This window comes from Triticum aestivum, chromosome 6A (genome assembly GCF_018294505.1).
Source record: "Triticum aestivum cultivar Chinese Spring chromosome 6A, IWGSC CS RefSeq v2.1, whole genome shotgun sequence".
Classification (NCBI taxonomy): domain Eukaryota; kingdom Viridiplantae; phylum Streptophyta; class Magnoliopsida; order Poales; family Poaceae; genus Triticum; species Triticum aestivum.
This window is the reverse complement of record NC_057809.1, coordinates 146,028,147-146,100,235: the sequence shown is the minus strand read 5'-3', so window position 1 is coordinate 146,100,235 and position 72,089 is coordinate 146,028,147.

Below are 72,089 nucleotides of genomic sequence, written 5' to 3'. Positions count from 1 at the left end.
AGGATTCGTTCGACTATGTTGGTTCGCCTTCTTCATGGACTCGTTCTTCTTCCTTGTGGGATTTCAGGCAAGATGACCATACCCTCGAAATCACTTCAATCTTTGCTTGCTAGTTGTTCGCTCTATTGCTATGCCGTGCTACCTACCATTGCTATATCATGCCTCCCATATTGCCATGTCAAGCCTCTAACCCACCTTTCCTAGCAAACCGTTGTTTGGCTATGTTACCGCTTTGCTCAGCCCCTCTTATATCGTTGCTAGTTGCAGGTGAAGCTGAAGTTTGTTCCATGTTGGAGCATGGATATGTTGGGATATCACAATATCTCTTATTTAATTAATGCATCTATATACTTGGTAAAGGGTGGAAGGCTCGGCCTTATTCTTGGTGTTTTGTTCCACTCTTGCCGCCCTAGTTTCCGTCATACCGGTGTTATGTTCCTTGATTTTGCGTTCCTTACGCGGTTGGGTGTTATGGGAACCCCTTGACAGTTCGCTTTGAATAAAACTCCTCCAGCAAGGCCCAACCTTGGTTTTACCATTTTCCTCACCACCACCTACTTTTCCCTTGGGAGTCGTGCTCCCAAGGGTCATCTTTATTTTAACCCCCTCGGGCCAGTGCTTCTCTAAGTGTTGGTCCAACCTGAGCGATGTCCGGCGCCCCCTGGGAAACTAGGGTCTATGCCAACCCGACGTCTGGCTCATCCGGTGTGCCCTGAGAATGAGATATGTGCAGCTCCTATCGGGATTTGTCGGCACATCCAGGCGGCTTTGCTGGTCTTGTTTTACCATTGTCAAAATGTCTTGTAACCGAGATTCTGAGACTGATCGGGTCTTCCTGGGAGAAGGAATATCCTTCGTTGACCGTGAGAGCTTGTGATGGGCTAAGTTGGGACACCCCTGCAGGGTTTGAACTTTCAAAAGCCGTGCCCGCGGTTATGTGGCACATGGGAATTTGTTAATGTCCGGCTGTAGAGAACTTGACACTTAACTTAATTAAAATGCATCAACCGCGTGTGTAGCCATGATGGTCTCTTCTCGGTGGAGTCCGAGAAGTGAACACGGTTCTTGTGTTATTGTTGGGGATATTACTACTGAGTGTAAACCGGCATGTCTGGGCCGGGTTAACTTCGTCAGTAGTTAAGTATGTTAAAGCCCAAGAAGGCAGATGAGGGCTCAAGGCCCATGGTCGGTTCAAGGCCTGTAGCCGTAAACGGCGTTAGTTGTTAACTTGTATTGTAAGTTAGGAATAAGTAGAGACCAAACCGGACACATCTATGAGCCGGTATTGGGACTCTGTGAACCGACGGGCGTCACCCGTGTATATAAGGGGACGACCCGGCGGCGGTTCAAGGACAACAGACAACAACTCGAGACTTAGGCGAAGCTTGTTTGCTCCCTAGTCATCGAAATCCCATCAATTCCATCACAACTAGACGTAGGCTTTTACCTTCATCGAAGAGGCCGAACTAGTATAAACTCTCTTGCGTCCCTGTGTCCGCTTTAACCCCTTCAAGCTAACCCGTTGCGATGGCTCCACGACTAAGTCCTTTCTCTAGGACATTTGCCATGACAAAACCACGACAGTTGGCGTCCACCGTGGGGCTATCGCACGATGGTTTCAAGTTCTTGGAGGGCCGCTTGGAAGGACTCAAGGGCTACGCCGTGGGCCGGATGACTAAGAGTCGTCGCAGCAAGCTCTACATCGATGATGCAGGCTGGGGCCCCGAGGCCGTCTTAGTTGAGTACGGGTACCGGGTCCCCTTTGGTGGCATACACGTTTTCATCGGCAAGATCGGAGAACCGGGCCCTGAGCTGGATATCTGCACCGACCTTGTCGAAACGGCTCAGCATGCACGATCCGCCCGGGTTAAACCGGCCATGAAGCGTTCCTTCGTGGGGGTCATCCATGGAGGAAGTTATGAGGATAGATCGGAATCTCGCGGCGAGACCGTCGTTTGTTCCGATGACGAGTCATCGACCGGAGAAACCGAATCTCTTTATCAGCTACAAGATGGCCGGATTGGGGGCTGTTCCGATGGCGACAGTATTTCGGACCCCTCTGATCTGCCCAACCGAGTTGGAATATTCATGGCCGGCACACAAGCATCGCTTCATTCTTCGACCGCTGCGGCAACAACCTCCGGTTCAGCAGCGGCGACGGCTGCCGGGGCAGGAGGCCCTGTGCGCCCGCCGGCTCAAGTTCTATCAGAGCTATTTGATGCATTGGTTGTGCTTATGGCGGAAGCTAATCCGGCGGATCAGGACGTCCACAACGCGGAGATTGCAAAGGTAAAGGAACAGATCACCCAGGCCAAGGCGGATCTGACAGCTGAGGACACCAGGATGGCCACAGAGCGGGCCGCTCTAGACGCACAAGCCTACAGGCTCATGTTGGACCAGAACGCGTCGCAGGAAGTCATGAGGAGGAAGTACCGATCCCGTTTGCCTCCGGTTTTCGAGTCCAGAGACCTTTTCAACACCCCAGGAGCAGGAACCAGTAATCCGCTGGAGGAAGCTCCTAAGACCGGTGCGCCGGTTCAGCCTCGTCAGATGGACCCGCCTCGTCAAAACACCATTACACCTCAGGCTGTTTTAACACCTCCGGGTCACTACTCCAACCCAATGGACAATCTCGTCGCCGCTGCTGCATGGCTGGAGGCCATTCCAATTGAAGGTGACTCGCCGCAGGCAGTAGAGACGCGACGGGTCAAGGAGCTTCTGAGGACTGCTTTGGTCCAACAGGAAGCATACTCGTACAACCGCGACCGGATCCACTCGACCCCCCCGTCCAAGCCGGAGCTATAGCAGACATATGGATGAACCGGCAGTGACGAGTAATGAACGACGTGGAGCACCCCGTGGCAACAACCCGGCGGGTGGTGCTGATAACGCTCAAGAAGTGGTGGACCGGGCCCGAGCGCGCAGGGAGGCCGAGTTAGCCGCACAACATCAGGCTCGGCAGCTCACGCCGGTTCGTCCAACTATCTCGATCGAACCTGGTGTTACTTCTAGTTCTTTGGGGGTGCCTTGCTTTGTCCCTGCTTTACGCAATGTGCGCCTGCCCAAGGATTTCAAAGGGCCGTGCAAAGTACCAAATTACACGAAGGATCAACCTCCAGAGACATGGGTGGAGAGCTATGAGATGGCCATGGAGATGCTTGATGTGGATGACGCGGCGTGTGCGAAATACTTCACCATGATGCTTGAAGGAACGGCCCGTACTTGGTTAAAAAGCTTGCCGGCTAATTCTATCAGTTCATGGGTCCAATTACGAGCCCGGTTTATCAACAATTTCAAGGATACATGTAAACAGCCTATGTCGATAGTGGACTTAGCTGCCTGCGTCCAGGAGGAAGGAAAATCAACGACTCATTGGGTGCGCCGGGTTTCACAAGTGTTGCATTCATCAGACCGCATCAACGCTGACACCGCAGTATTAACCCTAGAAGGCAACTGCCGGTTTGGGCCCCTAAAGCTGAAGTTGGGACGGATGAAGCGTCATTGCACTGACATGGGGACCCTCATGGCTGCTTTGGTAAAGTATGCTGATTCTGATAGTACCAAAGATCCCGAATCTGATGATGACAAGGCAGGGAAGGGAAAGAGGAACATCAACTCCAAAGGTCAGCAGCATCACTGGGCAGGCAATGGTGGTGGAGGCAAGCGTAAAGCGGATGGTAACATGGACTTTGTGGCTAATGCCAACACGCAGGACAATGGCCAGCGATGCAAGGGTAAACCGAAAAATTGCAGTGGGGCACCCAACCCTAACCCGGACCGCCTAAACTATCTACTGAGCCAGCCCTGTCCAAGGCATGGGACGAAGGAGGCGCTAGCAAACCACCTCTGGAAGGATTGCTTCATTATGCAGGAGTTCAAGAATTCTAATGCTTTCCGGTATGATCACGGCTCCGGCGGTGGCTCAGGGTCCGGGCCGGGTTACGGTGGAGGAAATCCCGGTTCGGGATTTAATGGTAATCCGGGCGGACATAATAATCAAAATAGTCAGAACAACCAGGGTGGTTACAACCAACAATAGCAACAGTCAGGTTACCAGAGCAATCCAAAGCAGTTGAGTAGTAGGCAGTACCATGTCTTCACCACTAGCTTGGACAAGCGAGACCGGAAGGTTCAGAGGCGGGCGGTCAACTCTGTTGAACCGGCCATGTCCCGTTATCTACGCTGGTCTGAACAGCCAATCATATGGAGCAGAGAGGATCACCCTCCCCAGGTTGATAATCCGGGTCAGTTGGCTTTGGTGGTGGCGCCTCAGGTGGGAGGTTACAAATTTACCAAAGTGCTCATGGATGGAGGGAGCAACATTAATATCTTGTACTATGAGACCTTCCGTCATATGGGACTAACAGATAAAAATCTCAAACCGTCTAATACGGTGTTCCACGGTGTAGTACCTGGCAAATTAGCATATCATGTTGGTAAGATAGCCCTGGAAGTGGCCTTTGGGGATGATCATGATTCCAGGTCGGAGACATTGACGTTTGGAGTGGTGAAAATCCAAAGTCCATATCACGCCCTGTTTGGGGGACCGGCCTATGCCAAGTTTTTGGCATGGCCCTGTTACGTGTATTTGCAGCTCAAGATGCCGGGTCACAAGGGGACAATAACGGTTCACGGAAGCCACAAAATCGCTTTGGAGTGCGAGGAAGGAGATGCGGCCTATGCAGAGTCGGTTTGTGCCACCGAGGAGCTGAGGTATGATAAGGACAATGTTGATCCGGCGGACATGACTCCATTAAAGAAGCCTACTATGGAGCATGATCCGGCCCTAAAGTTCAAATCGGCAGCGGAAACTAAGCTTGTTGACTTCGTACCTGGCGATTCGTCCAAGCAGTTCAACATCAGTGCCAACTTGGATCCGAAATAGGAAAGCGCGCTCATCGAGTTCATCCATGAGAATCGGGACATTTTTGCATGGAAGCCCTCTGACATGCCAGGTGTACTGAGGCAACTCGCTGAGCACACCCTTAATGTGGATCCTAAATACAAACCAGTGAAACAGTTCCTCCGCCGGTTTAACAAAGAAAGACGCAAGGCGATTGGAGAAGAGGTAGCCAGGCTCTTAGCAGCTAGCTTTATTGTTGAAGTTTTTCACCCTGAGTGGCTTGCCAATCCGGTGCTAGTCCTTAAGAAAAACGGCACCTGGCGCATGTGTGTGGATTACACAGATCTTAATAAGGCTTGTCCAGCAGATCCTTTTGCCCTCCCCCGTATTGATCAAATTATTGATGCTACAGCGGGTTGTGAGCGTTTAAGTTTTTTGGATGCATATTCTGGCTATCATCAGATCAAAATGGCAGTTAAGGACCAAGAGAAGACGACATTCATAACTCCCCTTGGAGCCTTCTGCTATGTGTCTATGCCCTTTGGGCTCAAGAGTGCCCAGGCAACTTATCAACTGTGTGTGCAAAATTGTCTTCACAAGCAGATTGGCCGTAATGTACATGCTTACGTGGATGATATCGTGGTTAAATCTAGGGAGAAGGAGACTCTGATTGATGATTTGAAGGAAACCTTTGATAACCTGAGGACATACAAGATGATGCTTAATCCAGATAAGTGTGTCTTTGGTGTACCAGCGGGCAAATTATTGGGTTTTCTGGTGTCCAACAGGGGAATTGAGGCTAATCCGAAGAAGATCACAGCCATCACCTCCCTGGCTAAACCGAAGTGTATCAATGATGTTCAACGCCTGGCAGGCCGGATTGCCGTGTTAAGCCGGTTTATCAGTCGTCTTGGTGAGAAGGCAATCCCTTTGTATCAGATGTTGAAGAAGACGGATCAGTTTGTCTGGAGTTCCGCTGCTGATGAAGCATTTGAGGACTTAAAGCGGCAATTGGCCAATCCGCCTGTGCTCGCCGCTCCTATTGACAAGGAGCCGTTACTGCTATATGTTGCCGCTAATGCTCGGGCGGTCATCGTGGCTATTGTGGTGGAGCGAAAGGAGGCAGGTAAGGAGCATCCGGTTCAACGTCCGGTCTATTATATCAGCGAGGTACTCATTGAGTCCAAGCAAAGGTATCCGCATTGGCAGAAGCTGGTGTATGGAGTTTTTATGGCAAGCCAGAAGCTTAAACAATACTTCCAAGGGCACCCAATTACGGTGGTCAGTTCTGCTCCTTTGGGGGATATCATCCAGAACCGGGAAGCAACTGGCCGGATTGCCAAGTGGGCTATAGAGCTTGGGCCGCACGGTTTGAAGTATGTGCCTCGGACGGCGGTTAAGTCTCAAGCACTTGTTGATTTCATCAATGATTGGACGGAAATGCAAGCACCTGAAGAAAAGCCGGATCACACATATTGGACCATCCATTTTGACGGATCCAGGCAATTGGAAGGCTCGGGGGCTGGAGTCGTATTAACTTCCCCACAAGGTGATAAGTTTTGTTACGTTCTTCACTTAATGTTCCCTTGTACTAACAATGCAGCTGAGTATGAAGCCTTGCTCCAAGGTCTCCGGATGGCTAAGGAGATGAATCTAAGTCGAGTTAAGTGCTTCGGTGACTCGGACCTTGTGGCTCAGCAAGTATCTGGCACTTGGGACTCCAAGGACCCACTCATGGCAGCATATCGTCGTGAGGTGGATATTGTTCCAGGTCACTTTAAAGGCTATCAGGTGGACCACATGGACCGGCGGAAGAATGAAGCGACAGACGCTTTAAGCCAGCTGGGCTCTCAGCGCAAACCGGTCCCGCCCAATGTTTTTATGGATGTGCTGCACAACCCGTCGGTCAAGATCCCTGGTGAAGCGGATTTGGCTATTCCTGATCCGGAGGCTCAATTGGTGGCAATTCTTCATGTTATTCCAGATTGGACGCTTCCTTACCTGGCGTACAAGAACCGGGGCGAGTTACCAGAGGATGAGACTCTGGCCCGACAGATAGTCTGGCGGTCCAAGTCCATGATTATTATCAACGGTGAGTTGCATCATTGCAGTGTGTCAGGGGCGTTTCAACGCTATGTGTCTCCTGAAGAAGGCCATGAAATTTTGCATGAGATCCACGAAGGAGATTGTGGTCACCACGCCGGTTCAAAATCTCTGGTGGCTAAAGCGTTTCGCCATGGTTTCTATTGGTTAACTGCTCATGCTGATGCGGAGGATCTGGTCAGACGATGTGATGGTTGCCAAAAGTTTTCAAGACGTGCTCATGTGCCGGCTCAAGAATTGAGAATGATTCCAATTACTTGGCCGTTTGCGACTTGGGGGCTGGATATGGTTGGGCCTTTCAAAAGGTCCAAAGATAAGAAGACCCACCTCCTGGTGGCGGTTGACAAGTTTACAAAGTGGGTGGAGGCAGAACCTGTTAGCAAGTGTGATGCGGCCACGGCGGTTCAGTTCATCAAAAAAGTGATTTTCCGGTTTGGCTTTCCACACAGTATCATCACAGATAATGGTACCAATTTGTCCAAAGGTGCCATGAAGGAGTTCTGCGAACGGGAGCACATCCAGCTCGACGTTTCATCGGTGGCCCATCCACAGTCCAATGGTCAAGCAGAAAGGGCTAATCAAGAGATCTTGAGAGGCATCAAGCCCTAGCTTATGGTTCCTTTGCAGAGAACACCGGGTTGTTGGGTAGAAGAATTACCATGTGTGTTATGGAGCATCAATACTACACCCAACAGATCAACAGGATACACACCGTTCTTCATGGTTTACGGAGCGGAGGCGGTTCTCCCTAGTGATATCCATCATGATTCACCCCGTGTGGCGGCTTATGTTGAAGCGGACAATGAGACAACACGGCAAGACGCTTTGGACCTGTTGGATGAAGAACGTGACATAGCAGCTGCCCGCTCGGCGATTTACCAACAGGATCTTCGTCGTTATCACAGTCGCCAAGTCAAAACCAAAACCTTTCAGGAAGGAGATTTGGTGCTTCGGCTCATCCAAGATCAGACTAATATGCATAAGCTATCCCCACCTTGGGAGGGGCCTTTCGTGGTCAGCAAGAATCTGCACAACGGGTCATACTATCTGATCGATATTCGAGAGCATAAAGACTCACGTACATCAGAGGAGGAGACCAACAGGCCGTGGAACATAGCTCATCTTCGACCTTACTATACCTGAGCCATTGGCTCTACTTATGTACATATTACGATGATGTATATATTATAATTAAATATAATAAACCGGAACCTCAACTAAAGCGGGGTATCTGTTCTTTTACATCATGTGTGGTTACACGGAGTTGTTCTAAAGCGGCCTTCGGTTTACCCCTTGAGTTAGCTTTTCAAAAGCGTCATGTTATATCACTTGGGGGCTTGGTCGTGTCCGAACCAATGCAATACCTCTTGATAGGAGAGAGCCACCAGATCACTTGGGGACTTGGTCATGTCTGAACCAGTCATGCCTCTTGATCGGCCTAAGGCCACAGAATCACTTGGGGGCTTGGTCGAACCCGAACCATTTCCATGCCACTTGATCGGCATAAATGCCATGGTTTCATTTGGGGACCTGGCTGACTTGAACCATAGCTACACCTATCGGGAGCTTGGTCGTGTTCGACCATGGTAACGCCATCTGATCAGCTCAAATAAGCCTCTTTTGCAAACGGTTTTGTCATTGCCTTTGCTTCACATTTTTCTTTGAAAGATATTTCTTTCTTTTTATTGCATTTTTTAAACCGACAAAGTTTTAAGCCGGTTTAAACTATCAATTGACGGAACACGGTTCATTTTAATCCGGAGATTATTTGCTCGGTTTGATTTTTTTGTTAACATCCTATTATGGAGTAACACGGTGTTTATTATAACCCGACATGGTTTACATGGTAAACCGGCATCATATATATATAGGAGCTGCTATCTCCTCCAACAGTGTGGGTTTATAAAACTCCGCTTCAAGATTGGCCAAGCCAACTTCACGCTCAACGATGGCAGGTATTATGTATCTCAAAAATTTGGTCATATACTTAAAAATTTCGGATGTTTTGATTTCATGTATGCAGACATCATATTCCGCCTGACGGTACAACCGCGGTGGCACTTTAAGATTTTTCATTGCAGAAAGTACTTTGGAAAGTTCATCACCCAAAGGAAGAGCAAGTTGCAGTAATTATGCACGAAGGCATATCAACATCAAAAGTATCAGCTAGCCTATTACAAGGCAACACGGTGCCCACAATAAGATCATTGTTTTTTGCAAGGGAGAAACAGTTTTAAACTGGCTTCCGGTTCAAGCTTGGTCACCAGCCTGGCCTGATGGTTGTGGATCATCCCACGCCACTTGAGCTTCAGTTTCTCTACCCAGCGGCTAGAAACCAATAGTTGTCCAGTCGATTCCCATTAATGCTTGAAAGACAGCTTCATCATGGATCAGCAATGACGGGTCAATATCGGGAGCGTAAGTATGCTTACGGATTGGAGGGATAAGATTTTCCGCTTCGTGAATTGGTGCAGCTATTCGCTTGTTTTGATTGTCATATTGGGCTTGATAATGAGACAAGTCTGCTTCTTCAGCCAATTGACAAGCTAGCAGACGCACCTCCCGGTTTATTGCTTGCAGATCCGCTTCACTAAACTTTGACCCGTCTTCCTTCAAGCTGGGATAGCCCTGAGCCGCTTCAATAGGATCAAAATACGGCACCCAAACTTTTGCCCGGATTAAGGCATTGATCGCACCGGTTCGAGCAGCAGATTTCTTCAGCTCTTCAACCCGGGCAGGAAGCACCGACAGTTTCATTAGAGTGTCCTGAATCAAGGTGGGCGCCGGCTTGTTGTGGGATGCAGTACAGATGATCCGCTGTGCACTAGTGTACAGTTGTTCAACCAACGTGTAGGCGGCTTTCAATTTCTGCCGCACATCTGACCCCAAGTGACCAGTGCGCGTCCCTGAAATATCATAAAGGGTTAACAAACCGGCAGCTCTGTAAGACGGCAGAATCAATTCAGAAGTCAAACTGGCTTACCAAAGATAGTAGTGGTCATGGCATGCATGTGCCGCTTTATGCTGGTCAATTCATCCGCCACCGGTTTTAGTGCAGCCTCGACATCTTCTGCTCGTTTGATTAAAGCGGATTTTTCAGTGGCCCAATCCGCCCGCTTCTTCTTGAAGCTCTCCTTAAGTTGTTCCATGGCGCTTAAAGCGCTGGTTAATTCCTCTTTTGCTTTGGAGGTTTCAGCTTGTTGGGATTTCAGATTATCTTGGAGATCGACGACTTGGCTTTCTTTCGTCTTCAGCTCAGCCTGCATGCAGACAGTTATATGATTCAGCAAAACGGTACAAGGATTGAAGTACCAACCACATAACAAGTTATGCACTTATCACTTGGGGGCTAATGCATATTCGATTTTCATCTTTCAATTGCTTACAAAGTCCCAAGATCAATACAAGTATTCAAATTGGCACTTGGGGGCTAATGGCTATTTGCTCGTATATATTCTGATGCGGCGATCTCAATTACTTAAAGTCTCGATTTAACTACGCTAAGTTGAACCGGCCCTTGGGGACTACATCAGCGAATTTCAAAGCATTAAGATTTATATTAGTAAGTCCCGGTTTGAAAGAAGATTACAAACCGGCCCTCGGGGGCTAGGAGCGTCAACAAGAATTGAAATATACAAGCAGGAAGGAGCATATGGAAGTTACCTCATATTTATCTTTCATCATATTAACCAGACTGGCTTCATAGTCACGACTGGTATACAGCCGGTTCAGGTAGCCGGAATGGATATCTTGGGCTTTTAGAGCAGCGTAAGTCGCCACATCAGCATTCCACTTGCCTTTGCCAAAGGCAGCAAATTCTTCCTTGGCAGAATGTTTGGACAAAGCGACAGGATTGCTTGGCTCTGTATGGCCAACGCTAGTAATGACAACCTCATCATCCTTGTTATCGCCGGTTTGCATTGGGGTTGTTGGCTTGTCAGCAGGCTTTATTGGACCGGTGGATTTCTCAATCTGGTTGGAGCTTGTGGGCTGATTGACAGGACTTGAGGTATCAATAGGTCTCTCTTCAGCAATAAGATCATCGTCTTGTTGCGGTGGATCATCGGGTATATCCTCAGGAATACCCGCTTCAAGATATGGTGTTTTGCCCGGTTCAAGGATGGCATCCTCTTCGGCCACTTTGTCCAGGCGAGCCTTCTTGCTTGGCCTAGGTTTGGCCCTGAAAGGAATAACAAAATCAAATACAGCATATGTTCCAAGGCGATGTGCTGCAAATATTATGATAAGTATAAGCTTACCCAAGCACAGTTTTGAGCGGTGGCAGCTGAGTAGCCGATGACTCGCCAGAGGATGAGTGGGAAGTAACCTGGTAATCAGAGTCAGATGGATTAAGAGGTTGACGAAAGCAGCCCGCTTTAGGACAAGCACTGACAAGAAAATTAGAGACCTCTGAACCGCGTTTCTGAACCGGACTGTTCGGTAAACCAGCGGAGGTAACTACCTGGCCGCTGTGCCGAGTTGTGCGACGAGCTTCGTGCTGTTGGGTCTTCATAAGAAATTTGGGATCCAAATAAGCAAGAGGATGAGAAAATTTAACTTTCCGGTTTGCCTGACGGATTTTTAGTGAAGGCAAAGGTTCTGAATCGGAAGAGAGAATAATTACCTCTGCAGCATCAGCATGGCTGGCTTCGGCATCATCCTGACAAATATCATCATCAATAAGACGCATGAAGAATGAGCCAAGTGAGTCAAGCCCTACCTCAAGGTCCGGATTATCCACATCATCATCAGGGGCCGGGTTAGAGGATGCAGTAGTTCTTTTTGTGTGGGCAGTCTTCTTCACAGCTTTAGTCTTTTGCCGGGTTGCTCTTTCCGATTTGTCTGGTTTTTCTGGTTTCTCCTGCGGCAGTTTCTTGCTCCAAAATGGATCATTGCCCTGGTTACACAGACACTGATATTAAACAATGACTAGGTGTATCAATAGCAGATTTAGCAAAAAGAAAAAATCAAACTCCTACAGCTGGCGGTTTGTTGGTGGCACAGAAGGGAAGCAGGCCGGTTTTAGCACAGATGTGTGCCGGTTCATTCAGCATCTTATTCACAGCCTCTGTGATTTCTTCATCGGTGAGCTGGATGTTGGAATGTCGCAGTGGGTCATCAACACTGCCAGTATACTCGCACATCAAAACCGGAGCACTGACTAAGGGGCAGTATGCTCCATGATATCCAACAGCGGGCGAGATCAACCCCTGTTAAACCATTGGCCATAAAGGCTCTGAGCTTCGACAGTTGAGGAGCATATTTGCTTCTCTCCTGGGCAGTCAACCTTTGCGAAAAGGGGTGTGTATTGCTGAGTCGCTCCGGACGAAAGCCAGGCAAGGGATTTTCACCGGCAGGGGAGGTGTCTTTGCAGTAAAACCATGTTTGATTCCACTCTTTGGGGTGGCTATGCAGTTTGGCGTGAGGGTATGTGACCTCTTTCCTTTTCTAAATCGCCACACCACCCAACTCCGTATTGGAGCCGTCAGTAAACTCAGTACGATGGTTTAGATGGAAACAGTCTCTGAACAATTCCACTGTGGGCTCCTCTTGAAAGAACGCCTCACAGAGCACTTGGAAGTGACACATGTTTGTAACAGAGTTCGGGCCAGTATCTTGTGGATGGAGTTGAAAATCGGCTAAAACGTCCCGGTAAAATTTAGAACCGGGCGGCTTAAAGCCCCGGGCTAAGTGATCTACGAAAACGATGACCTCTCCTTCTTGAGGTGTTTGAGGGCATTCTTTGCCAGGAGCCCTCCAATGGATGGTATCTTTGCTGCCTAAGGCGCCGATCAAGACTAAATCGTCCAGTTGAGCCTCTGTGAGGCAAGAAGGAACCCAGTTGCACTCATATACTTGCTTGGCCATGATGAAATCTACAAGGTAGATGATCCCGGTTCAAAAATGCATTGATTAAGGTACATTGGTATGTGCAATGTTAAGCCGGAGACAGATCTATCTAAACCGGAGTTTTATGAAGCAAGAACATCTGGCGGTTCAACAAGGGGACTAATGGTATATACCGGTTTGGCAATTTTTTCTACAAAGTTAAACCGCCTGGTCTAAACATTGAAGCAGATGAGTAAGTTTACAGAAACAGATTTCACAAGACTTCTCTACAGCAATGGATCTGAAGCAAGTTCAGAAAAGAAGGAAAATATTCAAGGTTCAAAAAAGAATAGTACTGAATCAATGGGCAGAGATACATGTAGATCTATGGTCTTGAGGCATGAAACTGAAGGCAGATGCTAAAACCTACCGCTACACAGAGCAAGGATTCACAGACGCATCTAGGAGCTATCGTATGAACACGAAACAGGCGATGAACACTAGAGGAACATGAAACCCTAGAACAGATCTATGTTGAAAAGAATGGAAGACTTACTGGAGATGAGAAAGACGCGGAAGGTTGCCGTGGTACTCTGGTGTGCCCAGGTTGATGCAGCGGCCAAGGTTGATGCAGAGGTTGATGGCGGCGGCGGAGCTCCGAAGCTGGGCGACGCGAGGAAGACGAAGCAGAAGGGCATGGAGGGGAAAAAGAAATGACCCTTCGGTCCTATTTATAAGGCAAGGGACAGGAGTCAGGCGCGAAAATCAAGGGACCGAGGGTTTGGAAATGAAGATGTCGCCTTAATTGTCGCAGACCTATTAAGGTCCTTTATAACAGGTGACGTCACGCCGGTTTACAACGACCAGAGAAGATGACATCATGGCGGTTCAACAAACTACAAGAAGATATTGAAGATGAAGATTTTTGCTAAAGGATTGACATGAACATGTTCAAATCAATCTGGGGCCTAATGTTGGGGATATTACTACTGGGCATAAACCGGCCTATCTGGGCCGGGTTAACTTCGTCAGTAGTTAAGTATGTTAAAGCCCAAGAAGGCAGATGAGGGCTCAAGGCCCATGGTCAGTTCAAGGCCTGTAGCCGTAAACCGGCGTTAGTAGTTAACTTGTATTGTAAGTTAGGAATAAGTAGAGACCAAATCGGAGACATCCATGAGCCGGTATTGGGACTCTGTGAACCGACGGGCGTCACCCGTGTATATAAGGGGACGACCCGGCGGCGGTTCAAGGACAACAGACAACAACTCGAGACTTAGGCGAAGCTTGTTTGCTCCCTAGTCATCAAAACCCCATCAATTCCATCACAACTAGACGCAGGCTTTTACCCTCATCGAAGGGGCCGAACTAGTATAAACTCTCTTGCGTCCATGTGTCCGCTTTAACCCCTTCAAGCTAACCCGTTGTGATGGCTCCACGACTAAGTCCTTTCTCTAGGACATTTGCCGTGACAAAACCACGACAGTTATGGTTGTGCGTAAGTAGTTTCAGGATCACTTCTTGATCAATCTAGTTTACGACCGTTGCGTTGCTTCTCTTCTCTATCTTATTTGCATATGTTAGCCACCATATATGCTTAGTGCTTGCTGCAGCTCCACCTCATTACCTTACTCTACCCATAAGCTTAAATAGTCTTCATCTCGCGGGTGTGAGATTGCTGAGTCCTCGTGACTCACAGATACTTCCAAACAGTTGTAGGTGCCGATGATCCCAGTACAGGTGGCGCAACCGAGCTCAAGTGGGAGCTTGATGAAGATCTTGGCCGTTGTTATCTTTCGTTTCCTGTTGATCAGTAGTGGAGCCCAGTTGGGATGATCGGGGATCTAGCATTTGGGGTTGTCTTCTTTTATTTTGGTTCCGTAGTCGGACCTTTGTTTGTACCTTGGGTGATGTATGACTATTTATGTATTGTGTGAAGTGGCGATTGTAAGCCAACTCTTTATCCCTTTCTTATTCAGTACATGGGATGTGTAAAGATTACCCTCTTGTGACAGACCTACCATGCGGCTATGCCTCTAAGTCGTGCCCCGACACGTGGGAGATATAGCCACATTGTGGGTGTAATGCTCCATCCTGCATATCGCAGGCTACGTTGCTCTTTGTGAGCTGTGCCAAGGTTGTGAGGCCCACTTTGAATTGTGGAGAAAGCTATTCTATCTTGTCCCGCGCAACCATGACGGGTCAATATTTGAAGTGGGCGGAGCAGAAATATGGTGCATCGCTGAGACCGGATATCTGTCCGGCACACCAAGGAAGGTATCCAAAGAGTGGCCTTCCGAATGGTTCTATATCGAGGATGTTGCACTTCCAGACCCAGTTCGGAGGGGTCTTCCCGAGTTCACAAGCGCTCCTTTGAAGAAACGCCAAAGCTGGCACCCTCGGAGCCTCGAGGAGGAAGATAGTGCGGAAGTTCGTCAACTCATGAGCAAGATAAGGACGCTCGGTCAGCCCGGATTATCAATAGTCGAAGTAACGGCGACTTCCATAGTACGGGGAGTTCAACCACTTCAATACAGAGGTCTCCCCATGTGCCACTACAACGGGGAAGATGACGCCTCCCGTTGCGGCCGGAAGGGTCCGAATACCCCCGCCGCTTTGGCCAAAATATTGGCCGAACTATTCAAAGCGGAGGAAGAGGAATTTCTGCGTATCAAACACAGAGACAGATTTTCCATGTATAGTCCTCCTAGCTGGGTAAGTCCCAACTCCTTCACTCTTACTTACTCCGCTCCCTGAGCTACTTTCAATGAGTATTAATCCGTCCATTTATAACAGCACTGGCAAAAGATTTCGGAAGGGCTTCACAGCCCCACCCCACAGCCCGAGGGCCACAATCGAGACCTTGACCCCAGATTCGAAGAGGATCCAAATATATTCATGGTGCTTGAGGACGGGGTGTTTTACCAGGCGAGCTACGATGGCATAGAAGTGGCTATCACCGCCGATTATCCCAGCCTTCTCCCTGTTTCACATGTAAGTAATCATAAGACATCTCATCCGAAAGAGTTCTCTCATTCTGCCTCACCCACCGCACTGTCCTGTGCTCAAAAGGGGAGGCGTTCGGTGCGCCATGCTACCCCAGGGGCATCTCCAAAGAGAGCGGCCCCTACGCCAGGCAAGCCTTCGAAGAGGAAGGCAAACGAAGACACGGCCGAGCCTTCATCAAAGAGGTATGGGTTCGCAAATATGCACCTTGGCAGTCACATCCAACCATGACCTTTATGTTTGTCCTGTATCAGGAAAAGAGTGTGCCGGACTATGTCCGGGGGTCCGGCCGGTCATACTTCCCGCAGCCAGGATCCAGATCCCGCCGTAAAGACGGGGGCTGATACGGGGGTAACGCCGGATTGTCCTCCAGCCGAGGATTCAGATGATGTATCCGTCACCAACTCGGAAGTGGAGAGTGCCATGAATCATCAGCATCGAGGGGCCGTTTTACAAGACCCTGGCTTTTTAGAAGAGGCGTTTAATGCCTTCAGCTCGGCTGATGCATACATCCAAGCTGCTCGAGATGGGCTTAACAGAACCACAAAGCAACATTTAAAAGATGTGCGAGTAAGTTTACTTTGTCCGAATATGATAACCATATGTCAGTAGCCCCCGAGACTTGAAACAGTTGGTACAACTGATTTAAGTATCATTGTATAACCAGGTTCTTACGGAGAAGAATGACCTGCTAGCCCAAGAGCTAGAAAAGTGCCAGACACAGCTAACTGCTGCCAATGCCGAACTGGAGAAATCCAAGAAGGCGTCTCCTGGTAATGTTCCCCTCCATCGAGGAAACATAATGGTATACCCGCCGAGACCGGCATGAATTTCAGCCAGGAGCTGCCGCCCCTCTTCCTCGGAGATACATCTTTGAAGGACTCCGGTAGCACTTTTCTTGCAGAGCTCTCCGTCGTGAACCTTATATGCCTTCGAACGCCGGACAATGCGGCGGGCCTCATTCTGATCCTCAGGGAGTTCCTTCCAATTAAGGTAGGCCAAGAAGGGTTCGGTCCATTGGGCAATGACTGCTATAATGAGATGGGCCGGCGGTGTTATTTCGGTGGCTGAGCCCTCGATGATATCGGTGTGTTCGGAATCTGGGGTTGTGTTCGGATCTGGATTGGTGTTGCCGCTCTCCCCTTGCCACACCACGGATGGCTTAAAAAGCCTTTCCATAAAGATGTTAGGTGGGACGGGGTCGCGCTTGGCCCTGATGTGAGCAAGGATGTCCACCGCTTGATTACTTTCTTGGGCCACGTGGTGAAACTCGAGCCCCTCGAATCGGGCCGCCATTTTTAGTACGACATTATGATAAGCCGCCATCTTCGTATCTTTGGCATCGAAGTCTCCATTTATTTGAGATATTGCGGGGTTTGAGTCCTCGCGCACTTCCAGGTGTTGTATGCCCATGGAGACAGCCATCCAAAGACCATGCAATAAGGCCTCATATTCGGCTGCGTTGTTGGAGTCTGTGTATAATATTTGGAGTATGTACTGGACGACGTCTCTAGTGGGGGACATTAAAATGACGCCCGTACCTAGCCCTGCTAGCATTTTGGAACCATCAAAATACATAACCCAGTTGGAATATGTGTCGTACTCTTTAGGGAGTTCGGCCTCTATCCATTCGGCGTCGAAGTCAACCAGTACTTGGGATTTAATGGCTCGACGCGGTTTGTATGTTATGTCAAATGGAAGGAGCTCAATGGCCCATTTGGCAATCCGGCCCGTGGCATCGTGGTTGTTTATTATGTCATTGGGTGGTACTTCAGAGGCCACCGTGATCAAACACTCCTAGAAGTAGTGTCGTAGCTTTCGGGATGCCATGAAGACCGCGTATGCTATCTTTTGATAATGAGGGTACCGGGATTTGCATGGTGTGAGGACAGTGGATACGTAGTATACTGGCTTCTGAAGCAGAAATTTGCGTCCGTCCTGCTCTCGCTCAACGATGAGAACGGCGCTCACCACCTGGTGTGTTGCCGATATGTATAATAACATGGGTTCACCGACATTGGGCGCGGGCAGGATTGGGTTGCTTGCTAGAAGGGTTTTTATTTCTTCTAGTCCGGCCATTGCTGCATCCGTCCACTTGAAGTGATCGGTGCACCGCAGAAGGTGATAGAGTGGTAATGCCTTTTCTCCCAATCTGGAGATAAAGCGGCTTAAAGCTGCCACGCAACCGGCGAGTTTTTGGACCTTTTTAAGGTCCGTTGGCGTAGCCAATTGTGACAAAGCTCGGATTTTGGCTGGATTTGCTTCAATTCCTCTATTGGAAATGATGAAGCCCAGCAGTTTTCCCGCGGGGACGCCGAAAACACACTTTTCCGGATTGAGCTTGATGTCATACGCACGAAGGTTGTTGAATGTGAGGTGTAAATCATCTATGAGTGTTTCGACGTGCCTAGTTTTGATGACGACGTCGTCCACATATGCTTCAACTATCTTTCTGATCTGTTTCTCCGGGCATGTTTAAATCATGCGTTGGTAGGTGGTGCCAGCGTTTTTGAGCCCGAAGGGCATGGTGTTGAAGCAGAATGGCCCATATGGGGTAATGAATGCTGTTGCGGCTTGATCGGACTCCTTCATTTTAATTTGATGGTATCCAGAATATGCGTCGAGGAAGCACAATGAGTCGTGTCCTCACTACAAAAAAATACAGTTCCATGATGATACGTGTTTGTCACAGTAGGTCGCTTTTTTTTGTCATGCATGTACATCCATGACAAATTTATGACAGAATCAAGATAGTCATACCTGTGCTGTCGTAGAAGTGTTCCATGACATTACCAAAATTATCATCATGGAAGTGTCCACTTCCATGACGATAAATCGCGCGTCACAGAAGTGCTTTCGTCCAGGGTGACCGACATGTGGCACCCACCGTAACAGAACACCGTTAAGCTATCGGGTCGGGTTTTGGATCCGATAACCCGTTAACAGCCCCGACCAATGGGGATTTTCCACGTGTAAAATCATCATTGGCTAGAGGAAACAAGTGTCGGCTCATCGTCGGGACAGATGTCATCCACTGACTGGACAGAAGGCGCCTATGATACATTGACACGTGGCACGACCCAACAAGTTTAAATTGGCCGGCCCAACTAAAGGCCCACAAGATTTTGCGGACCATAATGGGCCGACCCAGCTAAAGGCCCACGAGATTTTGCAGACCATAATGGGCTGGCCCAGCTAAGGCCCACAAGATTTCGCGGGCCATAATGGGCCGGCCCAGGTAAAGGCCCACAAGATTTTTGTGTGCCATAATAGGCCGGCCCAGGTAAAGGCCCACAAAATTCTTGCGGATCATAATGGGTCGGCCCAGCTAAAGGCCCACGAGATTTCGCTGACATTAATGGGCCGGCCCAGCTGTAGGCCCACAAGATTTTGAGGACCCTAGTAGGCCGGCCCGTTAACTGGCTGCCATGTTTTGGGCCAAATGCCAGCCCATATTTGATCCGGTCTATTAATGGCCTGCCACGCTCTGGGCCTAATAGTGGCCCATATGAGATCCGGCCTGTTAAAAGCCTACCACGTTTTGGGCCAAATTACGGCCCAGATCAGGTCCATCCCTTTAAGAGGTTTTGGGCCTAATTATGGCCCATATCAGATTCGGCCCGTCAATTGGACACTATGCTTTTGGGCCCACTTGCTAAAGGCCCACTGAGGGAGTCCTGGATTAGGGGGTGTTCGGGTAGCCGGACTATACCTTCAGTCGGACTCCAGGACTATGAAGATACAATATTGAAGACTTCGTCCCGTGTCCGGATGGGACTTTCCTTGGCGTAGAAGGCAAGCTTGGCGATGCGGATATTCAAGATCTCCTACCATTGTAACCGACTCTATGTAACCCTAACCCTATCCGCTGTCTATATAAACCGGAGGGTTGTAGTCCGTAGGCAATCAACTCCATATACAACAATCATACCATAGGCTAGCTTCTAGGGTTTAGCCTCCTTGATCTCGTGGTAGATCTACTCTTGTACTACCCATATCATCAATATTAATCAAGCAGGAGCAGGGTTTTACCTTCATCGAGAGGGCCCGAACCTGGGTAAAAAACATCGTGTCCCTTGTCTCCTGTTACCATCCGGCCTAGATGCACAGTTCGGGACCCCCTACCCGAGATCCGCCGGTTTTGACACCGACATTGGTGCTTTCATTGAGAGTTCCTCTGTGCCGTCACAATCAGGAAGGATGCCTCCTCCCGTCTTTAAAGACGGCGCCGTTGCTACGGGAGCCTTGGCTGTCGGCCAAACCCTCCGGCTAGGTGGTTTCCTCATGACCGCCTGTTCGGCTGTTGTGCCGACGGTGACCTCTCGGGTCATCAAAGGCAACCTACACGTCAGCTCGGAGCTCGTCGAGCAGCTAGATCCAATGGAGCTCTCTTCCGTAAACGAGCTCTTGGATCACATCGCCACCCTGGGGGTTACTACGGATTACGACCAGGTTGAGCTTAAACCCGATCTAAGAGAAATTAACTCTCCCCAAGTCACCCACCATGTTGCCGTGGTAGAGGCGCAGTGCGGCGACCCTTCATCTATTTTAAGGACTAGCTACGTCCGAATTTCCGACTCCTCCAAGCCGGATACCCACGGAGAGGAGGATGTAACTCAAGACCTGATCTTAGGATCAGGCAACGGGCTAGATTCGTTGGACAACATCCAAGAATCCGAACTTCAGAGTTCGGAAACTCTTCGGCCTCCGAATCTTGGATTGGGTGAGGTTTCAGATTCAACGACACCCGCCCACCCTAACATAAGCAATCTCTCCCAAATCAGGCAGAGGCCCGAGGAAACAGTACATCATTACTGGGCCAGATTCCTCCTGGTTATGAACAGGATAAAGGATTGCCGCGAGGGAGACGCAATCTCAATTTTCTGCAGTAATTGCATGGACGAGGGAATCCTTAACGCCGTAAGTCGTCGTGATATTACACGCTTCGCTGACTTGGCGTCCATAGTACAAAAATACCGTGCGATGGAAAGCGCCTGGAAAACCGAAATAAAATTTTGGGATAATCCGGCCTTGAATAGTAATCCCGTCCAAACTACGAGGGTGCATCATCATAGGACACCTGGGATAAACACCAAAAAGCCGAAACCCTCTACAGGGCATGGAACCGTACTGGAAAGATGGCTTGATGGACCCTGTAGAATTCACAGTACAGAGGACGCCACACCGACTCACAGCCCTAGAGCATGTTGGATACTCCGGCAGGTGGCCAAAATCGGTGAGGACCTCTTAATTCCGGATGCCGCAGAAAGCCAGCCCAAGGACACCAGTACCGTTCTCACAGTCTTCGATACTTTCGCATCAAACAATGTGCGAAAAAGAACACTCCGCAGCCTCGCCGAAGTCTATCAAGTTGCAACAATAAATCCATGGAGCGACACTGCCATTACCTTCAACGCAAGTGATGAACCTAGATTCCGAACAGCCCGAGCACCAGCCGCATTGGTCCTCAGTCCCATAGTGGACGACTTTCGCCTCACAAAGGTGCTCATGGATGGAGGCAGCGGACTGAACCTCATTTATGAGGAAACCCTTCAAAAAATGGAAATAGACTGGAACCGCGTCAAGCAAAGCAGCACAACCTTTAGAGGAATAATCCCCAGTCGGGAAGCGCGCTGCACAGGAAAAATCACACTAGATGTGGTGTTCGGCACGCTGGATAATTACAGGTCCGAAGAAGTCACGTTTCAGGTGGCCCCGTTTAAGAGCGGATATCACGCTTTACTAGGGCGGGAAGCATTCACAATCTTCCAAGCAATACCCCTTTACGGGTACATGAAGCTTAAGATGCCCGGGCCAAATGGAATTATCACTCTAGCTAGTGATCCGGACATAGCACTCCGCGCCGAAAACAAGACGGCCGCATTAGCCCTTGAGGCACTATCCGAAGCTTTAGCGGCCGAGGAACTGACTGTGCTGTGCTCCACGGTTAACAGGGATGATGTGATACTCGATAAGAGATCCAAATCCACATCCTTCAAGCCAGCTGACGAAATAGTCAAATTCCAGGTCCATCCAACGGACCCCAATAAAACAGCTTCCATCGGGGCACGACTGAACCCTGATGTAGACACCGCACTGCGAGAGTTCCTACGAGAGAACTGGGACATATTCGCCTGGCACCCTTCAGACATGCCAGGGATCCCACGCAGGTTGGCCGAACACAGCTTAAATATCCTAAAAGGATTCAAACCTGTCAAACAAGCCCTTCGGCGTTTTTCCGAACCCAAGAGACAGGCTATGGGAGAGGAGCTAGCCAAGCTATTGGAGGCCGGATTCATTAGAGACATAAAACATCCGGACTGGCTAGCAAACTTGGTGATGGTACCAAAGAAGGACAAATCATGGCGCCTGTGTGTCGATTTTAAAGACCTTAACAAGGCTTGCCCAAAGGATCCCTTCCCCCTCCCCTGTATCGATCAAATTATCGATGCCACCGCAGGACACAACGCGTTGTGTTTCCTCGACGCATACTCCGGATACCATCAAATCAAGATGGCAGAATCAGACCAAGCCGCAACAGCATTCATCACACCATACAGCCCATTCTGCTTCAACACAATACCCTTCGGGCTGAAAAACGCCGGCGCAACATATCAGCGCATGATCCAGACATGTCTGGCAAATCAGATCGGCAAAACAGTGGAGGTGTATGTGGATGATGTGGTCATCAAATCAAGACATGTCGAATCTCTAGTAGACGACTTGAGGCTTACATTCGATAACCTCCGAAATATGACATCAAGCTCAACCCAGAAAAATGCGTCTTCGGCGTTCCAGCCGGAAAGCTCTTGGGCTTCATTGTATCCGATAGAGGAATTGAAGCAAATCCAGCCAAGATCCAAGCTTTGTCACAATTGGATATCCCAAAGGACCTCAAACAAATACAAAAATTAACCGGATGCGTGGCGGCTTTAAGCCGCTTCATCTCCCGCTTGGGAGAAAAGGCACTACCCCTCTATCGCCTCCTTCGGCGCACCGAACACTTTGAGTGGACGGAGGCCGCCACGGCTGGACTTGATGAAATAAAAGCCATATTGGCAACAAACCCAGTCCTGGCCGCGCCGAACACCGACGAACCAATGTTATTGTACATTGCAGCAACACATCAAGTTGTCAGCGCAGTGCTCGTTGTTGAGCGGGAAACGGATGGACACAAATTCCCCCTTCAAAGGCCGGTCTACTACGTATCCACTGCCCTCACTCCATGCAAATCACGGTACCCGCATTATCAAAAGATTGCATACGCGGTATTCATGGCATCCCAGAAGCTACAACACTACTTTCAAGAGTGTTCCATAACAGTAGCCTCGAAAGTACCACTCAACGATATTATCAACAACCGCGACGCAACGGTCCGGATTGCAAAATGGGCCATCGAGCTTCTCCCGTTCGATATAACCTATAAGCCACGGCGAGCTATTAAATCATAAGGTTTGGCCGACTTCGTCGCAGAATGGATGGAGGCCGAGCTCCTTAAAGAGTACGACACATATTCAAACTGGATTATGCATTTCGACAGCTCCAAAATGTTGGCCGGACTGGGGGCTGGCGTCGTCCTGACGTCCCCCACAGGAGACACAGTCCAATATGTGCTCCAGATCATGTACATGGATTCCAACAATGCAGCCGAATATGAGGCCCTCCTACATGGTCTCCGGATAGCAGTATCCATGGGTATCCAGCGCCTAGAGGTACGCGGGGAATCAAACCTTGCGATATCCCAAATAAATGGAGACTTCGACGCCAAGGACCCAAAAATGGAAGCTTACCGCAACGTCGTCCTAAAAATGTCAGCTCGGTTCGAAGGGCTGGAGTTTCACCATATAGCCCGAGAAAACAATCAAGCAGCGGACGTCTTGGCACGCATCGGAGCAAAACGCGATGCAGTCCCCCCCAACATCTTTTTGGAAATATTGTTCAAGCCATCCGTAGCATGGGAGAGGGAACCCGCAAATAACAGCCCGGACCCAGCTGCACCACTCGACGCCGAACAATCTGACACAATTGGAGGCTCTGCCAATGAAATTACACCTTCAGCCCACGTAATAATGGCGGTCATCGCCCCGTGGACAGAACCATTCCTAGCCTACCTTACTAGGCAAGAACTCCCGGAGGACCAAAACGAGGCCCGCTGCATAGTGCGGCGATCTAAAGCCTATAGAGTCCATGAGGGAGAGCTTTATAAGAAAAGCACTACCGAAGTCCTTCAAAGGTGCATCTCCGAAGAGGAAGGGCGGAACCTTCTGGCTGAAATTCATGCCGGACTCGGTGGTCACCATGCCGCTGCTCGGTCCCTTGTTAGCAAGGCTTTCCGTACAGGCTTTTATTGGCCGACGGCCCGGGCAGACGCTCAGGACCTAGTCCAACGATGCGTTGGTTGCCAACTTTTTGCCAACCAAAGCCATATGCCACCTACCACACTCCAAACTATACCCATCACCTGGCCTTTTACGGTCTGGGGGCTTGACATGGTCGGACCCCTTAAAGGTGGGACCGATAGGAAAAATACTTACTGGTCATGGTGGATAAATTCACCAAATGGATAGAAGCCAAGCCTGTTAAAACGGCCGAATCCGGACCTGTGATAGACTTCATATCCGGGGTTGTACACCGTTATGGCGTCCCCCACAACATCATAACCGATAATGGTACAAACTTTACCGCCGACGAGGTAAAACTCTGGTGCAAAAACATGGGCATCAAGCTCGATTATGCTTCCGTCTATCACCCACAAACCAACGGCCAGGTCGAACGTGCAAATGGTCTTATCATGAGCGGCATTAAACCTAGACTGGTGCGGTCCCTCAAGGAATCTAACACGCACTGGGTAGAGGAGCTTGACTCCGTGCTATGGGGGCTGCGGACCACGCCAAATCGCACCATCGGATACACACCATTTTTTATGGTGTACGGCGCAGAGGCAGTTCTGCCCTGCGACATAATTCATGACTCACCTAGAGTGCGCATGTACGAAGAAAGAGAAGCCGAGCTTGATCGGCAGGACAACTTGGATGCCCTGGAGGAGGAGCGTGACGTGGCAAAAGCCCGTTCCGCATTTTATCAACAGCAGGCCCGAAGATATCAAAGCAAAGAAGTATGAGCCAAAAATTACAATGTTGGCGAACTAGTTCTACGAGACAAACTCATGCCCAAGTGGGAAGGTCCATTCATAATCGACCAAGTCCTGACTGGCGGGGCGTACCGCCTGCGAGATGCGTCGGATAACCGACTCGAGCCGAACCCGTGGAACGCCACCCGTCTCCGAAGATTCTATGCCTAGCGCCGGACTCTGTGTTCGTCTCCTTCCTCTGTCCATTTTTTGCATTTTTCTGTCTTACATTTCTCTCCTTCCCCTCTTTGGCAGAGGATAAGAGAAGGCCAAGGAAGAGAAGCGCACCGCGGAACAAGCTGCCTGGGAGGCCTATGTCACGTCCGAGAGAGTCAGGCAATTGGATCTTTGGTAGAAGGCTCGTGCGAGGGCCGTGAGGGTGGCGGAGGACGCCCGTGCCGACGCCCTGAGTGCAGTTGGGCCCAAGCGCCTCATCTACGCTTGGCAGTACGTGGACCGGGGTGCACGCTTCCAGCGAGGAGGAGTACTTGTTGGCGCCGGATCACCACACCGGTGAGATCGCACTCGCCCGTCGGCAAGCCGCCAATTAGCACCTCGCGAGTTATGAGGCTGAGTTAGAGGCGTTGTGTCGGTGCGCTGGGAAACGGCCGTGCACCAGGGCACTCGTGGCACGCCGCAAGCGCTCCTGCGAGCGCCGTGGCTTTTAGGAGGAGTATAATTTTTGTTTCGTAAGGCGATCTCATTAGTTGTGGGACGCAAATGATAAATCCCGAACGATCAAGAATTTTTAGCATCCTTAATTAAGTATGTAAAAGGGAAAGTTTGGAAACCTTGTGTATTCGTACGCATTTTGCAAGTACGTGCATATAGCACAAACTTTACTATATACTATCGCACTACACGTCTCTCTCAATATATGCCTGCAGACTGTGCTACTCCCTCTGTCCAGGTCAATAAGTCATCTTCGGTTGTGCACCGTGACCAAGAAGGAGGGAAGACTTATACACCTAGACGGAGGGAGTACTACTATTACTTATGTACGTGCAAATGCACGTTTTAACATTATGATGTGGTTTTTGTAAAAGTAGAAAAACAGCACTAGTCAAGCTTGTGAAACAATTCAATGCAAAACAAATGCAAAAATGCTCGTTTGATTATTTACATTTAGCTTCCTTCTCTGTGGTTATTTCTCTGTCGTACTTTGTACGGAGTATCTCACTGGTTGGAAAGGCATGCAAATTCCTAAACCGCTTCCTACACCCTGTATCTCACTGGTTGCCGGCATTGATGTTGTCGCCCATGTCGAGGATGAGGTTGCCGAGGTCGGGGAAGAAGTCGCCGTTCGCGAAGTCGTCGCTGCCAGCAGTCGCGCGAGTGCGCTCCCCAAAAACTTGATCGCCCCTCTCCCGTACAGGATCACGAGAGGCGGGGTTCCGGAGGCCTGCTGTCCCTTCTCCCAGTGCACACCGAAAGGAGGGATGGAGAAGACTTGCTTGGCGGCGCAATGATCTGGAACGGTGGTGAGAAACTATATAGTGCGGGCCGGGTAGGTCGTGGGAGTATAGGTCTGTCCTCAGCTCGGCTCAATCCCGCAACCCGCGGCGTGTCGTGACGAGGCGTGGCGTGGCGAGGCGAGTGGGGAGGAGGAGCACGCGTGTAGGTCTCCTCTTCTCATGCTCATACAAGTGGTAGAAGAGCTCACCTTATAAAGGCCTACTAGCAAAATTCCAACATCGACCAGGCCGTCCATGAAATGGGAGTGGCTGTAGGGGACGTTGCGCCAATTGAATATATGAGCAAGTTACTACAAGATTTAATCTGAATAAGCACAAAATAAATCATGACAGCTATAACAGAGATGAAACTAATCATGTGGACTAGCATAGTAGTAGGATACAGAGTAGAAAGATGAATTCTACCACGATTTTGAACAGGAAGGACAGAAACACATACGGTGCAACGGGAGCAGCACCGTTGGCGTTGAGGTTGTCGCCCATGTCCAAACACAACGTAGACACGGTCTTTGAGCACGGTTCGTAGTTGTTCCACGCTCGGGCATTGAAGTTTGTAACTATTTTGGATTAGAATATACTACTCCTCCGGTGCTAGTAGTAGAGTAGAGTCCTACTCTACTACTCTACTCAAGCAAGTTAGGGCATAACATTGTAGGGAGTACCAGTACTGTGATCACTCAAGCAAGTTGTCTGGCATCGACATGACCCTACGCTGCTGGTATGTGTCTCGTAATTCAAGCGGCGTGCTGTAGTGATCATCACATGTCCACTTCCCGCAGCACATATTCGCTTCTCCATCTTTGTCCGCACATAATCTCGTCCAATCTTCCATCCCCGCTAAGGCACCTCCCCCTCGTCCGAAACCCAAGCACTAACAATGGCTGAACCGAGCAGCGTCCGCCGAAAGAGTGGCTGGAATTCGCTCCCCACAGTGGTAATCAAGCTCATTGTTTCGCGTGTGGACAATCTCAGTACCATGCCGCTCGCCGCGTGCTCGTCGGGGCTGTACCGTTTACTCAAAGCCCTCAGGCCGGAGCTTTTTAAGCTAGCTCCTTGCTTGCTGATGCCACCTGATCTTCAGAAACGGCGTGTCACGCAGCATAATGATCGTAGGGTGGTGAGCATCAACCCCCTTGACTGCGATCTGATCCCCGTCAGCCTCAACTACATTAACGGTATGTATTGGGTCGGCATGAACACGTCTTGGATGGTGCTCGTCGACCGTCGCGGTAGCTGGATGCTCGTGGAGGTCTACACCCGGTGATTGATCCCCTTCCTTCGATTAACACTGCATTGCTTTGGCACTGCGGCCCAGAATACTCGGAATCTTACAGTAGCCAACATGATACCAAGTTTGATTTGCTCAAGGTTGTAATCTGCCAAGTGCCACAAGATCTACGAATTATAAAGACTTCAGGCTAATTGTGTTCTTCAACCGCGGTCTCGCCTATCTGACAGGTCACTGCGGTAAGTGGATAATTCTGCACGTCCATCGCAGGATCATACATCCTCCATGGTTCTCTGATGCCATTGAACACAAGGGCTTCATTTACGCTGTCGACTCCTTCTATGGCTAGACGTATTGCTGGCCTACTCCAGTCATCGCTACATTTGTTGTTACAACAGTATGTTACTTTCCTATGATATCATGATGGCTTGCTTATATTAGTGTCAACATTTGCTGAAAAATATTCATGCTCATAACATGCTGTTCTTCAGATTGACTAAACCAAGAGCCCTTTTTTATTTGACTCCAACTTGATATGATGTTGTAGGCCGCCTGGTGTCCCTACCCTTCCTAATCCTAGAACCTTTCAAAGAAAAGTGGCATGGCAGTTGCAGGTGGTTCCTGGCTCGATCAGACAACGGTGAAATATTGATGATCGTTCCCACGTACCGGACGTGTTGTTTTGCGGAATACAATCACAGTCACTGCAAGGTCTTTGAGCAGGATCCCAACTTCTCTGGGCCTTCAGGAATTTTTGACTGGAGGCTGGTAAGTAGCCTTGGTACACGCTCTCTGTTTGTCGGACTGAATTATCCGATTAACCAGGAGATAACCGACGACAAGGATCATGATGGCAGCGCGCTTTCGTTCCTCAGGCAAAACTGTGTGTACATAGCGTACCATGCGTCTCTGCATGCACCATACCCTGATATGTGCCGCAACGCTCTGCAGCCCAAAGTAGGAGAGAGGGTCAGAAGTATCAGACTTCGACCTGCTGGCTGGAGTTTCCCCCGTTAGACACCCATCTGGTTCAAGCCATCAGCCAATCTCCACAGCTTAATAAATAGTAACGTCTAACTGAGCCAGTTACTTAGATGCGTACACTTGGTGTAGTAGGATCTTTATTTAGTTTGATGCATACACTTGTTCTTTTTTGGTAGCCCTTTTGTAATGATGGCTGATGTTTGGTTTGGAAGAGAGAGTTGCGTCTTCACTCTTCTGGCCTGCTTACTGCTTCTGTTGCACCCCAGCCCTGGTTGCTGCTGCTACTGTTTTCAATGTTCAATTAGTAGTATATTCCGTCTGTTGGTTGAATAAATGTGTTGTTAGAAAGACAAACACAATGTTCTGGAAGTCGTTGCACGGTTCGATCCTTTAGTGCCCTGTACCGTACGTAGCGTATACTATTTATCATACGGAACACATTTTTTTTTGAAACTCGGAACACATTTTCCACTTGTTGATAACATGCAGCCCACTGATGAAGGCCCAATAGAGATGCCCATAATTAACTGGAAGGGAGGCTCTCACATGAATCCGGCCCAGGTACATGCTCATGGTCCCCTAAACATAAATAAGTAAATAAATAAATAAATAAAGCTAAATGCTCATGCACCAGTTCTTTGGGAAAATAGGTAGCCCAATATTTCTTTTTGAAGAATACGCAAGCTAGGCCTATTTGTTTTCTCCGAATTACTGGGCTGCAAATCTTTCAAGACGAGGAGGGATGCATTCCAGCCTGGCTTAAGAGTATGGTCAATGTCTGTTAAAAGTAAGATCAAAAGGGGTTGAAAATTCCAAAAAAATTATAGCAAATGGGATATAAGTTTCTTTTTTTGTTTTTGTTCTTCATTGATATCTTATACGTATTTCATTGGATTTAACATGACATAGTACTAATTTATCTTTAAATTTGTTTTCATATGGCTATTGATTTTTGGATTAAGAATATTTCGTTCCCCAGCAAAAAATTGCGAATTTTCAAAATTTCCCACATATTTAGTTAATTTTTTGACCCTGGTACTGACCAGAAAATGGCCAGCAATTCTAAAAATGGAAAACGGGCTGCAATAAATTCCATATGAATTAGAAAATGAGTAAAAATTATAAAAATAATAACAAATGGGCTGTACACGCCACAGATTTCGAGGCTGACTTGTTTACGCAAGGCTTTGTCAGTGAACACAAGATTCTAGCAGCAGTTAGTGTTGGATGTCCATCCAACGGCCGACGTGCTTCTTCAATCTCTGATCTTCCTGCTCCAGCCGCCTAAACTAGCGTCGGCGGGACTGCCTGCTCCCTCCTCTTGTGGCTCGCTGTGATGCCGTGCAGGCTTCCCTGGCCGACCCTACTCCCTCCGCTGGCCTGGCCGCATGCAATCAACTGCCTCCTTATTACTCGAAAAAATGATTCCTCCCACTGACATCTGGGGCGCACCGGTTGGGAGGCTGACCTATGGGCCTACTAAGTTGACGCGTACGCAGGGCTTGTCAACTTAGTCAACAAACGATTCTAGCAGCAGTAACCGTTGGATTTGAATCGAACGGTCCTGCTGCTTCTTCAATCACTGCTCTTCTTGCACCAGCCCCCCAAAGCAGCGCCGGGGAGACCGCCTGCTCCTGCCTCCAGTGGCCGGCTGTGCTGCCGATGAGGCCTCATCGCCCCCTACTACTCCCCCCGCTAGCCAGCCCCTGCGGCGACGGCAGCCTCACACCGCAGCCGAACCAGTGAACCCTCGTACTCCTCTCCACGTGGGCATCCACTGTCGCGTCTTCCCCGGCTCCGCGTCGTCCCCTTCCTAGGCCTTGCCGTCGTCCACCACCTTGGTGCTCTTGGCGTGGCGTGGTCAACGTGGTCAATGACATTCCATCGGAAGAGTATTGTACGTGGAGAGGCTGACAGCTGGGTCCACGGCCACAACCCAGTTTTTTGTGATTTGCCAAGTAAGTCGCTTTGTCAGACCTGTTGGGCTGCAAATCTTTCAAGACGAGGAGAGCTTTCATTCGGCTGGCCGAGAAAATGGCCCATCAGTAATGAGAAATGGGCTGTACATTTTTAAAACACATCAAACCGACAATTAGTTTCAAATATCTTTTTTTCATTTCGAGATTTGAAATTACATTAATTTTTATGCGTGGAGAATTTGTTGGATTTTATATTGACATACATTTATTTTTAAAATCAGTTTGAATGTGAGTCGAAATTTCGGGATTAAAAACAGTTCGGACCGCACCGAAATATGCAAAATTTCGTATAATTTTTTAACCGTGGCCATAATATGGGCTGTAATGCTAACAAAAAGAATATGGGCTCCAAAAAAACCTTAATAATTAGCAAATGGGCTGTAAATTATTAGAAATAATGGCAAATGGGCTGTATGCTGTTTTCCACAGATTTGAGGCTTTCCTCAAAAAAGGTTGACGCACAAGTAGTGACTGTTGGATGGCCATCCAACGGCCGTCGTGCTTCTTCAATCTCTGCTCTTCCTGCTCCAGCCGCTCAAACAGGCGCCGGCGGGATTGCCTGCTCCTTGCTCCCCGCGGCCAGCTCTGCTGCCGCGCATGCCTCACCGCCCCACCGTACTCCCATCGCTGGCCTAGCCATCCCTCTACTCACCCACACCTGTTGTTATTCTCCGGTGACGGCAGACGAACCAGTAAACCCTCGTACAGTCGTACTCCCCTCCGCGTGGGAAACAACTGCCGAGTGTTCCCTGCCTCCATGTCATTCCCTTCCTAGGCCTCACCGTCATCCACCGCCCTGGTGCTCTTGGCGCGGCCTGGTCAACATGGTCAATGACCGACATGCATCTGAAGTGGACTTTACGTGGAGAGGCCGACAGCTGGGTCCACGGCCGCACACAAGGAAATGCCTCCTTATTACGCGCAAAATAATGATTCCTCCACCAGACATCAGGGACCCACCGAAAGGGCCTCTGTATTTCGCAAAAAAAAACATTACCGCCGCTGACAGCTCGGACCCACCAACTGTATGTTCGCACGCAAGGAAGTGCCTCCTTATTACGCACAAAAAAATGAATACTCCCCCTGTTAGCTGGGACCCAGTATAGTGGCAGGCTGACTTGTGGGCCTACTAAGTTGACGGGGACTGAGGGCTTTGTCAACTTAGTCAATATGCACGATTCTAGCTCCAGTGACTGTACGATGTCCATCCAACGGCCGTAGTGCTTCTTCAACCTCTGGTCTTCTTGCTCCAGCCGCCCAAACCAGCGCCGGTCGTGCCTCGTGCTCCTGCCTCCCGTGGCCGGCTGTGATGCGGCGGAGGCCTCACTGCCCCTACTACTCCCACCACTAGCCAGTCCATCCCTGTACTCACACACACCCCCTGTTATTCTGCAGCGACGGCAGCCTCACACCGCAGCGAACCAGTGAACCCTCATACTCCTCTACGCGTGGGCATCCACTGCCGCGTCTTCCCCGGCTCCGCGTCATCCCCTTCCTAGGCCTCGCCGTCGTCCACCGCCCTGGTGCTCTCAGCACGGCGTGGTCAATGTGGTCAAGGAACGACTTCCATCGGACGTGAACTGTATGTGGAGAGGCTGGCAGCTGGGTGCACGGCCGCAGCAAGGAAGTGCCTCCTTATTACGTGCAAAATAATTATTCCTCCACCTGACAGTGGGACCCACCAGACGGGCCACCGTATTTCACCCCCCTAACTGCTGGGACCCACCAGCTACATCTTCGCACGCAAGGAAGTGCCTGACAGTCGGGACCCACCTGGTCGAAGTGTACGTAGTGTTGTCATTCTGGCCGCGAACGTGTACGTACATATATACTGGTCGATGTAGAGGTGCGCACGTGTCGTAGTAGAGGCGGCCAGGGTGCAAGAAAGAAAATACGACCACGTATGTGTACATACGGGCGGGGTCTCGAACACCTACTCACGCATACGTACGGCCAGGGCTCGTGTACATGGCTGGGTCGGAACGGAGAAACAACGTCGTCGTCGTGTTCATGGGGAGGCAACGAAATGCGTCGTGTTCATGGGGAGGCAACGGAATGCGTCGTGTTCATCGGGAGGGCTTGGACGGAACAGGCGATGGAAACGAGGCCTGGCATAACGCAGAACGGAGGAAATGACCTTGCGTTTGACCGGCCATGTTCGAAACGGGATCCTGTTCATCGGGAGGGGTGTGGCGTACCGCAAAACAGAGGAAACGGACCTCCTACGGTCGAAACGGGGCCCTGTTGATCGGGAGGGGTGTGGCGTACCACAAAATGGAGGAAACAGACTTGTGTTGGAATGCTACGGTCGAAACAGGGGTCCTATTCATCGGGAGGGTGTGGCGTACCGCAAAACAGGACTCCACGGGATACTGTTCATCTCCACCGTCGACCCCCTCCAGCCTCCACGAGCTACTGTTCATTCACCGTCGACCTCCTGCAGCCTCCACCTGCGACTGTTCATCCACGGGCTCCTGTTCATCCAGCCTCCACCGCGCGCTACTCCACCGGCTACTGTTCAACCAGCCCTCTCCACGGGCTCCTGTTCAACCACCCCTCCACGGGCTACTGTTCATCCTGCCCTCCACCGTCTACTGTTCATCCTGCCCTCCACGGGGTGGTCCTATTCATCCAGCCCTCCATGGGGTCCTGTTCATCCAGCCCCAACCGGCTCGATCGATCGGGGTCCTGTTCATCCGGAGGCAACACCACGGGGTCCTATTCATCCACCCCCACCGGGAACTGTTCATCCAAACCCCCCTGCAACACTCACTGTTCATCCAGAGGCAGCATTGATCAGTTTCAGGTAGCAGCAGTAGCGAAGGAATCGCTCGATCGGGTTCAGTTAACAGCCATCGATCGATCGCTCGAGTTCAGTAACGCGTAGCCTGCAGTGCAATCGCTCGGGTTCAGTTAGAGCCCAACACCTCGCTCGGGTTCAGTTAGAGCCCAACACCTCGCTCGGGTTCAGTTAGAGCCAATGCCTCGCACACACGCGCGTACATGTACGAGAGAAACGCGCACCGCTCGGCCCCCAACCTCCCACCGTAACCGGGAACTCCCCGAAATTTTCCTCGCCCTCGCTTCTACCACGGTTTTTTCTATCATGGACGGCCCAAAGAATATCATGCAGCTATGTCTCCGGCCCGCCCAGGACGAAAAGCCCATTTTCTGTCATGATTTTTTGTCATAGAAGTAGGAGCCCACCACATCTATGATGATACCGGGGTTTGTCACAATTGTCGTCATAGAAGTGTCATATGTACGACAGAAAAAAATTTATTCGGCCCAAAATGTCACGGATGTGTCTTTTTTTTGTAGTGCCTGTGGTAGCATCAATGATCTGGTCGATGTGGGGGAGGGGGAAGGGATCCTTGGGGCAAGCCTTATTGAGGTCTTTGAAATCGACGCACAGGCGCCAGGATTTGTCCTTCTTTGGTACCATCACCAAGTTTGCCAGCCAGTCTGGGTGTTTTATTTCTCTAATGAATCCAACCTCAATTAGCTTGGCTAGCTCCTCCCCCATAGCTTGACTTTGGGTTCTGAAAAGCGCCATAGTGTTTGCTTGACCGGTTTATATCCCCTCAATATATTGAGGCTGTGTTCAGCCAACTTGCGTGGGATTCCTGGCATATCAGAAGGGTGCCAGGCGAATATATCCCAGTTCTCACGCAGGAACTCTCGCAGCGCGACGTCAACCGTTGGGTCTGGTTGTGCTCCAATAGATGATGTCTTCTTGGGGTCCGTTGGATGGACTTGGAATTTGACTATTTCTTCTGCCGGTTTGAAGGAGGTGGATTTGGGTCATTTGCCGAGGGTCACATCGTTCCTGTCCATAGTGGAGCGCAGTGCGGTTAATTCTTCGGCCGCGAGGGCTTCAGATAATGCCTCAAGGGCTAGAGATGCGGTTTTATTTTTGGCGCGGAGTGATGTGTCCGGATCAGTGACGAGAGTGATTATGCCATTGGGCCCATGCATCTTAAGCTTCATCTATCCGTAATGAGGTACAACTTGGAAGCTTGTAAATGCATCTCGCCCCAAGAGGGCGTGATATCCGCTGTTGAAAGGGGTCACTTGGAAGGTTATCTCTTCGGACCGATAATTCTCCGGCGTGCCGAATACCACGTCAAGTGTGATTTTTCCCGCACACCACGCCTCCCGACTAGGAATGATTCCTCGGAAGGTTGTGCTACTTTGCTCGACGCGGCTCCTGTCTATTTCCATTTTGTGGAGTCTATCCTCATAGATGAGGTTTAGTCCGCTGCCGCCGTCCATGAGAACCTTGGTGAACCGAAAGCCGTCCACGATTGGGCTGAGGACCAAGGCGGCTGGTGCTCGGACTGTCCTGTATTTTGGCTCGTCGCCAGCATTAAAAGTTATAGCCGTGTCGTTCCAAGGGTTTATTGCTGCGATTTGGCAGACTTCGGCGAGTTCACGCAGTGCCCTTTTGCGCCTATTGTTTGAAGAGAATGTCTCGAAGACCGTCAATACTTTGAGGTCGTCGTCTTCTGGGTGGTGTTGTTTTGGGGTATTCCTGGTGAGGATATCCTCACCGCTCTTGGCCACTTGCCGAAGTATCCAACATGCCCTAAGGCTGTGGGTTGGTATGTTATCCGGTGTTGTGTGTATTTTGCATGGCCCATCGAGCCATCCTTCCAGAACGGTTCCGCGCCCCATAACGGGCTTATATTTCTTTACTATTGGTTCGAGCGTGCCATAAGGGTGTGCCCTTTTCACTTGAACGAGGGGTTGAGTGGGAACCGATGGTTCCCAATGGGCCGCCTGAGTTTTCCAGGCGCTTTCCATTGCGTTGTACTTCTGTACGATAGTTTCCAAGTCAGCGAAGTGTAATATGCGACGGCAGTTGATGGCATTGAGGATTCCTTCGTCCATGCAATTGTTGCGGAACGCTGAGATCACGTCTTCATCGCAGCAATCTTTAATCTTGTTTTTGACAAGGAGGAATCTGGCCCAGAAGTGGTGGACCGTTTCCTGAGACTGCTGTTGTATGCTCAAGAGAGTGCTTATGTCTGGGTGGGTGGGTGGATTTAAGTTTGAACCCTGACCCAATTTTGGATCCGGAGTCTGAAGATCTTCCGGACTTAGCAGTTCGGGCTCCGGGATATCAATTGATTTTTTGAGCTTATCGTCCCATTCTATGTTCGGAGCACAAGGCATGTCTTTCTGCCGGTAGGTGCCTGGCTCTTCGAGATCGGAGATCCGAACATAGTTCGTCCTCAATATAGAGGAAGAGTTGTCTTGGTCCTCGACTACCGCTATCTGATGGGTGATCGACAGAGTTTTAATTTCTCTCTGGTCGGGATTAAGCCCAATCCGATCGTAGTCTGTAGCGACCCCCAAGGTGGCAACACGATCTAGGATTTGTTTAAAGACGATAACTCCGTCGGATCCATCCGTTTAGCGTATTCGGAATCAACGCAGAGACGATTTTTGATGACTCAAGAGGTCATCATCGGCTTAAGGGCTGAACGGGCGGTCATGATGAAGCCGCCCAGCCGGAGGGTTTGGCCTGGGGCCAGGGCTCCTCCGGAGGTGATATTTTCCTTGACGACAAGGCGAGCCATCAATCCTTTTGACTACCGCACAGTGGAACTCTCAATGAAAGCAGCAACGTTGGTGTCAAAACCGGCGGATCTCGGGTAGGGGGTCCCAATTAGTGCATCTAAGGTCGATGGTAATAGGAGACAAGGGACACGATGTTTACCCAGGTTCGGGCCCTCTCCATGGAGGTAATACCCTACTTCCTGCTTGATTGACCTTGATGAATATGAGTATTACAAGAGTTGATCTACCACGAGATCGCAATGGCTAAACCCTTGAAGTCTAGCCTGTATGACTATGATTATGATTATTCTCTATGGACTTAGCCCTCCGGTTTATATAGGCACCGGAGGGATCTAGGGTTACACAAAGTCGGTTATAGAAGAAGGAAATCTTCATATTTGGTCGCCAAGCTTGCCTTCCACGCCAAGGAGAACCCCATCCGGACACGGGTAGAGTCTTCGGTCTTCGTATCTTCACAGCCCAATAGTCCGGCCCATGGCTAACAGGCCGAACGCCCGAGGACCCCTTAGTCCAGGACTCCCTCATTGAGCACCATGTTTAAGTAGAGATTACAGTGGGTAAAAGAGGGGTTACACCGCTGTATAGAGGGGGGAAGAGTTGGTGATGACGGTGGTGAAGTTGTTGGTGTGTTGGTGAAGATTGAGGTGACGATGATGGCCCCGGCGGCACTCCAGCGCCACCGGGTGAGAGGGGGAGAGAGCCCCCCTTCTTTTTCTTCTTCCTTGACCTCCCCCCAGATGGTAGAACCCCTCTGGTCCATGGCCTCCATGGCAGCGGACGGGCGAGAGCCCCTCCGAGATTGGATTTGTCTCTTGATACATCCATCTTGCATCATGCTTTTATATCGATATTTGTTGCATTATGGGCTGTTATTACACATTATGTCACAATACTTATGCCTATTCTCTCTTATTTTACAAGGTTTACATAAAGAGGGAGAATGCCGGCAGCTGGGATTCTGGACTGGAAAAGGAGTAAATATTAGAGACCTATTCTGCACAGCTCCAAAAGTCCTGAAACTTCACGGAAGTCATTTCCAGAATATATAAAAAATACTGAGCGCAAGAAGTTTCGGAGGGGGGCCACACCCTGCCCACGAGGGTGGGGGCGCCCCCTACCCCCTTGGTGTGCCCCTGCCTCGTGGGCCCCCCTGGTGGCCCTCCGATGCCCATCTTCTGCTATATGGAGTCTTTCGATGAGAGAAAAATAATCATAAGCCAGCTTTCGGGACGAGACTCCGCGGCCACGAGGCGGAACCTTGGCGGAACCAATCTAGGGCTCCGGCGGAGCTATTCTGCTGGGGAAACTTCCCTATGGGAGGGGGAAATCATCGCCATCGTCATCACCAACGCTCCTCTCATCGGGAGAGGGCAATCTCCATCAACATCTTCACCAGCACCATCACCTCTCAAACCCTAGTTCATCTCCTGTATCCAATTCTTGTCTCTAAGTCTGGAATTGGTACCTGTGGGTTGCTAGTGTTGGGGAACGTAGCAGAAATTCAAAATTTTCCAACGTGTCACCAAGATCTATCTATGGAGAAACCAGCTACGAGTAGAAGGAGAGTGCATCTACATACCCTTGTAGATCGCTAAGCGGAAGCGTTCAAGTGAACGGGGTTGATGGAGTCGTACTCGTTGTGATTCAAATCACCGATGATCAAGTGCCGAACGCACGGCACCTCCGCATTCAACACACGTACAGCCCGGTGACGTCTCCCACGCCTTGATCTAGCAAGGAGAGAGGGAGAGGTTGAGGAAGACTCCATCCAGCAGCAGCACAACGGCGTGGTGGTGGTGGAGGAGCGTGGCAATCCCGCAGGGCTTCGCCAAGCACCATGGGAGAGGAGGAGTAGGGAGAGAGGTAGGGCTGCACCAAGAGGGAGAGAACTCATGTGTATGGCAGCCCCAAACCTCAACTATATATAGGGGGAAGGGGGGGCTGCGCCCCCTTTAGGGTTTCCCACCCCCAAGGGGTGCGGCCAGCCCTAGATGGCAAAGGGGGTGGCGGCCAAGAGGGGAGAGGAGAGGGAGGCGCACCAATATGGGCCTTAAGGCCCATCTGGACTAGGGTTTGCCCCCTCCCACTCTTCCTTGCGCCTTGGCCCCCTTGTGGGGGGCGCACCAGCCCTCCTAGGGGCTGGTCCCCTCCCACACTTGGCCCACGCAACCTTCTGGGGCAGGTGGCCCCACTTGGTGGACCCCCAGGACCCTCCCGGTGGTCCCGGTACATTACCGATATCGCCCGAAACTTTTTCGGTGACCAAAACAGGACTTCCCATATATAAATCTTTACCTCCGGACCATTCCGGAACTCCTTGTGACGTTCGGGATCTCATCCGGGACTCCGAACAACATTCGGTAACCACATACAAACTTCCTTTATAACCCTAGCGTCATCGAACCTTAAGTGTGTAGACCCTACGGGTTCGGGAGACATGCAGACATGACCGAGACGTTCTCCGGTCAATAACCAACAGCGGGATCTGGATACCCATGTTGGCTCCCACATGTTCCACGATGATTTCATCGGATGAACCACGATGTCAAGGACTTAATCAATCCCGTATTCAATTCCCTTTGTCTAGCGGTATTTTACTTGCCCGAGATTCGATCGTCGGTATACCGATACCTTTGTTCAATCTCGTTACCGGCAAGTCTCTTTACTCGTTCCGTAACACATCATCCCGTGATCAACCCCTTGGTCACATTGTGCACATTATGATGATCTCCTACCGAGTGGGCCCAGAGATACCTCTCCGTTTACACGGAGTGACAAATCCCAGTCTCGATTCGTGCCAACCCAACAGACACTTTCGGAGATACCTGTAATGCACCTTTATAGCCACCCAGTTACGTTGTGACGTTTGGTACACCCAAAGCATTCCTACGGTATACGGGAGTTGCACAATCTCATGGTCTAAGGAAAAGATACTTGACATTAGAAAAGCTTTAGCATACGAACTACACGATCTTTGTGCTAGGCTTAGGATTGGGTCTTGTCCATCACATCATTCTCCTAATGATGTGATCCCGTTATCAACGACATCCAATGTCCATAGCCAGGAAATCATGACTATCTGTTGATCACAACGAGCTAGTCAACTAGAGGCTCACTAGGGACATATTGTGGTCTATGTATTCACACGTGTATTACGATTTCCGGATAATATAGTTATAGCATGAATAAAAGACTATTATCATGAACAAAGAAATATAATAATAACTTATTTATTATTGCCTCTAGGGCATATTTCCAACAGTCTCCCACTTGCACTAGAGTCAATAATCTAGTTCACATCGCCATGTGATTAACACTCACAGGTCACATCGCCATGTGACTAATACCCAAGAGTTTACTAGAGTCAGTAGTCTAGTTCACATCACTATGTGATTAACACTCAATGAGTTTTATGTTTGATCATGTTGCTTGTGAGAGAGGTTTTAGTCAACGGGTCTGAACCTTTCAGATCCGTGTGTGCTTTACAAATCTCTATGTCATCTCCTAGATGCAGCTACCACGCTCTATTTGGAGCTATTCCAAACAACTGTTCTACTTGGAGCTATTCTAAATTATTGCTCCATTATATGTATCCGGTCTCTCTACTCAAAGCTATCCGGATAGGTGTCAAGCTTGCATCGTTGTAACCTTTACGACGAACTCTTTTACCACCTCCATAATCGAGAAAATTCCTTAGTCCACTAGTTACTAAGGATAACTTTGACCGCTGTCCTGTGAGCCATTCTTGGATCACTCTTGTACCCCTTGACTGACTCATGGCAAGGCACACTTCAGGTGCGGTACACAGCATAGCATACTGAAGAGCCTACGTCTTAAGCATAGGGGACGACCTTCGTCCTTTCTCTCTATTCTGCCATGGTCGAGCTTTAAGTCTTAACTTCGTACCTTACAACTCAGGCAAGAACTCCTTCTTTGACTGGTCCATCTTGAACATCTTCAAGATCATGTCAAGGTATGTGCTCATTTGAAAGTATTATTAAGCATTTTGATCTATCCTTATAGATCTTGATGCTCAATGTTCAAGTAGCTTAATCCAGGCTTTCCATTGAAAAACACTTTCAAAATAACCCTATATGCTTTCCAGAAATTCTACGTCATTTCTGATCAACAATATGTCAACAACATATACTCATCAGAAATTCTATAGTGCTCCCACTCACTTCTTTGGAAATACAAGTTTCTCATAAACTTTGTATAAATCCAAAATCTTTGATCATCTCATCAAAGCGTACATTCCAACTCCGAGATGCTTACTCCAGTCCTTAGAAGGATTGCTGGAGCTTTGCATACTTATTAGCATCTTTCAGGATTGACAAAACCTTCCGGTTGTATCACATACAACCTTTCCTCAAGAAAATCGTCGAGGAAACAATGTTTTGACATCATATCTGCAAGATTTCATAAATAATGCAGTAATCGCTAATATAATTCCAACAGACTCTTAGCATCGCTACGAGTGAGAAAATCTCATCGTAGTCAACTCCTTGAACTTGTCGGAAAACATCTTAACGACAAGTCGAGCTTTCTTAATGGTGACATTTACCATCATTGTCCGTCTTCCTTTTGAAATCCATCTGTACTCATTAGCCTTACGACCATCGAGCCGTTCTGCCAAAGTCTACACTTTGTTTTCATACATGGATCCTCTCTCGGATTTTATGGTCTCAAGCCATTTATCGGAATCCGGGCCCACCATCGCTTCTCCATAGCTCGTAGGTTCATTGTTGTCCAGCAACATGACTTCCAAGACAGGATTACCATACCACTCTGAAGTAGCACGTATCCTTGTCACCCTACGAGGTTCGGTAGTGACTTGATCCGAAGCTTCATGATCACTATCATAAGCTTCCACTTCAATTGGTGTAGGTGCCACAGGAACAACTTCCTGTGCCCTGCCACACACTAGTTGAAGAGACGGTTCAATAACCTCATCAAGTTTCCACCATCCTCCCACTCAATTCTTTCGAGAGAAACTTTTCCTCGAGAAAGGACCTGATTCTCGAAACAATCCCTTATTGCTTTCGGATCTGAGACAGGAGGTATACCCAACTGTTTTGGGTGTCCTATGAAGATGCATTTTATCCGCTTTGGGTTCGAGCTTATCAATCCTGAAACTTTTCCACATAAGCGTCGCAGCCCCAAACTTTCAAGAAACGACAACTTAGGTTTCTCTAAACCATAATTCATACGGTGTCATCTCAACGGAATTATGTGGTGCCCTATTTAAAGTGAATGTGGTTGTCTCTAATGCCTAACCCATGAACAATAGTGGTAATTCGATAAGAGACATCATGGTACGCACCATATCCAATAGGGTGCAACTTTGATGTTCGGACACACCATCACACTATGGTGTTCCAGGCGGTATTAATTGTGAAACATTTTCCACAATGTCTTAATTGTGTGCCAAAACTCGTAACTCAGATATTCATCTCTATGATCGTATCATAGACATTTTATCCTCTTGTCACAATGATCTTCTACTTCACTATGAAATTACTTGAACCATTCAATAATTCAGACTTGTGTTTCATCAAGTAAATATTCTCAACATCTATTCGAATCATCTGTGAAGTAAGAACATAACGATATTCACTGCATGCCTCAGCACTTATTGGACTGCACACATCAAAATGTGTTACTTCCAACAAGTTGCTATCTTGTTCCATCTTATTGAAACCGAGGCTTTTCAGTCATCTTGCCTATGTGGTATGATTTGCATATCTCAAGTGATTCAAAATCAAGTGAGTCCGAACGGTCCATTTGCATGGAGTTTCTTCATGCATATACACCAATAGACATGGTTCGCATGTCTCAAACTTTTCAAAAACGAGTGAGTCCAAAGATCCATCAACATGGAGCTTCTTCATGCGTTTTATACCAATATGACTTACACAGCAGTGCCACAAGTAAGTGGTACTATCATTACTATCTTATATCTTTTGGCATGAAAATGTGTATCACTACGGTCGAGATTCAATAAACCATTCATTTTAGGTGTAAGACCATTGAAGGTATTATTCAAATAAACAGAGTAACCATTATTCTCCTTAAATGAATAACCGTATTGCGATAGACATAATCCAATCATGTCTATGCTCAACGCAAACACCAATCTCGGTGGTAGAGGGAGCGTGCGATGCTTGATCATATCAACCTTGGAAACACTTCCAACATATATCGTCAGCTCACCTTTAGCTAGTCTCCGTTTATTCCGTAGCTTTTATTTCGAGTTACTAATACTTAGCAACCGAACCGGTATCCAATACCCTGGTGCTACTAGGAGTACTAGTAAAGTACACATTAACATAATGTATATCCAATATACTTCCATCGACCTTGCCAGCCTTCTCATCTACCAAGTATCTAGGGTAATGCTGCTCCAGTGGTTGTTCCCCTTATTACAGAAGCACTTAGTCTCGGGTTTGGGTTCAACCTCGGGTTTCTTCACTGGTGCAGCAGCTGATTTGCCGTTTCATGAAGTATCCCTTCTTGCCCTTGCCCTTCTTGAAACTAGTGGTTTCACCAACCATCAACAATTGATGCTCTTTCTTGATTTCTACTTTCGCGGTGTCAAACATCGCGAATACCTCAAGGATCATCATATCTATCCCTGATATGTTATAGTTCATCATGAAGCTCTAGCAGCTTGGTGGCAATGACTTTGGAGAAACATCACTATCTCATTTGGAAGATCGACTCCCACTCGATTCAAGTGATTGTTGCACTCAGACAATCTGAGCACAAGCTCAACGATTGAGCTTTTCTCCCTTAGTTTGCAGGTTAAGAAAATCGTCGGAGGCCTTATACCTCTTGACGTGGGCACGAGCCTGAAATCCCAATTTCAGCCCTCGAAACATCTCATATGTTCCGCGACGTTTCGAAAACGTCTTTGGTGCCTCTACTTAAACCATTTAACTGAACTATCACGTAGTTATCAAAACGTGTATGTTCGATGTTCGAAGCATCCACAAACGACGTTTGGGGTTCAGCACACTGAGCAGTGCATTAAGGACATAAGCTTTCTACTGTCCGCATAATTGCTACTATCAACTTTCAACTATATTTTCTCTAGGAACATATCTAAAACAGTAGAACTAAAGCGCGAGCTACGACATAATTTGCAAAAGGTCTTTTGACTATGTTCAGGATAATTAAGTTCATCTTATGAACTCCCACTCAGATAGACATCCCTCTGGTCATCTAAATGATTACATGATCCGAGTCAACTAGGCCGTGTCCGATCATCACGTGAGACGGACTAGTCATCATCGGTGAACATCTTCATGTTGATCGTATCTACTATACGACTCATGCTCGACCTTTCGGTCTCCGTGTTCCGAGGCCATGTCTGCACATGCTAGGCTCGTCAAGTTAACCCTAAGTGTTTTCGCTGTGTAAAACTGTCTTACACCCGTTGTATGTGAACGTAAGAATCCATCACACCCGATCATCACGTGGTGCTTAGAAGCGACGAACTGTAGCAACGGTGCACAGTTAGGGGAGAACACTTCTTGAAATTTTGTAAGGGATCATCTTATTTACTACCGTCGTCCTAAGTAAACAAGATGCATAAACATGATAAACATCACATGCAATCAAATAGAGTAGTGACATGATATGGCCAATATCATATAGCTCCTTTGATCTTCATCTTCGGGGCTCCATGATCATCTTGTCACCGGCATGACACCATGATCTCCATCATCATGATCTCCATCATCGTGTCTTCATGAAGTTGTCACGCCAACGACTACTTCTACTTCTATGACTAACGCGTTTAGCAATAAAGTAAAGTAGTTTACATGGCGTTGTTCGATGACACGCAGGTCATACAATAAATAAAGACAACTCCTATGGCTCCTGCCGGTTGTCATACTCATCGACATGCAAGTCGTGAATCCTATTACAAGAACATGATCAATCTCATACATCACATATATCATTCATCACATCCTTTTGGCCATATCACATCACATAGCATACCCTGCAAAAACAAGTTAGACGTCCTCTAATTGTTGTTTGCATGTTTTACGTGGCTGCTATGGGTTTCTAGCAAGAACGTTTCTTACCTACGCAAAACCACAACGTGATATGCCAATTGCTATTTACCCTTCATAAGGACCCTTTTCATCGAATCCGTTCCGACTAAAGTGGGAGAGACTGGCACCCGCTAGCCACCTTATGCACCAAGTGCATGTCAATCGGTGGAACCTGTCTCACGTAAGAGTACGTGTAAGGTCGGTCTGGGCCGCTTCATCCCACAATACCGTCGAAACAAGATTGGACTAGTAACGGTAAGCATATTGAACAACATCAACGCCCACAACTACTTTGTGTTCTACTCGTGCAAAGAATCTACGCAATAGACCTAGCTCATGATGCCACTGTTTGGGAACGTAGCAGAAATTCAAAATTTTGTGCTCACCAAGATCTATCTATGGAGAAACCAGCTACGAGTAGAAGGAGAGTGCATCTACATACCCTTGTAGATCGCTAAGCAGAAGCGTTCAAGTGAACGGGGTTGATGGAGTCGTACTCGTCGTGATTCAAATCACCGATGATCAAGTGCCGAACGCACGGCACCTCCGCGTTCAACACACGTACAGCCCGGTGACGTCTCCCACGCCTTGATCCAGCAAGGAGAGAGGGAGAGGTTGAGGAAGACTCCATCCAGCAGCAGCACAACGGCGTGGTGGTGGTGGAGGAGCGTGGCAATCCCGCAGGGCTTCGCCAAGCACCATGGGAGAGGAGGAGTAGGGAGAGAGGTAGGGCTGCACCAAGAGGGAGAGAACTCATGTGTATGGCAGCCCCAAACCTCAACTATATATAGGGGGAAGGGGGGGCTGCGCCCCCTTTAGGGTTTCCCACCCCCAAGGGGTGCGGCCAGCCCTAGATGGCAAAGGGGGTGGCGGCCAAGAGGGGAGAGGAGAGGGAGGCGCACCAATATGGGCCTTAAGGCCCATCTGGACTAGGGTTTGCCCCCTCCCACTCTTCCTTGCGCCTTGGCCCCCTTGTGGGGGGCGCACCAGCCCTCCTAGGGGCTGGTCCCCTCCCACACTTGGCCCACGCAACCTTCTGGGGCAGGTGGCCCCACTTGGTGGACCCCCAGGACCCTCCCGGTGGTCCCGGTACATTACCGATATCGCCCGAAACTTTTCCGGTGACCAAAAACAGGACTTCCCATATATAAATCTTTACCTCGGACCATTCCGGAACTCCTCGTGACGTCCGGGATCTCATCCGGGACTCCGAACAACATTCGGTAACCACATACAAACTTCCTTTATAACCCTAGCATCATCGAACCTTAAGTGTGTAGACCCTACGGGTTCGGGAGACATGCAGACATGACCGAGACGTTCTCCGGTCAATAACCAACAGCGGGATCTGGATACCCTTGTTGGCTCCCACATGTTCCACGATGATTTCATCGGATGAACCACGATGTCAAGGACTTAATCAATCCCGTATTCAATTCCCTTTGTCTAGCGGTATTTTACTTGCCCGAGATTCGATCGTCGGTATACCGATACCTTTGTTCAATCTCGTTACCGGCAAGTCTCTTTACTCGTTCCGTAACACATCATCCCGTGATCAACCCCTTGGTCACATTGTGCACATTATGATGATGTCCTACCGAGTGGGCCTAGAGATACCTCTCCATTTACACGGAGTGACAAATCCCAGTCTCAATTCGTGCCAACCCAACAGACACTTTCGGACATACCTGTAATGCACCTTTATAGCCACCCAGTTACGTTGTGACGTTTGGTACACCCAAAGCATTCCTACGGTATCCGGGAGTTGCACAATCTCATGGTCTAAGGAAAAGATACTTGACATTAGAAAAGCTTTAGCATACGAACTACACGATCTTTGTTCTAGGCTTAGGATTGGGTCTTGTCCATCACATCATTCTCCTAATGATGTGATCCCGTTATCAACGACATCCAATGTCCATAGCCAGGAAATCATGACTATCTGTTGATCACAACGAGCTAGTCAACTAGAGGCTCACTAGGGACATATTGTGGTCTATGTATTCACACGTGTATTACGATTTCCGGATAATACAGTTATAGCATGAATAAAAGACTATTATCATGAACAAAGAAATATAATAATAACTTATTTATTATTGCCTCTAGGGCATATTTCCAACAGCTAGTAGTGTTGATTACTGCTTGTAGTTGATGCTAGTTGGTTTACTTGGTGGAAGACCATATGTTCAGATCCTATATGCACATTAATACCCCTCTGATTATGAACATGAATATGCTTTGTGAGTAGTTATGTTTGTTCCTGAGGACATGGGAGAAGTCTTGCTATTAGTAGTCATGTGAATTTGGTATTCGTTCAATATTTTGATGAGATGTATGTTGTCTCTCCTCTAGTGGTGTTATGTGAACGTCGACTACATGACACTTCACCATTATTTGGGCCTAGAGGAAGGCATTGGGAAGTAATAAGTAGATGATGGGTTGCTAGAGTGACAGAATCTTAAACCCTAGTTTATGCGTTGCTTCGTAAGGGGTTGATTTGGATCCATATGTTTCATGCTATGGTTAGGTTTACCTTAATACTTTTATTGTAGTTGCGGATGTTTGCAATAGAGGTTAATCATAAGTGGGATGCTTGTCCAAGTAATGGCAGTACCCAATCACCGGTCCACCCACATACCAAATTATCAAAGTACCGAACGCGAATCATATGAACATGATGAACACTATCTTGATGATAATTCCCATGTGTCCTCGGGAGCGCTTTTCTCTATATAAGAGTTTGTCCAGGCTTGTCCTTTGCTACAAAAAGGATTGGGCCACCTTGCTGCACTTTATTTACTTTTGTCACTTGTTGCTCATTATAAATTATCTTATCACAAAACTATCTGTTACCTATAATTTCAGTGCCTGCGGAGAATACCTTGCTGAAAACCGCTTATCATTTCCTTCTTCTCCTCGCTGTGTTCGACACTCTTACTTATCGAAAGGACTACGATAGATCCCCTATACTTGTGGGTCATCAAGACTCTTTTCTGGCGCTGTTGCCGAGGAGTGAAGCGCCTTTGGTAGGTGGAATTTGGTAAGGAAAAATTTATATAGTGTGCTGAAATTTACTGTCACTTGTTACTATGGAAAGTAATCCTCTGAGGGGCTTGTTCGGGGTATCTTAACCCCTACCAGTAGAGCAAAGAGTAGCTCCTCAACCTATTGAACATACTGAAAATAAAAATGTCTACTTTGAGGTTCCTTCGGGTATGATAGAAAAACTGCTAGCTAATCCTTTTGCAGGAGACGGAACAATGCATCCTGATGAGCACCTAATATATGTGGATGAAGTTTGTGGATTATTTAAGCTTGCAGGTGTGCCCGATGATGTTATTAAGAATATGGTCATCCCTATATCTTTGAAGGGATATGCATTGACATGGTATAGGCTATGTGATAATATGGGATGATGGAACTACAAACGATTGAAATTGGAATTTCATCAGAAGTTTTATCCTATGCATCTTGTTCATCGTGATCGCAATTATATATATAATTTTTGGCCTCGCGAAGGAGAAAGCATCGCTCAAGCTTGGGGGAGGCTTAAATCAATGTTATATTCATGCCCCAATTATGAGCTTCCAAGATAAATAATTATTCAAAAGTTATATGCTCGGCTTTCTGATAACAATCGCACCATGCTCGATACTTCTTGTGCTGGCTCTTTTATGATGAAGGCTATTGAATTCAAATGGGATTTATTGAAAAGAATTAAACGCAAATCTGAAGATTGGGACCTCGACGAAGGTAAGAAGTTAGGTATGACACCTAAGTTTGATTGTGTTAAATCTTTTATGGATACCGATGTTTTCCGTAAATTTAGCACTAAATATGGACTTGACTCTGAAATAGTAGCTTCTTTCTGTGAATCTTTTGCTACTCATGTTGATCTCCATAGGGAGAAGTGGTTTAAATATCATCCTCCCATAGAAGTAAAATTAGTCGCACCTATTAAAGTTGAAGAAAAGAGTGTCACTTATAATGATCCTATTGTTCCTACTGCTTATGTTGAGAAACCACCTTTTCCTGTTAGGATAAAAGATCATGCTAAAGCTTCAACTGTGGTTCGTAAAAGTAATATTAGAACCTATACACCTCCTGAGAAAATTAAAGTTGAACCTAATATTGCTATTGTTAAAGATCTCTTGTCTGATAATATTGATGGGCATGTTATTCATTTCTGTGATGAGACTGCTAGAATTGCTAAACCTTGTGCTAAAGATAAACATAGACCCGTGGTAGGCATGCCTGTTATTTCTGTTAAAATAGGAGATCATTGTTATCATGGCTTATGTGATATGGGTGCTAGTGCTATTGCTATACCTCATGACTTAAACAAAGAAATTATGCATGATATTGCACCTGCTGAGATAGAAGATATTGATGTCACAATTAAACTTGCCAATAGAGATACTATTTCACCAATTGGAATTGTTAGAGATGTTGAAGTCTTGTGTGGGAAAACGAAATATCCTGTTGATTTTCTTGTTCTTGGTTCCCCACAAGATAGCTTTTGTCCCATTATATTTGGTAGACCCTTCTTGAATACAGTTAATGCTAGGATAGATTGCGAAAAGGATGGTGTTACTATTGGTTTAGGTGATATGTCTCATGAATTTAATTTCTCTAAATTTCGTAGACAACACGTGAAGAGGAATTGCCTAGTAAAGATGAAATTATTGGTCTTGCTTCTATTGCCGTGCCTCCTAGTGATCCTTTAGAACAGTATTTGCTAGACCATGAAAATGATATGTTTATGAATGAAAGAAGGGAAATAGATGAAGTATTCTTTAAAAAGGAACACATCCTGAAACACAATTTGCCTACTGAAATCATAGGGGATCCTCCTCCACCCAAGGGTGATCCCGTGTTTGAGCTCAAACCGTTACCTGATACTCTTAAATATGCTTATCTTGATGAGAAAAAGATATATCTTGTTATTATTAGTGCTAACCTTTCACAGCATGAAGAAGAGAGATTATTGAAAACTCTGAAGAAACATCGTGCTACTATTGGATATACTCTCGATGATCTTAGGGGCATTAGTCCCACACTATGTCAACACAAAATAAATTTGGAGAAAGATGCCAAACCAGTTCGTGATCACCAACAACGACTGAATCCTAAGATGAAAGAAGTGGTAAGAAAGGAAATACTAAAGCTCCTTGAGGAAGGTATAATTTATCCCGTTGCTGATAGTCAGTGGGTAAGTCTTGTCCATTGTGTCCCTAAAAAGGGATGTATTACTGTCATTCCTAATGATAGAGATGAATTGATTCCGCAAAGAATTATTACATGTTATAGGACGGTAATTGATTTCCTCAAATTAAATAAGGCTACTAAAAAAGATCATTACCCCTTACCTTTTATTGATCAAATGCTAGAAAGATTATCCAAACATACACATTTTTGCTTTCAAGATGGTTATTCCGGTTTCTCTCAAATCCCTGTGTCAGCTGATGAGCAATCTAAGACCACTTTTACTTGCCGGTTCGGTACTTTTGCTTATAGATGTATGCCTTTTGGTTTATGTAATGCACCTGCTACCTTCCAAAGATGCATGATGGCTATATTCTCTGACTTTTGTGAAAAGATTTGTGAGGTTTTCATGGACGATTTATCCGTCTATGGATCCTATTTTGATGATTGCTTAAGCAACCTTGATCGAGTTTTGCAGAGATGTGAAGAAACTAACCTTATCTTGAATTGGGAGAAGTGCCACTTTATGGTTAATGAAGGTATTGTCTTGGGGCATAAAGTTTCTGAAAGAGGTATTGAAGTTGATAAAGCTAAGGTTGATGCTATTGAAAAGATGCCATGTCCCAAGGACATCAAAGGTATAAGAAGTTTCCTTGGTCATGCCGGTTTTTATAGGAGGTTCATTAAGGACTTCTCAAAAATTTCTCGGCCTCTGACTAATTTATTAAAAAAAGATATACCATTTGTTTTTGATGATGATTGCGTAGAAGCATTTGAAATACTTAAGAAAGCATTGATCTCTGCACCTATTGTTTAGCCACCTGATTGGAATTTACCCTTTGAAATTATGTGTGATGCTAGTGATTATGCTGTAGGTGCTGTTCTAGGGCAAAGAGTTGATAAGAAATTAAATATTATTCAATATGCTAGTAAAACTCTAGACAATGCTCAAAGAAATTATGCTACTACCGAAAAAGAATTCTTAGCAGTTGTATTTGCTTGTGATAAGTTCAAACCTTATATTGTTGATTCTAAAGTAACCATTCACATGGATCATGCTGCTATTAAATATCTTATGGAAAAGAAATATGCTAAACCTAGACTTATTAGATGGGTTCTCTTACTACAAGAATTTGATTTGCATATTATTGATATAAAGGGAGCTGAGAACCCCGTTGTAGACAACTTGTCTAGGCTAGAGAATGTTCTTGATGACCCACTACCTATTGATGATAGCTTTCATGATGAACAACTAAATGTCATAAATTCTTCTCGTACTGCTCCATGGTATGCTGATTATGCTAATTATTTTGTTGCTAAATTTATACCATCTAGCTTCACATACCATCAAAAGAAAAAGTTTTTCTATGATTTGAGACATTACTTTTCGGATGACCCACATCTTTATAAAGGAGTAGATGGTATTATTAGACGTTGTGTACCTGAGGATGAACAGGAACAGATCCTACGCAAGTGTCACTCCGAAGCTTATGGAGGACACCACGCTGGAGATAAACTGCACATAAGGTATTGCAATCCGGTTTTTATTGGCCTACTCTCTTCGAGGATGCCCGTAAGTTTGTTGTATCTTGTGATGAATGTCAAAGAATTGGCAATATTAGTAGACGTCAAGAAATGCCTATGAATTATTCACTTGTTATTGAACCATTTGATGTTTGGGGCTTTGATTATATGGGACCTTTTCCTGCCTCCAATGGATACACACATATTTTAGTTGCTGTTGATTACGTTACTAAGTGGGTATAAGCTATTCCAACTAGTAGTGCTGATCATAACACTTCTATTAAGATGCTTAAAGAAGTCATTTTTCCAAGGTTTGGAGTCCCTAGATATTTAATGACTGATGGTGGTTCACATTTTATTCATGCTGCTTTCCATAAAATGCTTGCTAAATATGATGTTAATCATAGAATTGCATCTCCTTATCACCCGCAGTCCAGTGGTCAAGTAGAATTGAGTAATAGAGAGCTCAAATTAATTTTGCACAAGACTGTTAATAGATCTAGCTTCACATATTCATGCCCCAATCATGAGCTCTCAAGAGAAATAATTATGCAAAGTTTTTATGCTCGGCTTTCTGATAACAATCACACCATGCTCAATACTTCTTGTGCTGGCTCTTTTACGATGAAGACTATTGAATTCAGATGGAATTTATTGGATAGAATTAAACGCAACTCTGAAGATTGGGACCTCGACGAAGGTAAGGAGTTAGGTATGACACCTAAGTTTGATTGTGTTAAATCTTTTATGGACACCGATATTTTCCGTAAGTTTAGCACTAAATATGGACTTGACTCTGAGATAGTAGCTTCTTTCTGTGAATCTTTTGCTACTTATGTTGATCTCCCTAAGGAGAAGTGGTTTAAATATCATCCTCCCATAGAAGTAAAAGTAGCTGCACCTATTAAAGTTGAAGAAAAGATTGTCACTTATAATGATCCTATTGTTCCTACTTCTTATATTGAGAAACCACCTTTCCCTATTAGAATAAAGGATCATGCTAAAGCTTCAACTGTTGTTCGTAAAAGCAATATTAGAACTTATACACCTCCTGAGCAAGTTAAAGTAGAACCTAATATTGCTATTGGTAAAGATCTCTTGTCTGATAATATTGATGGGCATGTTATTTAGTTCGAAGGTGAAACTGCTAGAATTGCTAAACCTTGTGCTAAAGATAAACATAGACCCGTGGTAGGCGTGCCTGTTATTTCTGTTAAAATAGGAGATCATTGTTATCATGGCTTATGTGATATGGGTGCTAGTGCTAGTGTTATACCTCATGACTTATACAAATAAATTAAGAATGCAATTGCACCTGTTGAGTTAGAAGATATTGATGTTACTATTAAACTTGCCAATAGAGATACTATTTCACCAATTGGAATTGTTAGAGATGTTGAAGTCTTGTGTGGGAAAACTAAGTATCCTGCTAATTTTCTTGTTCTTACTTCTCCGCAAGATAGCTTTTGTCCCATTATATTTGGTAGACCCTTCTTAAATACTGTCAATGCTACCATAGATTGCACTAAGAATGTTGTTACTATTGGCTTGGATGATATGGTTCATGAGTTTAATTTCTCTAAATTTAGTAAATAACATCGTGAGGAAGAATTACCTAGTAAGGATGAAATTATTGGTCTTGCTTCTATTGCCGTACCTCCTAGTGATCCTTTAGAACACTATTTGCTAGACCATGAAAATGATATGTCCATGAATGAAAGAAGGGAAATAGATGAAGTATTCTTTAAACAGGAACCTATTCCGCATCACAACTTGCCTGTTGAAATCTTAGGGGATCCTCCTCCACCCAAGGGTGATCCCGTGTTTGAGCTTAAACCTTTGCCTGATAATCTTAAATATGCTTATTTTGATGAAAAGAAGATATATCCTGTTATTATTAGTGCTAACCTTTCAGAGCATGAAGAAGAAAGATTATTGAAAACTCTGAAGAAGCACCATGCTGCTATTGGATATACTCTTGATGATCTTAAGGGCATTAGTCCCACTCTATGTCAACATAAAATAAATTTGGAAGCAGATGCCAAACTAGTTCGTGATCCTCAACGACGTCTGAATCCTAAGATGAAAGAAGTGGTAAGAAAAGGAATATTAAAGCTTCTGGAGGCAGGTATAATCTATCCCGTTGCTGATAGTGAGTAGGTAAGTCCTGTCCATTGTGTCCCTAAGAAGGGAGGTATTACTGTTGTTCCTAATGATAAAGATGAATTGATTCCACAAAGAATTATCACAGGTTATAGGATGGTAATTGATTTACGCAAATTAAATAAAGCTACTAAGAAAGATCATTACCCCTTACCTTTTATTGATCAAATGCTAGAAATATTATGCAAACATACACACTATTGCTTTCTAGATGGTTATTCTGGTTTCTCTCAAATACCTGTGTCGGCTAGAGATCAATCGATATTTATTGCATTATGGGTTGTTATTACACATTATGTCACAATACTTATGCCTATTCTCTCTTATTTTACAAGGTTTACATAAAGAGGGAGAATGCCGGCAGCTGGGACTCTGGGCTGGAAAAGGAGTAAATATTAAAGACCTATTCTGCACAGCTCCAAAAGTCCTGAAACTTCATGGAAGTCATTTTTAGAATATATAAAAAATACTGAGCGCAAGAAGTTCCGGAGGGGGCCACACCCTGCCCATGAGGGTGCGGGGTGCGCCCCTGCCTCGTGGCCCCCCCTGGTGGCCATCTGAAGCCCATCTTTTGCTATATGGAGTCTTTCGATGAGAAAAAAAATCATAAGCCAGCTTTTGGGACGAGACTCCGCCGCCACGAGGCGGAACCTTGGCGGAACCAATCTAGGGCTCCGGCGGAGCTGTTCTGCCGGGGAAACTTCCCTATGGGAGGGGGAAAATCATCGCCATCGTCATCACCAACGCTCCTCTCATCGGGAGAGGGCAATCTCCATCAACATCTTCACCAGCACCATCTCCTCTCAAACCCTAGTTCATCTCCTGCATCCAATTCTTGTCTCTAAGTCTGGGATTGGTACCTGTGGGTTGCTAGTAGTGTTGATTACTCCTTGTAGTTGATGCTAGTTGGTTTACTTGGTGGAAGATCATATGTTCAGATCCTATATGCATATTAATACCCCTCTGATTATGAACATGAATATGCTTTGTGAGTAGTTACGTTTGTTCCCGAGGACATGGGAGAAGTCTTGCTATTAGTAGTCATGTGAATTTGGTATCCGTTCGATATTTTGATGAGATGTATGTTGTCTCTCCTCTAGTGGTGTTATGTGAATGTCGACTACATGACACTTCACCATTATTTGGGCCTAGAGGAAGGCATTGGGAAGTAATAAGTAGATGATGGGTTGCTAGAGTGACAGAAGCTTAAACCCTAGTTTATGCGTTGCTTCGTAAGGGGCTGATTTGGATCCATATGTTTCATGCTATGGTTAGGTTTACCTTAATACTTTTGTTGTAGTTGCGGATGCTTGCAATAGAGGTTACTCATAAGTGGGATGCTTGTCCAAGTAAGAGCAGTACCCAAGCACCGGCTGTAACATCCCAAATTTTCAATTTGGAATGTTATACATTAGATCATCATGCATATCATATTTTATTTTTGCATTTTGGTTGATCCTAGAAATTCTACGCAACTCAATGACCCACGGAGAGAGTTGGGGATTTCGTTATTTTCATATTTGAGTTTTCTCAAATTTTGAGAATAGGATCATTTGATTTTATTTATTTTATCATCAATTATTTCTAATACAAAAATATGAGAGAGGGAATAAAATGACTTTCCCAAAATAAAGAAATATTGAGGATTTAATAATAGAATCAAATAATATTTTATTTCGGAGTTTTTCGGTGTTTTATTTGAATTTAGGAAAAAAGTGCGTTTTTCAAAATTGCATTTAGGGCCCAAATAAATGTTCACCTTGTGCGGCTTGATTTTAGAAGCCCGTGAAAATTTATTTCGGAATTTTTGGAGTCCGTTTAGTATTTCTTTTGATTTTTCTTCCGCGCGGAATAATTAAAAAAACGAACCGACTTTGGGCCGTACCCGAGCAGGACACCGCCCGGGGGCAGCCTTTAAATAGCGCCGCCCCGAGCCGCCCCAGCCCATCAGCCCCGCCTCAATCCGCGCGCGCCACCGGAGCCGCCGCCGCCACCGCCGATGATTCCGCCGCCGAGGTTCGTCGCGCCTCATTTTCCGTGCCGAAAAAAATGTGGCGTTCGTCGTTTTTCTTTTTCTTGGATTAAATCCGCGATTTTTCTAGTCGCGATTCCTGATCCGATTTTCATTTTAGTTTAACTTTTCGCTCGTTTATCGGAATCAGGCGATTCAAGCCCCTAGGGATTCGTCTCGAAACCCTCTACCCGTTTAACCAACTTAAACAAGTTTTTGCTACTGTAAAATTTGCCCTAGATCCAGATTGCTAGAACGAAGTTGTTTTCTTTCGCCGTTTGACTTTCGTTGCTTCGTTTGATTTGATTCTTTTTGCCAACCGGAGTTCTTAAGTTGAACCTTCTGGTTAGATCTCTTATTTGAGTTTTACCTATGCATTAGATGAGTACTTATTGTATGCTTGTTTGTTTGTCTGTGATAGAATACCCGGAGTGCGCCGCCTGTTACTTCAAATCGTTAGGTTTCGCGGATCATCAGCAAGGCAAGTAACACTTTGGTCATACCTTTTCTACTACCCAGTTTTATTGCATTAGATCAATCCTCACACATTACATGATTAGGATCTAATTAAATTGTGGGATGGGAAGTAGATGAGGTAGTACCTATTACCTGTTTATTTTCAAACCTTTGGGAGTTACTTCTACGTTTGCTTATTGTGCCATGCTATGCTAGTAGACGTGGATTGGGTGAGTGAAATCCATGACAGATGTGAGATTGTTAATTAATGGTTTATCTAAGGTGGCAACTTAAACACACATCTGGGTGGATTGAGGCACCTGGGTATTTCAGGACTTGCCTGTTTTCTTTTGGACCGCCACCCAGGCTCAAAGGGATCATGAGACTATTCATACTAGGAACTTCCGTGTGCAGCCACAAGCTATTATGGGCTCTAGCATAGTTGACTAAGTTGTGCGAACTCTTACAGTGGTAGACTAGCAGATGTAGGGGATGTAGGTGGTACGGTCTACCCGATCGTAAGGTGCTAGCGCTTCTGAAAGACTATGTCTCGGCCATCCGTCTTCTCAAACACCATGTAGTGCGAGAAACCAAACGGAGGCGATCGGGTCTTGTGGGGAAAAGTGCGCAAACCTCTGCAGAGTGTAATAAACTAATCATGGTTAGCCGTGTCCCCGGTTATGGACATCTTGAGTATCTAGTACTTGGATTATCATGTGAATCTCAACATGTTACTCTAAATTAATTTTGTTGGGTTATGTTTAATGATGATGCTTAATTGGGATTGAGAATGCTGTCAACCATTCTCAATGTTTAACAACCACCATGATAGTAATTAAATTTTATTCCTTTGAAGTAGGGAAAATTTGGCTTTACGCAAAACTGTAACCATAGAGCTTTCCACCAGCCAAATATGCATATAGTATAGTTGTTACATTCCATTACTCTCTATGTGTTACCTTGCCAGCATATTCCATGTGCTGACCCGTTTTCGGGCTGCAACGTTAATGTTGCAGACTTTTCAGACGAAGATTAAGGAGTTTTTAGGTCGTGGTTCTATACTCAGTGATGCCGTTCGAGTTGATGGACTCACTTATCTTCCAAGCCTTCCGCTGTTATCGTTATTAGATGGCCTTAAGCCATATTTATTGTAATAAGTTCTCTTTTGAGACACTCGATGTAATAAGTGTGTGATTGCTACTCTGCTATAAATCCTCCGAGTACTGTGTGGTGTCAGCATTACTGATCCAGGGATGACACCGGAGCACAGAGATCAGACTGTTTGAGGTCTGGTCACTACAGAGATGGTATTAGAGCACACGCTGACTGTAGGACATGACCACTAAGCTAAAGACCTAGATCACTATTCACTCTCTTCTCTTCTGATCTCTCATCTTTTCTACTCTTTAGGATGGCGGATGCAAGGAACAAGTTCACACAACCGGATGAAGATACACCCTTGGACGCCACTTGAAGGAAGTCACTACATACCTGAATATAGGAGTACCAAGCTTCACGGGAACCTACAACGCCACTTTACCTGAAGAAGAGCGCTGGATGATTCAAGTTCAAGTTCCAGGAAGGACGTTCATGCCAGTCACTGAGCCCATAGAATTTTCTTTTGATGCACCAACTTGGAGTCTAGGAAAGAGCATGGCAGCTCACATCGCCATGGGACGCATTGGAGAAGTCTACCGCAAGGATCTCAAGGATACTATCTACCAGATTTGTGGGCGTCGAGATGAACACTGGGAGATGATCAGCACCAGGAAGGATAGATCAATCGCAGCTTTTATCCAGGAGCTAAACCAGCACATTCGACGATAGGAGAACCAGATGTGCGCCGACATGATAGATCTGAAGAAGGCTAAGACTAGAATCAAGGAACTGGAGGAAGAACTCAAGGCTACACATGAAGATTATGAAGAGGAAATTGAAGTATTGGTGGAGAAGAATGACGACCTAATCAAGAAGATTGGAATATTTATGGGAGGCCCTACGCCAGTAGATGAAGACGAAGAACCCAAGGATATTAGCCCGGTAGACTACATCATCATCGACGACACCGACTCGGAAGCAGATAGTAGCGATGATGACTATGTTGATGAAGCTGGAGTAGATATCATGGAGTCAATGACCGTAGAATATTTCTAGTAGACCACCTCATCAGTAGTAGTAGTCCACCATGTAAATATAGTAGTCCGAGCACTTTTGCGATAGATAGGTCGATTGTATGCCTTTGTTTGATTGATTGAAGTGAATTGTTTGTTTTTGCCTCATGTGCATATGGGTAGTGTTTTCTCTTTAGACCCCCTCTATTCTTATATCTCATCTTTTCTAAACCCTTAGATGCCTCCGAGACGTGACCCTGGATTTGCCTTTCCACCGGAGCTCACCCAGTTGATCCAGCAGCAGAACACATTGATGCAGTTGCTAGTCCAGAATCAGAATCAGGGGAACAACAACAACAACCCACCACCACCACCACCACCTGTTGACCACTTAGCCCGTTTTCTTAGGCTGAATCTGCTGGTGTTTTCCAGTAGCACCGAGCCGATAGTAGCAGATGATTGGCTCCGCAAGACAGCTAGGGAGTTGACCACAGCAGGATGCACATATGCAGAGAAGGTGAAGTTTGCCGCACATCAGCTAGAAGGACCCGCAGCATCATGGTGGGAGAATTTCACCGCCACTTTCCCAGTCGACACTGTCACATGAGACCAGTTTCAGCAGGCTTTTCGTACTGCCCATGTTTCAGCAGGAGCTATGGCCATGAAGAAGCGTGAGTTTCGGAACTTGCGCCAAGGAGGAAGGATAGTTGGCCAGTATGTGGAGGAATTTAGTAAGTTAGCACGTTATGCCCCAGATGACGTCACTACGGATGCAGCTAAGCAGGAGAAGTTTCTGGAAGGACTAAATGATGAGTTGAGCATGCAGTTGATGGTAGCAACCTTCAACAACTACCAGGAGTTGGTAGATCATGCTCTTATGATTGAAGGGAAGCAGCAGCAAATTGAGAATCGCAAGAGGAAGTATGCACAAGGAAAGTACAATTCAGGAGCTCAGCAGAAGCCATGTTTTACCCCTAGACCGGGAGGACATTTTCAGCATACTCATGGAGGAGGTAGCTCACACAATCACAATGGCACCAAGAATGGTAATGTCAATGGAGGAAGCAACGGCCAGAACCGCACCAACCCCTCAACCCCAGCCAAGAAGGACTTAAGCCAAGTCACTTGCTTTAAGTGTTCAAAGACATGACATTATGCCAATGAATGTCCTGAATTACAAAATGAAAATAGCAATGGAAGTTCTGGGAAGAAACCGAACCCTTTCAACAGGGGACAGGTGAACCACTTTAGCATGGAGGAGGTTGAAGCTCAGCCCGATGCAGTAATAGACCTAATAGTATTGGAATCCCAAGGATTGGATGTGATATTAGGCATGGATTATTTATCAAAGTATGAAGGGAATATAGAATGTGCTAGTTAGTCAATTTTTCTTACCACACCAGAAGGGAGAAGGATCAAGTATGTATCCCGGCATGTGCCAAAGAGGACTCGAGTAAATTGCCTAACAGGAGTTGTGCAGGAGGAAGTACCAGTGGTAAGGGATTTTCCTGATGTATTTCCAGAGGAGTTGCCAGGAATGCCACCGGATAGAGATATTGAGTTTTTGATTGAGCTATTACCAGGCACAGGTCCAATATCAAAGAGACCATATAGGATGCCAGCAAAGGATTTGGTGGAAATTAAGAAGCAGATTAAGGAGTTACTGGATAAGGGATATATTCGCCCAAGTTCTTCGCCTTGGGGATCGCCAGTACTTCTAGTGGAGAAGAAGGATGGATCGTTAAGGATGGTTGTTGATTATCGAGGATTGAATGAAGTAACGATCAAGAACAAGTACCCACTACCAATGATCAATGATCTGTTTGATCGATTGCAAGGAGCTAAGGTATTTTCCAAGATCGATCTGCGATCAGGATACCACCAGTTGAAGATTCGAGAACAGGATATTCCTAAGACAGCTTTTACCACCAGGTATGGGATGTACGAGTATACCGTTATGTCATTTGGTCTGACTAATGCACCTGCCTATTTTATGAACATGATGAACAAAGTGTTTATGGAGTTTTTGGATAAGTTCGTCGTAGTGTTCATTGATGATATCCTGGTTTATTCGAAGAATGAAGAAGAACATACGGAGCATTTGCCTTTGGTACTTGGAAAGCTCAGAGAACATCAATTATATGCCAAGTTCAGCAAATGTGAGTTTTGGTTGAAGGAAGTAGGATTCCTCGGACATGTTATATCTGGAGAAGGTATAGCAGTAGATCCCGCTAAAGTTGAAACCGTGACCAAGTGGGAAGCCCCAACAACAGTTGGAGAGATCCAGAGTTTTCTTGGACTCGCAGGATACTACCGGAGATTTATTGAGAATTTCTCAAGGATTGCGAAGCCTATGACTGAGTTGTTGAAGAAAGATACCAAGTTCATATGGACAGGGGAATGTGAGGCTAGTTTCCAGGAGTTGAAGAAACGCTTAGTTACCTCACCAGTATTGATCTTGCCAGACCAGACCAAGGATTATGAGGTGTACTGCGACGCTTCACGTCGAGGACTTGGAGCAGTGCTTATGCAGGAAGGGAGAGTTGTTTCATATGCCTCAAGACAACTGAAGCCTCATGAGTTGAATTATGCTACGCATGATTTGGAGTTAGCAGCCGTAGTGCATGCATTGAAGACATGGATACATTTCCTCATTGGAAATCATTGTGAGGTGTACACGGATCATAAGAGTTTGAAGTACATTTTCACACAGAAGGAGTTGAATCTCAGACAAAGGAGATGGTTGGAGCTTATCAAGGATTATGATATGAAATTGCATTATCATCCTGGAAAGGCTAATGTAGTAGCAGACGCATTAAGCCGCAAGAGCCATGTCAATACATTAATGACGGGAGAAATACCCAAGGAGTTAGCAGTAAATCTTCATGAACTATGTTTGGAAATAGTTTCGAGAGGTTATGTAGCAGCAATGGAGATTCAGTCAACCTTGATGGATAAAATCAGGGAAGCTCAGAAAGCTGACAAAGAGATTACCGCTATAAAGGAGAAAATGAGCAAAGGAAAAGCTAAAGGATTTCGTGAGGATGAGCACAACACCCTATGGTTTGAAGATTGTGTTTATGTGCCCAATGACCCGGAGATCAGAAAGTTGATTTTGCAAGAGGCACACGACTCACCGTATTCAATTCACCCAGGAAATATCAAGATGTATCTGGATTTGAGGAATATTTTCTGGTGGACCAGAATGAAGAAGGATATAGCGGAGTATGTAGCAGTTTGTGATGTATGTCAGAGAGTAAAGGCAGAGCATCAAAAGCCAGCAGGATTGTTACAATCATTGCCGATACCCAAATGGAAGTGGGATAAGCTAGGCATGGATTTTATCACGGGATTGCCCAGGACTCGTTCAGGCTATGACTTGATTTGGGTTGTAGTTGATCGATTGACGAAAGTAGCTCATTTCATCCTAGTAAAGACCACTTACACCAGTGCTAAGTTGGCAAAGATATACATGACCAGGATTGTATGTCTGCATGGAGTTCCAAGGAGTATCGTATCGGATAGAGGAACCTAGTTTACCTCAAAGTTCTGGAAGCAGTTGCACGAAACTTTGGGTACCAGGCTAGAATTCAGTACAGCTTTTCATCCACAGACAGATGGACAGACCGAGAGAGTCAATCAGATTTTGGAGGATATGCTGAGAGCTTGTGCGCTAGATTGTGGATCTAGTTGGGATGATAATTTGCCATATGCAGAGTTCTCTTACAACAACAGTTACCAAACCAGTTTAAAGATGGCCCCTTTCGAAGCCTTGTACGGAAGGAGGTGCAGGACACCGTTGTCGTGGGACGAAGTTGGAGACCGCCAGTTATTTGGTCCTGACTTGATTAAAGAGTCTGAACAGAAGGTGAAATTGATTCGCGATAGGCTCAAGGTAGCCCAGTCCAGACAGAAAAGTTATGCAGATTCTAAACGCAAGGAGACAGTTTATGAAGTCGGAGACATAGCTTATTTTCGAGTATCTCCACTTCAGGGAACAAAGCGTTTTGGAGTTAAAGGGAAGTTAGCACCATGATTTGTAGGACCATATCAAGTTTTGGAGTGTATGGGAAAAGTGGCCTACAAGTTGGAATTGCCCAAAGGATTGTCAGGAGTACATGATGTGTTCCACGTTTCTCAGTTAAAGAAATGTCACGCGAAGATGGCAGACATACCGTTGAGAGACACAGTGCCTTTGGAAACTATTCAGTTGGATAACGATTTGACCTACGAGGAGAAACCAGTCAAGATTCTCGAGTTTGCCAGCCGAGTTACTCGCAGCAAGGTTATTAAGTTTTGCAAAGTTCAGTGGAGCCACCACATGGAGGATGAAGCCACCTGGGAGCGAGAGGACGATTTGCTCAAAGACCACCCTCACCTATTTTCTAGCCAACCCGAATCTCGAGGGCGAGATTCATCTTAAGGGGGGTAGGTTTGTAACATCCCAAATTTTCAATTTGGATTGTTATACATTAGATCATCATGCATATCATATTTCATTTTTGCATTTTGGTTGATCCTAGAAATTCTAAGCAACTCAATGACCCACGGAGAGAGTTGGGGATTTCGTTATTTTCATATTTGAGTTTTCTCAAATTTTGAGAATAGGATCATTTGATTTTATTTATTTTATCATCAATTATTTCTAATACAAAAATATGAGAGAGGGAATAAAATGACTTTCCCAAAATAAAGAAATATTGAGGATTTAATAATAAAATCAAATAATATTTTATTTCGGAGTTTTTCGGTGTTTTATTTGAATTTAGGAAAAAAGTGCGTTTTTCAAAATTGCATTTAGGGCCCAAATAAATGTTCACCTTGTGCGGCTTGATTTTAGAAGCCCGTGAAAATTTATTTCGGAATTTTTGGAGTCCGTTTAGTATTTCTTTTTATTTTTCTTCCGAGTGGAATAATTAAAAAAATGAACCGACTTCGGGCCGTACCCGAGCGGGACACCGCCCGGGGGCAGCCTTTAAATAGCGCCGCCCCGAGCCGCCCCAGCCCATCAGCCCCGCCTCGATCCGTGCGTGCCGCCGGAGCCGCCGCCGCCGACGATTCCGCCACCGAGGTTCGTCGCGCCTCGTTTTCCATGCCGAAAAAAAAATTAGGCGTTCGTCGTTTTTCTTTTTCTCGGATTAAATCCGCGATTTTTCTGATCGCGATTCCTAATCCGATTTTCGTTTTAGTTTAACTTTTCGCTCGTTTATCGGAATCAGGCGATTCAAGCGCCTAGGGATTCGTCTTGAAACCCTCTACCCGTTTAACCAACTTAAACAAGTTTTTGCTACTGTAAAATTTGCCCTAGATCCAGATTGCTAGAACGAAGTTGTTTTCTTTCGCCGTTTGACTTTCATTGCTTCGTTCGATTTGATTCTTTTTGCCAATCGGAGTTGTTAAGTTGAACCTTCTGGTTAGATCTCTTATTTGAGTTTTACCTGTGCATTAGATGAGTACTTATTGTATGCTTGTTTGTTTGTCTGCGATAGAATACCCGGAGTGCGCCGCCTGTTACTTCGAATCGTTAGGTTTCGCGGATCATCAGCAAGGCAAGTAACACTTTGATCATACCTTTTCTACTACCCAGTTTTATTGCATCAGATCAATCCTCACACATTGCATGATTAGGATCTAATTAAATTGTGGGATGGGAAGTAGATGAGGTAGTACCTATTACCTGTTTATTTTCAAACCTTTGGGAGTTACTTCTACATTTGCTTATTGTGCCATGCTATGCTAGTAGACGTGGATTGGGTGAGTGAAATCCATGACAGATGTGAGATTGTTAATTAATGGTTTATCTAAGGTGGCAACTTAAACACACATCTGGGTGGATTGAGGCACCTGGGTATTCCAGGACTTGCCTGTTTTCTTTTGGACTGCCACCCAGGCTCAAAGGGAACATGAGACTATTCATACTAGGAACTTCCGTGTGCAGCCACAAGCTATTATGGGCTCTAGCATAGTTGACTAAGTTGTGCGAACTCTTACAGTGGTAGACTAGCAGATGTAGGGGATGTAGGTGGTACGGTCTACCCAATCGTAAGGTGCTAGCGCTTCTGAAAGACTATGTCTCGGTCATCCGTCTTCTCAAACACCATGTAGTGTGAGAAACCAAATGGAGGCGATCGAGTCTTATGGGGAAAAGTGCGCAAACCTCTGCAGAGTGTAATAAACTAATCATGGTTAGCCGTGTCCCCGGTTATGGACATCTTGTGTATCTAGTACTTGGATTTTCATGTGAATCTCAACATGTTACTCTAAATTAATTTGGTTGGGTTATGTTTAATTATGATGCTTAATTGGGATTGAGAATGCTGTCAACCATTCTCAATGTTTAACAACCACCATGATAGTAATTAAATTTTATTCCTTTGAAGTAGGGAAAAATTGGCTTTACGCAAAACTGTAACCATAGAGCTTTCCACCAGCCAAATATGGATATAGTATAGCTGTTACATTCCATTACTCTCTATGTGTTACCTTGCCAGCATATTCCATGTGCTGACCCGTTTTCGAGCTGTAACGTTAATGTTGCAGACTTTTCAGACGATGATTAAGGAGTTTTTAGGTCGTGGTTCTATACTCAGTGATGCCGTTGGAGTTGATGGACTCACTTATCTTCCAAGCCTTCCACTGTTATCGTTATTAGATGGCCTTAAGCCATATTTATTGTAATAAGTTCTCTTTTGAGACACTCAATGTAATAAGTGTGTGATTGCTACTCTGCTATAAATCCTCCGAGTACTGTGTGGTGTTAGCATTACTGATCCAGGGATGACACCGGAGCACAGAGATCAGACTGTTTGAGGTCTGGTTACTACATTGGCCCACCCACATACCAAATTATCAAAGTACCGAACGCGAATCATATGAACGTGATGAATGGTAGCTTGACGATAATTCCCATGTGTCCTCGGGAGCGCTTTTCTCTATATAAGAGTTTGTCCAGGCTTGTCCTTTGCCACAAAAAGTATTGGGCCACCTTGCTGCACTTTATTTACTTTTGTTACTTGTTTCTCATTACAAATTATCTTTTCACAAAACTATCTGTTACCTATAATTTCAGTGCTTGCAGAGAATACCTTACTGAAAACCGCTTATCATTTCCTTCTTCTCCTTGTTGGGTTCGACACTCTTACTTATCGGAAGGACTACGATAGATCCCCTATACTTGTGGGTCATCATCTCTCTGTCTCTCTCTGTTTATGCGCTCCCAGATATGGCCTTTCGCCGTTTCTTATATTCTCGGAGATCCGTAACTCCGATTGTATTGAAATTTGAACATGATTTTTATCCGGATATTAGCTTTATTGTGACGAAAGAAGGGAATAAACCACCTTACGGGGTGTCCACGAGGGTCAGGGGCGCGCCCCCTGCCTTGTGCCCCCCTCAGGCATTGTCTCGCATTGATTCCACTTCCCAAAATTCACTTATATTCCAAAAAAAAATCTCCGTCAGTTTTTATCCTGTTTGGACTCTGTTTGATATGGATTTTCTATGAAACAAAAGACATGCAACAAACAGGAACTGGCACTGGGCACTGGATCAATATGTTAGTCCTAAAAATAGTATAAAAAGTTGCCAAACGTATATGAAAGTTGTATAATATTGGGACAATTAGTTTCGTGCCCCTAGTTGTGTCCCACTCGTCTGTTTTACCCCTAGTTTCAGAAACTCACCTATTCTGTCCAAGCCACTTTGGGATTCTTTCGTTTTTGCCCTTCAGTCACGGTTCCGCTTGGTCAGCGCCGTTTGACCGTATACAGAGCTCTGTTTTGGACAATTTTGCCCCTGTTGCCATTGCCCCTTTACCGCTTCGTCCTCCTCGAGCTCACTTGGGGAATCAGACAGAGGCGCCAGTGAAGAACAGATCGAGAGGCGCGGGAGATGACTAAAGGGAGGAGAAGATGCGGATGATGAGCTTCGGGTCCTCGAGCTCATTGACCGCAGATGGTTTGGATGCAGAGGTAAGTGAAGCACTCCAGTAGGATTCGACCCCAATATCATTCTAGGGTTTCTCTGATTTGGTTTTATTTTGCTCTTTTTTTATTTAGATTGATGGGATTGGGATTGTGGAGTTTGTCTCGGAGTACCACCACCCAGACGAATCATTTTTTGGCTTGGAATCGAGGTCCAAGCATCGATGCCCTGGTCATGGGCTAGTTCCTGCTCGCCGGGTGGCTTGGGGAGGGGCTAGCACTGGACGGTGTTTTTTAGGATGCCCACTTGATGTAATCATCTAATATTGTCAATTTGTTTCCGATTTGGTTGCTGCTAATGTGAAATTTCTAAATATGTTATTCTTTTTTGATGTAACTAGTTACCAGATGAGTGCAAGTGGGTGGTTTGGGTTGACCCCCCTCCTCCACTATGTGTGGCACTTGCATTTGAAGATCTACATGTAGAGCTTGAACGCAGCTGGATCAAGTCTCACAAATTGCAGAGGGAAAATATGGAGCTGACAAAGAAGAACCGTGCTTTGAAGAAGAAACTGAAGGAGAGGGATGAGATGCTCAATGTTTGGGTAGTGTTGTTTGCTGGAATTATTGTATGTGTTGTACTTGTTGCATTTTCAAGGCAGTGAGTGAATCAAGTATGTTTGTTGTAAGGGATCCCTTGTAGTAATGTACCAAACTTAATGTAATGCAGTTTGTTGTTGGATGATGAAAGCTATCTGGTTCATATTGTTAGATGACTTAGGTACATGACCAAGTTGTCGCCGACGACGGCAATTTGGTTCATATTGTTACATGACCAAATTGTCGTCGACGATGAAAATTTGGTTCATATTGTTACATGACTTAGGTAGATGACCAAATTGTCGTCGATGAACCAAATTGTCGTTGTCGATGACAATTTGGTAATGTTGGCACATGAATAGGGAGATGACCAAATTATGAACAACCACAAATTAAAGCAAGCATCACATATCATTAAGGGAACAAGCATCAAATTCCACAACTTGAAACAAGTTCAACATGACATCAGGTTCAAACACACAGTAGTTCAACAACTTCAAACAAGTTCAACAACTAAAAACACACAGTACTTCATCAGGTTCAAACACACAGTAGTCCAACAACTTCAAACAAGTTCATCACCTAGTAGTTCAACAGGACACACAAAATGATATTGGGGCACAACAAGAACTAGAACTTCAGTTTCTTGCTCCTGGTGTTCTCAGCTAGATTTGGGGCTAGCCTACTTCTGCTTCTGGTGTTCTTTGTTGGGTTGGGGGCTAGTACAGTAGGAACTTGAGGTGTTGTTGTCTGCTTCTTAACTGGAGAAGCTCCTCTAGCTGCTGCCCTCTTGTAATTCTTCCTGGGGCTGTCACAAGTGCAAACATATTACATTTCATCTTTTGTGCATGATAACAAACATAAACAAATAAATATATAGATGTACCTGACTACACTAGCATTTGTAGATGATGGTGTTGGCTCTTGTAGTGGATCTGCTGGTGGATGTACTGCCTCTCCATCTGTTCCATCATTTACTTCTAGTGGATCTGCTGGCTCTTTCACTGCTGGCTCTTCTGCATTCTCTGCTCCCCAATGTTCATCTTCACCAAATGCTGCATCAACTGAATTTTTGCACTTGTTTGCATGGTGGCCAAGTCTTCCACACCTGCCACACTTGTACTTCCTGGGACCAAGTCCCTTTCCTTCACTGCTAGACCTTATCCTAGTTTTCCTAGGCCTGTGAGGGAGTCCTGGATTAGGGGGGGTCTCTGGACAGCCGGACTATATCTTTTGGCCGGACTGTTCGACTATGAAGATACGAGATTGAAGACTTCGTCCCATGTCCGGATGGGACTCTACTTGGCGTGGAAGGCAAGCTAAGCAATACAGATATGGATATCTCCTCCTTTGTAACCGACCTTGTGTAAACCTAGCCTCCTCCGGTGTTTATATAAACCGGAGGGCTTTAGTCCGTAGGAAAACAGACAATCATACCATAGTGTAAGTGCATCTAGTGCCACCCCTAGTTGGTTTTGGAGTATTGATGACAAACCTGGTTGAGGGACTAATGTGTTTGTGAGAATTTCGGGATAACACAGGTCAATGTCCCTCATTGATTCGGTTTTCCTAACAGAGATGACCCCTAAAAATGTATGAAGACATTGAAGTCAAAGGTGGTATGTGAAGACATTCACATTGAAGACTGTGACAAGAGAAGACATTGTGTGAAGACTGTGGAGCGCGAAGATTTAGTTGTTTCGTCGTTCTTTTTCTTCTTTGTTGAGTCCTAGGAACCACCGTACTGTTAAGTGGGGTCCAAGTGAACCAGTCAGAATGACTGAAGTGATGCTTAACCAAAATCCTATGTCTTCGAGCGAAGACAATGAGAGCAAATCTTATCCAGAGCTGGATAACTCAGCTTTGCTTGTAGCCCAAGTAAAGTTGCCGTGTGTGTTTGAAATCTGACTGTTGGAACACATGTCAGTTCCTTAGTGACCCAGGGTCATTTCGGACAAATCAGGTCGGGTTGTCTAGTGGCTATAAATAGCCCACCCCCTACAACCATAAATGGTTGGCTGCTCAGAGTTAGTGTACGGCTTTTGTCGTTTGAGAGCAACCCACCTCGAAGCCTCTGAGAGAGAATTCCTTGCGAGGATAAATCCCTAAACACCCAGAGCTAAAGAGTGTTAGGCATCACTGAAGTCTTCTTGTCTGTGTGATCTGAAGACTTATTACACTTGAGGACTGTGAATCCTCCAGCCGGTTAGGCATCGCGTTTTGAGCATCCAAGAGTCATTGTGGATCGCCGGTGAACGAAGTCTGTGAAGGTTTGGAAGTCTACCTTGAAGACTTACCAGAGTGATTGGGCGAGGACTAGGTGTCCTTATCTCAAGGGGAATAAGGTGAAGACACGGTCTTCTGAGTTAAATCTCAGCCTCCCTAACCAGACGTATAGTTGTCACAGCAATTGGAACTGGTCCAACAAATCATTGTCTTCAATGAGCCACTGGTTCTATCCTTCCCATCTCTTTATTTGCAGATTGGTCCTTGTGAAGTCATTGCCTGTTTGCACTATCTATTTGTCTTCACTGTGTGACTTCTTGTTCTGATTGGCTTCATACTATCTTCCATTCTGATCTATACTGCCTAGCTGCTATAAGTCTTTGTGCTTTCATTTCATTGAATACTTGACTATGGCCTGCTTAGTGTAGTCTACCTTCCGCTGCATGGTTATAGGTTTATTTCTATTGTTTGTCTTCGAAACTTCCATGTTTTGAAGACTTTCATAAAAATCGCCTATTCACCCCCCTCTAGTCAATCACTAGCACTTTCAATTGGTATCACAGCAAGGTATTCCCTTGTTCTATGTGATTCGGTTTAACCACCTGGAGTTTTAGCTATTTCGACTGCAGGGATAATCAAAGTCTCCGCTGCATGCCGAGTCTTCGATGGAATTGAATATCCCTACTAGAATAATAAGATGCACATGCATCTGGAAGCCATTGACGTCGACCTCTGCTATGTCGTCAAGAATGGCGTTCCCAAGGCTGGTGAAGGTGTCACCGCTACTGATGTCAAGAAGTTCGTTCAACTGGATTCCACTGCCAAGAACATCATCTGTGGTCATCTGACCAAAGGACAGTATGGCCGTGTGAGTGCTCTGGAAACATCCAAGCTAGTCTGGGACTGGCTCTCCAAGGTCAACGAAGGCGTCTCAACCCAGAGAGATCAAAGAATCAGTGTCCTTCGCAACCTCTTCAACCGCTTCAAGAGAAACGACAATGAGAATGTTCAGCTCACGTTTGATCGACTCACTGACATCACAAATGAGCTTCAAGCCCTCGGCGCTACTGAGATCACCAAGCATGAAGTCGTCAAGACACTCCTGAGATCACTTGACAGCTCGTTTCACACCCTAGCCCTGATGATTCAGGAACGCCCTGACTTCAAGACACGTCACCCGTTTGACATACTTGAAAGGCTCAACACACATGAGTTTCAGCTTCCTAAGAAAAGAGACATCTACGGTCCCAACTATGGGAGAACTCGTGCTTTGAAGGCAAAAGCTATTTCCTCATCTGAAGAAGAATCTGATTGTAGTTCTAATGATCCTGGAGACATTGGAAAGGAGATTGCTATGCTTGTGAAGAAGTTCCAGAAATTCACCAAGAAGAAAGGCTTCAAAAAGTCCTCACGATCTAGCTCAAGGAATGATGAAGCTTCTGCTCATGACTACAAGAAGAGAACATGGCACAAGTGCAAGAAACCTGGCAACTACATTTCTGAGTGTCCACAATGGGACAATGAGAACAAGAAGAAGAAGAAGAAGAGCAAGGAATATGATTCTGACGACAAGAAGAAGAAGAAATACTCAAAGTCTTCTTTCAAGTCTTCATCAAAGTCTTCATCACACAAGAAGAGCTCATCTGGCAAGGCTCGTGCGTTTGTTGGCAAGGAAATGGATTCAGAGGAGGAGTCTGCTTCTCAGGAGGCGGAGGAGGAGTCTGAGGAGGAGTCCGATTCTGGCATTGCAAGTCTGGCTACAGCCTACGTTGCCAAGTCCATCTTCAACACCGAAGACAATGACTTCATCACCGACGCCGATGCTAATAACCAGGACACCTCCGCTCCCACCTACTGCTTCATGGCACGCGGTGCCAAGGTAAACTCACGCACTACTCACTATCAAACATCCAGTGAAGATGACTCTGATTATGGTTCCAAACCCAGCTACAAAACACTTGCTAAAATTGCAACTGAACAACAGAAAGCTATGGAACATATTCAAAAACTGTTAGACAAAAGAGATGACCTGTTAGACGATGAAATGACTCGATCTCAGTCCTTAATTAAAGACATAAAAAATCTTCATGTTAAGTATGAGGAACTTGAAAGTTGTCATGAAACGCTCTCAACAACTCATGAAAAGCTTTCCTATGATTATCTTCAAAGGAAGCAAGATCTTGAGAAATTGAGAGCGGCTCATGAAGATCTTCAAAAGGAAAACGAGTCACTTCGCACCAAACAGATCAGTCCCGCTCAGGAAGGATTTGAACCACCATGTCTTAAATGCATTGAGCGTGATAACGCTACTTCTGTTGCTGGATGTTCTACTGCTGCTACTGTTGCAATATCTTCAACTGTTGATGTGGTAAATAACCCCTCTGCTGAGGATGTGTAAGTGCATCTAGTGCCACCCCTAGTTGGTTTTGGAGTATTGACGACAAAACTAGTTGAGGGACTAATGTGTTTGTGAGAATTGCAGGATAACACAGGTAGAAGTCCCTCATTGATTCGGTTTTCCTACCAGAGATGACCCCTAAAAATGTATGAAGACATTGAAGTCAAAGGTGGTATATGAAGATATTCACACTGAAGACTATGACAAGAGAAGACACCACATGAAGCCTATGGAGCTCGAAGACTTAGATCTTTCGTAGTTCTCTTTCTTTTGTGTTGAGTCATAGGAACCACCGTACTGTTAAGTGGGGTCCAAGAGAACCAGTCAGAATGACTGAAGTGATGCCTAACCAAAACCTATGTCTTTGAGTGAAGACTATGAGAGCGAATCTTGTCCAGAGTCGGACAAGTCAGCTTTGCTTGCAGCCCAAGTAAAGTTGCCGTGTGAGTTTGAAATCTGACCATTGGAACACGTGTCAGTTCCTTAGTGACCCAGGGTCATTTCGGACAAATCAGGTCAGGTTGCCAAGTGGCTATAAATAGCCCACCCCCTACAACCATAAACGGTTGGCTGCTCAGATTGAGAGTATGGCTTTTGTCGTTTGAGAGCAACCCACCTCGAAGCCTTTGAGAGAGAATTCCTTGCGAGGATAAAGCCCTAACCACCCAGAGCCAAAGAGAATTAGGCATCACTTAAGTCTTCTTGTCTGTGTGATCTGAAGACTTATTACACTTGAGGACTGTGCATCCTCCAGCCGGTTAGGCGTCACGTTCTGAGCATCCAAGAGACATTGTGGATTGCCGGTGAACGAAGTCTGTGAAGGTTTGGGAGTCTACCTTAAAGACTTACCAGAGTGATTGGGCGAGGTCTGTGTGACCTTAGCTCAAGGGGAATACGGTGAGGACTGGGTGTCCTGAGCTGCATGTTCAGGACTGGGTGTCCGGGACTGTGTGTCCTAAGGTTTAAATACCTAGCCGCCCTAACCAGACGTACAGTTGTCACAGCAACTGGAACTGGTCCAACAAATCATTGTCTTCAGTGAGTCACTGGTTTCATCTTCCCTTCCCTTTACTTACTGTTACTCCTTGTGAAGTCATTGTATGTTTGCACTATCTTTTGTCTTCACTGAGTGACTGCGTGTTCTGTATGGCTTCATAATATCTTCCTACTTGATCCTTACTACATTGCTGCTATTAAGTCATTGTGCTTTCACTCTATTGAATACTTGACTATGGCTTGCCTAGTGT